The sequence below is a fragment of the Nylanderia fulva genome, unplaced genomic scaffold (genome assembly GCF_048542155.1).
Source record: "Nylanderia fulva isolate GAGA-0341 unplaced genomic scaffold, ASM4854215v1 Scaffold372, whole genome shotgun sequence".
NCBI lineage: Eukaryota > Metazoa > Arthropoda > Insecta > Hymenoptera > Formicidae > Nylanderia > Nylanderia fulva.
The window spans coordinates 1-72089 of record NW_028190447.1 but is presented as its reverse complement, the minus strand read 5'-3'; the positions used below and the strand labels follow the sequence as shown (position 1 = coordinate 72089).

The 72089-nt window shown below is 36.1% G+C and overlaps 4 protein-coding genes, 2 long non-coding RNA genes and 1 pseudogene across 7 annotated transcripts; 2 read left to right on the top strand and 5 right to left on the bottom strand.

Moving 5' to 3' along the window:
• Window positions 1-4967: 4967 nt before the first annotated feature.
• Window positions 4968-6505, bottom strand: LOC114936038 (cytochrome P450 9e2 pseudogene; annotated as a pseudogene).
• A 34525-nt stretch (window positions 6506-41030) lies between these two features.
• Window positions 41031-41564, bottom strand: LOC146722079 (uncharacterized). Its single transcript, XM_085485533.1, has one exon. The coding sequence runs from the start codon at window positions 41562-41564 to the stop codon at window positions 41031-41033; it is 534 nt and encodes a 177-aa protein (XP_085341659.1).
• A 2469-nt stretch (window positions 41565-44033) lies between these two features.
• Window positions 44034-45050, bottom strand: LOC114936027 (uncharacterized). The gene has a single exon (XM_029308995.1). It carries the CDS (start codon window positions 45048-45050, stop codon window positions 44034-44036), a length of 1017 nt encoding a protein of 338 aa, XP_029164828.1.
• Window positions 45051-47699: 2649 nt separating this feature from the next.
• On the top strand, window positions 47700-52952 carry LOC146722078 (uncharacterized). Its single transcript, XM_085485535.1, has one exon. The coding sequence runs from the start codon at window positions 47700-47702 to the stop codon at window positions 52950-52952; it is 5253 nt and encodes a 1750-aa protein (XP_085341661.1).
• Window positions 52953-55037: 2085 nt separating this feature from the next.
• Window positions 55038-59125, bottom strand: LOC114936031 (hexosaminidase D-like). Of its 2 annotated transcripts, none has more exons than XM_029308999.2 (9): window positions 58917-59125; window positions 58780-58834; window positions 58182-58397; window positions 57658-58006; window positions 57505-57579; window positions 57222-57417; window positions 56864-57139; window positions 56188-56274; window positions 55038-56102 (listed from the first exon to the last, which is right to left on the bottom strand). In XM_029308999.2, the coding sequence occupies exons 1-9, from the start codon at window positions 58955-58957 to the stop codon at window positions 55928-55930; spliced, it is 1470 nt and encodes a 489-aa protein (XP_029164832.1). In that variant the 5' UTR covers window positions 58958-59125; the 3' UTR covers window positions 55038-55927. The 2 variants fall into 2 exon arrangements, with proteins under 2 accessions (XP_029164832.1, XP_029164831.1); XM_029308998.2 differs by lacking the exon at window positions 55038-56102 and adding an exon at window positions 56452-56565 and having other exon boundaries at window positions 56209-56274; window positions 58917-59023.
• Window positions 59126-59190: 65 nt separating this feature from the next.
• On the top strand, window positions 59191-60390 carry LOC146722077 (uncharacterized). Its single transcript, XR_014925354.1, has 2 exons — window positions 59191-59590; window positions 60166-60390. It is a non-coding gene; the product is annotated as an uncharacterized LOC146722077 (long non-coding RNA).
• Window positions 60173-60754, bottom strand: LOC146722076 (uncharacterized). Its single transcript, XR_014925353.1, has 2 exons — window positions 60409-60754; window positions 60173-60261 (listed from the first exon to the last, which is right to left on the bottom strand). It is a non-coding gene; the product is annotated as an uncharacterized LOC146722076 (long non-coding RNA).
• Between the last annotated feature and the right edge of the window lie 11335 nt (window positions 60755-72089).

Sequence of the window (72089 nt, the reverse complement as noted above, 5' to 3'; positions counted from 1 at the left end):
CACTAGCGACCAATATTAATTTTGATTAATATTAATTTTAATTGATCGTTAATTAGAATTATTTTAAATATAATTTAATTTTAATATATATATACATATATATATATATATATATATACTTACCGATCGCATATATATCTTTTACATTTCTTTTTGCTCAGTGAGCTGACAAGGCGAGACAGATTCTTTATGCACGCAAAATGCCCCACTCCATGTTCGTCCTCCGCGTACAGCAGATTGACATGTCTGTCCTTCTTTTTTCCCGAAAGACGTAGCGGGACGATGTTCTCGTTTTCGATGATGTACACGTTTACGGAGATGTCGTTTGCAAGTTCGAATTTTTTAATTTGATTCACAGTCACTGAAAACTCAATGTTTTGGAGATTCAGCACTGTGGTGTAATGCGAATAGGAGGATTCTCGTTCCATATGTCTTTCAGCGGGGTACAGAGCGGCCACCACCGACCATGCGAAACACGCATTGTCCGCTGATCGCACATTAACAACCGCTCTTTTTGCTATAATTTTGTGCGATAATTTGACGTGGCATCCCGCACGCATAGGATTGTACTTATTTACATTCACAGTCAAATCTATTATCCGCGACAATGGCCAGCCGCTATTGCGTTCCTGGAACTCTTCTAGCGATGCTAGCGTGGGCTCGATTACGCGGCGCTCGTACCACTCGCGTACATCGGGCGTGCGAAAGAGTTCACAGTTTCTCGTGTTAATACTTTTATTGGCGCGCTTGTCACCGGACACAAATTCGCCGTTGAAAACAGTGTTCACTTTTACACTGGCATGTCTCTGCAACACATTCTCCACGTTCTCGACTACAATGTCTGTGGCATTTTCCAAAAATTGACGCGGTTCGATATAGTCTGCGTTAATTACCGCACCGGTCAGTATACGGCTATCGAACGCTGTATCGATCTCGCGCCAAACGAGTCTTTGCACGTTATTGCCACCGCCACTAAATCCGCCGCCACTAGGTATGGATTCACCGACCGTCTCTGCAAGCGCACCTTTGCACCCTCGAGTCGCGCTATTCTCGCCACTAAAGATTGCCTATGTCCAATCGACAGTCGCGGACGCTTGGCACGGCTGCGTTCTTCCAGATCTTCGATAAATTCTTCGCATTTTTGCATCCATCCGAAATATTCGCCCAAGGTAGCGACTTGGCGGGAAAGCTCCAACAGGTCGCGCTCAACGTTTTCCATTTTGCAAAAATTCACTTATACTGCACAGAAATAACTACTTTGATTGTACACTAAACTTTTTTTTCTTGCACCCCGAATGAAGAGAGCGTGCGCTCGCCAGTGGTACTATGGCCCGGCAGCGGCATCGGTCTTCATTATATATCCCGATCAACCCTTTGTTCGTCAACGTACGAACGAGAAAAATTTAGATGACGTAGATTTTTTGCGCTTGTTTTGTTTATAAATTTCTGCAGCAGCTGGTTATCGGCGCTGGTATTTCTTCCTAAGATAAACAATAAAGAACCGCCGCTTATTGGGGGAGGTACCACGAGGGTGAAATGCAATCCCTCGCGAAAACATGTCGCAAGCTGCGAGGTTGCAGGCAGCAACTTGTTCGCCCCCGCTGATATTTCTTAGAAATATAAATATCAACCCGCTTGATTGTCGGCAGCCCTTTTGTTCTTAATAATTCTTAGAATTTGATTACCCTGAACCTTATCTTATCTTCAGAGAAAGTTTAGATGACGAAACACAACCCCCTTAGTAATAGATATCTGAATGTCGGCGCTCAGCCTGAATCGGCGGCAGCCATTCGCAGAATTTTTACCTTATCATGGGTAATAGATATCGCTGTAATAAATATCTAATTGTCGGCGCTCGATCCAAGCCTGGATTCAGCGGCAGCCATTAATAATTCTTAGAATTTGATTACCTAGAATTTTTTACCTTATTATGGGTAATAGATATTGCTGGAATGTTTATCTTATCTTGTTTGTAATAGATATCGCTGGAATGTTTATCTTATCTTGTTTGTAATAGATATCGCTGGAATGTTTATCTTATCTTGTTTGTAATAGATATCGCTGGAATGTTTATCTTATCTTGTAATAGATATCGCTGGAATGTTTATCTTTTGTTTATAAACATATTATGTAACATGAGCCTCTTATCAGGTAACCTGAGCTGATAAGATAAGCTTATCTGCTGATAAGACCCCCTCCTCTGCGTGACGTCACCCCTCTCGCCCCCGAAAACCCCCCCGCCCCTCACCCCCCTCATTGCCCCTGGTCCAGAACCCGCCTAGTATTACTACTTTCAAGAATAAAAATTGTTGAGAGAAACGCGAGATCCGGCACTGGCGACGTCGAAATATCTCGAGGTGGATAGGAAAGTGATCTGAGGAGAATTTTGTCGTGTTAATCGATTTATTCTGATCGAACGCTGAGAGACGACTGAATTCGTCGGCGAACGGCAGTTCGTGAATTTTGACAAACAAGTATAAAGAGGGGGAACAGTTTCGACAGATTTATAATATCTAGAGTACAGAAATATAAAGGAGAAAATACATATAAATATATAGAGGACATAGGTGTCCTTTGTAATGTGAACACGAAAACAACAAAAAAAGCGCGCAAATAAGTACGCGGAGAACGGTATCTATAGAAATTAGCGCGATAACATTTACCGAGAATATTTGCTTAAAATTCGACTTTTCATAACGGCCGTTCTCGAGAGATTTAGGAAGATTGATATTTTCTTAAACTCAATGACGAATATTATTAAATTCGACGATACAGATTTCAAAATGCAATATTAAATTAAATCGGATCTAATTGTACTTATAATGATTTGTCCGAACAAAATTATGCACACAATAGAAATTCGATGAAACAAAATTATGTACATAATTAAAATTATGTACATAATTAAAATTGTGTACATAATTTTAATTCGCCATATTTCGATTATATATATATATATATATATATATATATATTTAATATGTTGAATTCGTGTGTGTGTGTGTGTGTGTATGTGTGTGTGTGTATTATGTATATAATTTAATTTGCTAAATTTATATCATGTATTTAATTTTAATAAAATTTTAATTTGTCGAATTTTAATTCTTGAATTTCTATTATGCACATAATTTTAATTCGCCGTATTTCTATTATGTAAATAACTGAAATTATACTTAATAGAAATTCGACAAGTAAAAATTATAGAAATTTGGAAATTTAAGTTATGTACATAATGGAAATTCAAGAATTAAAATTATGTACATAACTTGAATTCTCAAATTTGGGAATTCAAGTTATGTACATAATTTTAATTCTTGAATTTCCATTATGTACATAGCTTGAATTATGTATATGTAATTAGACTTGAATTATGTATATGTAATTAGAATTATGTATATGTATAATAGAAATTCGGGAATTAGAGTTATGTATATAATTGAAATTCGGCTAATTAAAATTTGTACACGCGGAGCAAAAATTTGTTCGGCGCGCGCAAAGCGCTAAATCTAGTGTATTCAAAATCGCGCTTTTAGCTTGATCGCATACTATCTGATATTGTTTCTATAAGATCACGTGCTTCCAAAATTTACATTCATTTGTTGCTTAATCATTACACATAAACATGAAGTTGATATAATTTATTTGAGATATTGTATGCTCTATGAATTTAAAAAGATTAAAAATGCAACTGCGGCTACGAAAGATATGTGCAATACATTAGGAGAGAATGTTGTAAACGTCAGTTAAAAAGTTATGGTTCTGAAAATTTTGAATTAAAAATTTGAATGTCGAAGATGAGATCCGGATTTTAATTAGCGGCTTTTTGAATTTCAATGACAATGTTCAAAAGGCTCTATTTCATGAAGATCCCTTTTGGAATTGATAAGCTGCTCATTAAATGGTAATATGTTATAAATAATAATGGCCAATATATTTGAATTTAAATAAATTCTTTTTTAAATAGGAGTTGTAGAAATTAATCGACCAAACTAGCGAGTAAATAATTTATTCAGCTTCACGACGTTTCGACTATGTGATTGCGATTCTTATCAAGTAAAACACTAAAATATTTTTGTTACATAAATAGTCATTAACGTACAGAAATTCACAAATAAACATATCAATATAAACTGGAAACCATACTTACAATGAATTAAATTAAAGTTAACACATTATTATACAAATTGAGTCAGTAACATTTCTTGAAATTATATAAGGCAATCAATAGAACAAAGCGAAACATTAAACATCATAACCCGTCGAAGGATCGTTAGATTCTAATATGTTTTTAAAAAAGAATATTTACACGACTTCAATTATTTTGTTATAAACCTCGTTAAGATTCTCCGTATCCTTCTGTGAGTTTATGTTGTTGTTAAGTTTTTTAATATAAAACATTTCGGCTAACTCTCTCTCTTCCTTAAGTGTTTTTCCGTATGTAAAATGTTAAATTTATTCCAATCGAAATCATGTTCAAATAACTATTTATGTAATAAAAATATTTTAGTATTTTACTTGATAAGGATCACAATTACATGGTCGAAACGTCGTGAAGCTGAATAAATTATTTACTCGCTAGTTTGGTCGATTAATTTCTACAACTCCTATTTAAATACTAGTGACTGATATTAATAATTTTGGGAATTTATTCTTTTTTATATATAAAAGTATGTTAATTTTAATTTTACTCAAAAATACCATAGAATAACTTATCCAATGACCTAATATTTTAAGATTGCCACTGCATATTTGTTGTGAAAAATTAATGAAACAAATAAAGAATATAATTTTTTTCTAATATCACAATAAATACTGACGAACAAAATATCAGAAAGAATTTTCTAATATAATATTAAAAATAAATACTAAAAAATTAATTTTATTAAAATTAAATTTATTCAAAAATTATTCAATTTTTACAATTTAAGATATTGTTAAAAATACAATAATAAAATTTTCTTACAGTGTTAATGTTTCCCATCGATAGCAATAGTATGATGAATAATTTTTCTTGGTGACACATTCAGCCAAAAACCACCTTCGGGTTGCATATTGAAACTGCCCTTAGCGATCTTGAGCGATAACGGTGTTTTTTCGCAAGTTTTCAAATCGCAACGTGCGAATAAATGAAACAGCAAAACTTTTGTTTCCATTAAAGCGAATCGATTACCAATGCACATCTTAGGACCCATCCCGAAGGGAAGATAAACTCCTGAGTTGAGAATCTTTTTTTTTTCGCTCATCAAGAAATCGTTCGAATTGAACTTTTCAGGCTCGTTAAAGTGTCGTGGATCATGATGAACACCGTAAACTGGTATCCACATAGCTTCTCCTTTTTTATAATAAAAAATTTCATTCTTGGTAACGTCGGAGGCAACTCAAATTCCTTCACACATACTCTGTCCATTATTGCAGTGGATATATTCTGAAAGCCTCGTTAATTATTGCATCCAAGTATTCTATGTTATTATTAATCATTTCGTATGGTGCTTGTCCATTTGATTCTTCCAAGACCTGATCAATTTTGTTTGAAGCTTTTTTTGTATTTCCTGATTCACCGCGATTTCGTGAGCGGCAAAATACATTAACGTCGAAGTGCTATCAAAGCCGCCAAAGAAAAAATGAATGCTTGAGATACCATATCTTCAACAGACAGTTCTTTGCTTTCTTTATCTCTGGATTCCATCATCAGTTGCAACATGTCCGGACGAACGATACTGTTCGCGTCTCTAGTTTTTATGGCGCTTTCTATGAGATTTCGAAAAAAAACTGCTATCTGTTCACGAATTAGTCTTAATTTAAGAATTTTTGCCAGCCAAGGAAAGTTTTTATATACATATATTTTTAGAAAGGCAATACCTTTCAAATTAGTTGCCTCCCTACCATAAACGTAAAATTCGTTTTTCGGATTTCTCATAGAATCAAAACTGACACCAAAGGCGCAAGTAGCTATAACGTTATTTGTGTATCTCGTAAAAACGTTTTTTATATTCATTATCCTTTTTTTTGTTGGCATTTGTATCAAATAGTTGCTAAATTTAACAGCGTAATCCGACATCAGTTTAAACATACTTTTCATCTTGCTGGACGTGAAAGCTGGACTCAATAAAGACCGTATTTGCCACCATCTTTCTCCTTTGAGAGCAAAAAGATTTTTGGCAAATAAGGATTCTTGGTGTTCCTCGATTATGGTGCGATGGTCCGGGAATAAGTCGAAATTTTTCAACGTAATAGATTTAATAAGATCGGGATCACGGAGTACTGTAACTGGCCCGAACAAATCAAACATGCGGACGTACTTAGCCTCAGGATGTAAATTGTAAATTTTCTTGATTAAATCGACAAACGATTTAGGATCGAAGATCAATAGTGCCATATTTCCGAACATGGGCAATGATGTTTTGTACGGTATATTATATTTTTTGAAAGAATTCAAATTCTTCAAGAAATAAAAATAGAGGCCTAGAGCGCCCGTTATCACCGTCAAAACGATTATATATATCATCATATTGTAAGCGTGCAATTATTATTTTCAAGATGTATTATACGTGTCGCGCTATCATGTTATTGCCGAATGCGCCTTGTCGTTTCGTCCTCGTATTCGATTATTTATATTTATGTTACTGTGTGCGACAATAAGAGACTTAATCAGTTTAGAAAACAACAGACGCGACCGTTCGAAAGACAAACCAGAGCACAGTTTAGTTGTCGCTTAGCGATTGGCCCAAGCCTGACAAGAAGGGATAAAATTAGGAGCGATATAAGTATCGGCGATTTTCGGTATCGCGGCTCTCTCACGATCAGGCAGAAAATCACTGATATCGAGACGACAAGAAGAGATACAATAATTTCGGACTTAGACGATACGCATTGACGGCAACGGAATTCAAATTCCTCGAAATCGGCATCAGAGTGGATCCGCCGAGTTACGTGGAGATCGCCATAGGAGATCATCGGGGAAAACAGCTATTACTATCTCTCGAAACGTGGAAAGGACTCTACGAGCAACGCCACGCTATTCACAATTACCTGAACAATGACTCCTCCTCCAACAACGATGTGTATAATTGCATAAGTGTCGGGCCGCTAACAGTGCGTTTTCACAAGATAAACGGCACCAAGCTCATAAGTCTCGAATCAGCGGACGTGCGCATGATGATGGTCGAATCGACGTTACATCGTATGTTCGAGCTCGATTCATGTATCGAAATAATGTTCGATCGTTTGACGAGGCTCGTCGCAACGGTTGATATCAAATATACTCAATTCTACAATATTGCATCCACTGTAACGAATGCGAGAGAATTGTCGAATGCGATACGCGCTAGCAATGTCTTCAACATGCACCAACTTGTCGATTGCGAGCTGGTGGCTTTAGTTTTTAATATGTAATAAAACTATATAATTATGTATTAAATATAAGATGAATAAATACTTATATGTATATATCATGGTGTACTTTATTTGCGCGCCACCCGTTACATACTTTGCGAGATATAATTATTGTGTCAAGGACAATGCATTCAGCGAGAAAAAAAATCGATATTTTTATCTTACGAGATAAGACCATCCATGCTGCGGCAGAATCGATAATTTTATCTTACGAGAGAGAGAGAGAGAGATCCAAGCCTGGATTCAGCACGCATTCGAGAGAGATGCGGAAGTGAGAGAGAAGACGCATGCATTCGAGAGAGAAGACGCAGCACGCATTCGAGAGAGATGCGGAAGTGAGACAGAAGACGCACGCATTCGAGAGAGAGAGAGATCCAAGCCTGGATTCAGCGCGCGGCGGTATACGAGCTCTCCCGTCGGAGCGAGAGAGAGAGAGGTAGCGCGCGGCGGTGAGAGAGTCGGCGGCTCGGGCCTGCGGCGAGAGAGATCCAAGCCTGGATGTGGCGGCTCGGGCCTGCGGCGAGAGAGATCCAAGCCTGGATGTGGCAGCTCGGGCCTGCGGCGAGAGATGCAGCGGCGAGAGAGGCGACGGCGAGAGATGCGGCGGCGAGAGATGCAGCGGCGAGAGAGGCGACGGCGAGAGATGCGGCGGCGAGAGAGGCGACGGTGAACGAGAGATGCGACGGTGAACGAGAGAGATCCAAGCCTGGATTTTGCGAGAGAGAGATGTTGCGGCGAGGGATGCGACGGCGAGAGATGTGAAGGAGAGGAGGAAAAACATTTTTTTTTTATTCATTACTTTTTTATTCATATTTTTTTTACATTAGTTTTTACATTAGTTTTTTACATATTTTTTTCTATAAGGAAAGAAGAAGGGAAACATTTTTTTAAATTAATAAACATTTTATTATATAAATATTTTTTTTATTTAATATATTACCGCCGGCATTAGCATTACCCGAGGTGTACCGCGTGGAGGTTGCCGGTCGGATTTACACCTCATATGTCAGAGTATGTGCATGTGTGTATGCGTGTGTGTACTTGTACATGTGTTGCAGTAGAGATGAGGACCCCGCGGTTCGTCACTTCCGCGGTATTTAATGACTCCAAACCCTCTCTACTGTGCGTGTAAATAAAAAATAAAAAATAATATATGTAAAATAAAAAAATATAAAAATATAAAAATAAAAAATTAAAAAATATAAAAATATAAAAATATAAAAAATATAAAAAATATAAAATATAAAAATATAAAAAATATACGGTGACGGCGAGTGAGCAGCGAGAGAGAGAGAGATGTGGCGGCTCGAGGTAGTGGCATCTACACATAGAAATATAATAACAATAATTTAATATTTTATAGATTTTTTTTTGGTATTTTAATATACTTACAGCCCTGACGGGACAGTGAGAGAGAGAGGGGGGGTCGCATCACCCATCGCTGTCATCGGACTCGACATCTGTGCATAGAAATATAATAATTTAATATTTTATATATTTTTTGACATATTATATATATATTTTTGACATATTATATATACTCACGTCCTTGACATGTGGGACAAGCGTTGGCCAGGTAGAATATGTATAATCTTTCCCGGCAATCCTCGCAACGCAGTTCGGGTACATTTATGTACCGCGATGTTGTGTGTCCCTCGATGGTCGTGATCGAGATGAATCTGCCCCTGTTTCTCATGAAACGGCATACAGATCCTAATCGACCCCCATGGTACGGCGAACGCCATGACATACGACGCCACAGTGCATACCCTCGCTGTCTCGTCGAGGGATGCAATGGCGCGTATGCCATACATCCGGGACCTCACCGACTCCCGGACAGCGTTGTCACTATCGTACCCGTCGTCATTGTCATCTTCATCTTCATCGTCATCGTCATCGTCATCGTCATCGTCATCGTCATCGTCATCATCATCGTCATTGTCATCGCCGTCTTCTTTTTCAATGGGTACGATATCAATGTCCATCTCCTCAATGTCGTCCAGGACGTTGTTCACCTCCCTGTCGTACACAGGGTCGTACATCGCACCATCACTGTCACTGTCGTCGTCGGAGATGGTTATGATCTCCATCTCGTCATCCGGGACGACGACCACCTCCATCTTGTCATCAGGGATGACCACCACCTTCATCTCATTGTCGCTCTTACGCGCTGCGTTCTCCATTTTTTATCACAAAAAACTATTTACTCGCTCACTACTATGCTCGCAAATGTCACCGTACTATGACCCGGCAGTGGCATCGGTCCTCAATATATAGTTCAGCCCTTTGTGCTTCACATGCGATCGAACTTATCTCAGAAAGAAAGATGATCGGTCGTAAAAGAGCAGCCGCTGCAGCAGTTGATTATTGTTTTGTTTACACCTCGTGAAAATATGTCTTGACACATTTACTACAATCCTCTCTTTCACGCGTGATAAAACTTATCTCATAAACACTGCTATACTCTTCGCATATATTGTACACCTATTTTATCACAGAAAAGATAAATAGGCTGCCGACAAGAAATCTGGCGATGATGACGATGACGACGATGGCGGTTCTCTCCTATCTGACTCCTCTATTTCTTGGTCCGAATCATAATCAGATGATTGTGTTTTGCATGATACCGATGGTGAAGGCATATCCATGTCGGCAAAATAAAGGTTGTCCACAGTAAAATATTCTGTGCAATTTTTGTAGCGACGCTGATAACATGCGACTCGCTTGTGTCGTTTAGACGATCTGGTGCATTTAGATAAATCACCAGCCACTCTTACAATGTCTTCATGCGTTTCCAGGAACTGGGCTACACGTCTTGTATGCGGTTTTCGCACACCAAGTTCGCGATTTCGTACATATTGTACAATTGAAGTCGCCGCTTCACGTTTATTACAAAACGGGTTATCTTTTTTTTCATTGTGACAGCATACCTCGAGATGTCTATACCATCTCTCGGCAGTCTTATAACACCCCTTCTCATGACACTGCATGATTTTGCGGTGCGCTCTCCATTTTTGTAAAAAATTCACTTTTTCACACTTATTACAAAAAAACTTCTTTGCACACTAAACTTTTTTCTCACAGCTATTTTTTTCCTTGAGGAAAGCATGCGCTCGCCAGTGGTACTATGGCCCGGCAGCGGCATCGGTCCTCATTATATATCCCCGATCAACCCTTTGTTCGTCAACGTACGAACGAGAAAAATTTAGATGACGTAAATTTTCGGCGCTTGTTTTGTTTATAAATTCCTGCAGCCGCTGGTTATCGGCGCTGGTATTTCTTCCTAAGATAAACAATAAAGAACCGCCGCTTATTGGGGAGGTACCGCGAGGGTGATATACAATCCCATGCAAAAACATGTCGCAGACCGCAAGCGGTGAGATTGCAGGCAGCGAGGTCGCAAGCGGCGAGGTTGCAGGCAGCAACTTGTTCGCCCTGAAACTTTACCCGCTGATATTTCTTAGAAATATATGTATAGATCATGTATCAACCCCCTTGATTGTCGGCGTATGCCAAGCGGTGGCCCTTCTTAAAATTTGATTATCTTAGATTTTCAGAGAACTGATTGTTGGCGCTCGGATCCAAGCGGCTCTTCTTAGAATTTAATTATATTTCTTAGAAATATACAGATAACGTATGGGGGAAGAAACGCAACCCCCTTGATTGTCGGCGTATGCCAAGCGGTGGCCCTTCTTAGAATTTGATTATATTTCTTAGAAATATACAGATAACGTATAAGGAGAAGAAACGCAACCCCCGCCCCTCCCCCCTGATTGTCGGCGCTCGAAATGCGGCAACCATTCGCAGAATTTTTATCTTATCTTCGGAGAAAATTTATGAAAATTTTGATACCGCTCAAAGACGCCGCTTATCTTTGATACCTTACAAAGACGCCGCTTATCTTGGATTCGAAAACTTAGCTTATCTTATCTTGGATTTTCGGAGAAAATTTATGAAAACTTTGATACCGCTCAAAGACGCCGCTTATCTTATCTTATCTTGTTTATAAACATATCAGGTAACATGATCCCCTTATTTTATCTTTTTTATAAATATATTAGGTAACATGATCCCCTTATCAGGTAACATGATCCCCTTATCAGGTTATCTGATATGTTTATAAACAAAGATAAGCTTATCTACTGATAAGACCCCCTCCCCCCCGCGTGACGTCACCCCCCTCGCCCCGGATTCCCCCCCCCCGCCCCGCACCCCCCTCATTGCCCCTGAGTTAGAACCCCCATAGTATACCTACTCCCCTCCTGCACAGTATTTTCTCCATACTTTCGACCATAATAGCCTCTTGTATCCCCAATATTGATACGAGATGCTTTCGTCTTCTTTGTGGATTGGAGGGAAACGATATTGTTTGGTATGTATGGGTTTGTAGCGACTTATAAATAAATTCACCAGATCTTTGAAAAAAGTAATGTTTATTCATTGAAAGTATAAAGCGAAAGAACAAAAAGAATTAATATGTAACAAATAAATGAATGAATGTGTTGTTATGGAAATATTGATTTTTCTTAAAAACATTATGTATATTAATGAATTGAAGTTATTACAAATGTATAAAGATGTAAAAAGTGTAAAAGTGCAGTGAAAAGTGTAAGGTGTAATAAAAGTGTAGAGTGTAAATGAAAGGTGTGGATGATGAATGCTACAGTACTCCCCCCCAAGTGACGATATTCGTTGCGAAATGGACTTTCTTCTTCTTTGGTGGGTAGGTGCGTAAAGCTTTTCCAACAGTAGAAGAAGAAGAAGGATTTGAAGTAGCAGAAACAGGAGCTGAAGTAGCAGGAACAGGAGCTGAAGTAGCAGGAACAGGAGTTGAAATAGCAGGAACAGGAGTTGAAATAGCAGGAACAGGAGCTGAAGATCTGGTAGAAAGTTCAGTAGAATCTGAAGTTCTAGGAATGAAGGCTGGCTTGAGACGTTCTGTCGAAATATTGACAACTCTTCCTGAAACATTAACTGCAAATAAATGATCAGAGATACGTTTCTCAATAGGAAAAGGGCCAGAATAAGGAGGTTGTAGTGACTTCCTAACAGTATCTTCTCGAATCCAAACATGAGTACAATCAAAAAGATTCTTGTGAACAAAAGGTGATCTTTTGCAATGATGACTTGTAGGAGATGATCTGATATTCCTCATATGAATCCTGTGTTTTTCAAGAAAGATTTCAGGATCTGCAGGAAAATCTTCTTCAATGAAAAATTCTCCAGGAATACGAAGAGTGGATCCATAAAGAAGTTCTGCAGGTGAAGCTTTTAAATCTTCTTTGAAACACGAACGTAATCCCAAAAGAACTGAAGGTAAAGATTCTACCCAGTTGGTTGTTTCGTGGCACATAATCGCTGCTTTCAAAGTCCTATGCCATCTTTCCAGAATTCCATTTGAAGCAGGATGATAAGCAGAAGTTCTAATCCTTTGGCATCCAATTAGGTTTGTTAAAGCTTTGAATAAAGCTGCTTCAAACTGAGGACCTTGATCTGTTGTAATGCTGATAGGAGAACCAAAACGCGCTACCCAATGTGAATAAAATGTTGTAGAAATAGTTTCAGCAGAAATCTCAGAAATAGGAACAGCTTCAGGCCATCTGGAAAAACAATCAATCATAGTAAGACAATAACGGTAATTTTGACAAATAGGAAGTGGTCCAACAATGTCTAAATGCACATGCTGAAAGCGTTGATCAGGAATTGCAATCTTAATTGGAGAATTCTTGGTGTGTCTTGAAATCTTCGCACGTTGACATGGAAGACAAGTTCGAGTCCATTCCTTCACATCTTTCTTCAAAGAAGGCCAAATGAATTTCAGTAGTAATTGTTTAGATGTCAATCTGCCGCTGGGGTGAGCGAGTCCATGAACAACATCAAAAATTCTCTTGCGTAAGAGTTTAGGAACATATGGACGAATTAATTCCGAAGAGCAATCACAATAAATAGGTATGGTTGATCCTGAAAGAATAAGTTTCTTCAACAGAAGTGAAGAATTTGAAGAAAGTAAAACTTGAAGTTCTTCATCTTCTTTCTGATAATTAGCAAGTTCTTCTAAAGAAACTATAATAGGCATTGAAATAGATTCAATTCTTGACAGAGCATCAGCAACTGAATTCATTTTTCCAGAAATATAGGTAATATTTGTAGAGAATTGAGCAATAAAGTCCAATTGTCTGATCTGTCTTGGTGACGCTTTATCCAATTTCTGACGGAAAGCAAAAATCAAAGGTTTATGATCAGTTCTGATAATCAATTGTCTTCCTTCAACAAAATGCCTGAAATGTTTAATAGCCAAATAAATACTAAGAAGTTCTCTATCATAAGTGCTATAATTTCTTTGAGCTTTGTCTAGTTTCTTTGAGAAAAATGCTATTGGTTTGATATCGTCGTCAATAGACTGTTCAAGTGATGCACCAACAGCAAAGTCAGAAGCATCACAAGTTAAAATAAGAGGAGCATGAGGAGCAGGATGAGAAAGGGTAGTAACTTGTAAAAGTTCTTCTTTACATGACTCGAAAGCTAATTCCGCTTTTTTAGTCCAAGAAATAATTCTTCTATCCCTCTTGCGACTGTCCTTTAAATATTCTGTTAACAGAGCTTGATGATTTGCAGCATCCTTGAGACAGCGACGATAATAATTGATAATTCCTAAGAATCTGCGTAATTCATGAAGTGTCTTAGGTTTAGGATAATCAATAATTGATTTCACTTTTTCGGATGTAGGTTTAACTCCTTGGTTAGAAACTAAGTAACCAAGAAAAGAAATCTCGCTTTGACCGAAAAGACATTTAGCGACATTGATTGTCATTCCAGCTTGTTGAAGACGATCAAAAATAATGCGTAAGTGAGCAATATGTTCTTTCTCATCTTTAGAAGCAATAAGAATGTCATCAAGATAACAAAAGGCAAAACTCAAATCATTAAGTAAAGAGTTCATGAGCCGTTGAAAAGTTTGGGCTGCGTTTCGTAAACCGAAAGGCATTACGACAAATTCAAAAAGCCCAAATGGAGTAGTGACAGCTGTTTTGTGAATATCTTCTTTAGCGACGGGTACTTGATAGTACGCTTTAACTAAGTCGATTTTAGAAAAGATATTCTTACCAAAAAGTGAAGAAGAAAAATCTTGAATATGAGGTAAGGGATAACGATCCGGGATAGTCACTGAATTGAGTGCACGATAATCACCACACAGTCTCCAAGAATTTTGTTCCTTTTTAGGTACCATATGTAGAGGGGCTGCCCAGGAGCTGCTTGAAGGTCTGCAAATTCCTTGCTCCATCATAGACTTGAATTCTTCCTTGGCACATTTAAGTTTCTCAGGAGTAAGTCTTCTGGGAGTCGAAAATTTAGGAGAACCTTCCGTAACGATATGATGTTCAACACCATGTGTTTTTACCGAGGAAATTGGAGAAAAACGGGTGAGTCCTGGAAATTCGGTTAAAAATTTGTGGTACACAGAATCAGGAGATGTGGTAAAAATTGACAAATGCGCAATTTCTTGAATTTTTCCAGTATTCATAAGACCGGTAACATTATCAATCAATTTCTTGTTTTTAATGTCAATTAGGAGATTAAAATGACAAAGGAAATCGGCGCCTAAAATAGGACGTTGAATATCCGCGACACAAAATTTCCATTTGAATTCTCTCCTTAAACCGAGGTTCAAAATTAAAGTTTTAGAACCGTAAGTATTAATTTGAGTACCATTTGCGGCAAAAAGTTTTAAATTAGTATGCCACGGCTTCAATAAAACCTTTTTAGGTAACAACGATATATCAGCGCCCGTATCGACAAGAAAATTCAAATTTGAATGTCTGTCGAAAATAATGAGGCGATTGTTAGAAACACCGTCGTAAGCAGCCTCAGTCTTAAGCGGCGTTTTTAGTTTTCCTGTGAAGCCAAGAATGTTTTGGACATAGAACAAGGTAAAGTACATCGTTTAGCCTTATCACCAAACTTCTTATGGTAAAAACAAATTGATGTATCTTTAATATCTTTATTTGATTTGTCTTTGTTACGCGATAACGATCTAAATCTTCTATTCTCTCTAGACCGGCTTTTGGAACGATCTCGACGACGAGAAACTTCAAGAGCTTCGATTCTTCGTAGCAAATCCGCGAAATCCGAAGATTTATTACTTGTATTATTGGAAACTTCCGCGATTTGCAAACCGCCGTCCCGATCAGCAATTTTATCGGCTAATTCCGCAAGTTTAACAAGAGGAACATCCTCTACTACGGCTAAAGTCGTTTGAATTCTATGTGGTAAGCGTTGAAGCCAAATCATTTGCAAAACACTATCTGCTAAAGATCCTCCAGACAAATGACGAATTTCTCGAAGTAATTCCGAAGGTTTTTTATCATTAAGTTCAATTCCAGCTAATATTTGTCTCAAACGTTTTTCCTCTGAATCCGTAAAGCGATTTATTAATATTTTCTTTAAATAATTATGTTTATCTGTTTCAGGTGGATTTTCAATGACTTCAGATATGTTTACTAAGGCTTGTTCATCAAGATGACGAATGACAGAACTATATTTAATATCATCTGATCGAATTCGATAAACCGTAAACTCACTTTCAATAGAAGCAAACCAGAGTTTAGGTTGTTTATGCCAGAAAATCGGTAGTTTTAATAAACAAAACTCATTTGAGTGAATTTGTAACATAGGATCACTCACCTGATGTCCAGTTTGAGAAGGTAAAATATTAATATTTTCTGATCCAACCTGATTTGATCCGCTCGCCAAATCCATATCAATCTGTGTATCCGAACAGGGTCTAACTGGTGATCTATCGATTGGCATTTTCCTCTTGTTCCAGGAATCCGATAAAATGATTTGAGAATTTCCGTGAAGGACTAATCCGCCTCTGATGTTTCAAAGATCCGGAGAATGAATCTCTTAAAATCAGAATATCCAGCAATTCTTCCAAGCGTTGATAATATTTCGCAGACTTCAAATACGACGATCACTTGGCACTTATTCCGCATCAGCCTTTAAAATGCGTCGGCTTTAATATCACGTCGGGGTCACCAAAAATGTAGCGCAGATGACACACCAATGCAACTGCTGTTTGACGACGGTCCTCTCGCGTGGCACTCAAAATCGATGGCAAACCAGGTCGGCGAGGTCATGGTCGGCGGTGCACTGGAACGTGCGGCGATGTCTGTTGGTTGCTGCTGCGTCGTATCCGCCAGACAGGATCCATCCCAGGCTGGTTTGCTGGGCGATCGGCATCCGCGATTCACTCTTGCGGAGGTCTTCCTTGAGGATCAAGGAATAGAACTCGGAAGCTCCTAGCAGTAGCTCCGCTGGATCGTCGTCCAGGAAGCGTGGATCGGCCAGCTGGAATCTTTGAAGATGAGGCCAGCTGCGGTCTTCTCTCGAGACAGAGCCTTGCTGAAGAGAGATGCGAGGCAATATAAAGGCTACCATCGAGAGCTCAACGTTGGTCACATCTGACGTAATGTGCAATGTGACCTTGCCGCGAGCTGATCCTGAGCGGGCCCCTCTGATGCCGAAGATGGACAGGTCCGTAGAAGCTCGAGGCAAGCGGAGACGTTAAGCCAAGGTCTCGGAAATGATTGACACCTCGGAGCACTGATCGATCAGGACGCGCACAGCGTGTGGCGATCCGTACCGATCGGCGATGTTAACTCGAGCTGTTGCAAGAAGAACGGTCTTGTGATCCTGGTTCCGAAGCGTAGTGGCCAGTGTAGTGGCAAGTGTGGTGGCCTCAGCTGACGGCGATGACGTGGGTGCTCCGTGCAACATGGTGTGGTGTCGTGCGTCGTACGTAAGGCAGTTCTTCTTTGACTGGCGCCGTGATAGAAAATGGTTTCCCAAGCAATTGTAGCAGAGTTTGTTCGTCTCGACAAATGCTTTACGCTCGGTGACAGTCTTGGCCTTGAAGTCTCGACAGGTCATTAGTGTAAGTTTTCCGCGACACAGTGTACAGTGTGGTGAATAAATTCCTTGATGTTTCGTGACGTGTGCCTTGGCGACTCGTGGAGCATCTCCGGACGTTTTGCTGACACTCTTCGGCCGTGCGGCATTGAGCGTCAGAATCCGTCGGATATGAAGTCGAGGAGTGCCTCGTTTTGTGGTGGTTCGGAGGAGTTTGACGTGGATGACTCCCATTCGAGACGAGTACGTGCGTCAAACAGTTCGGTGACCAAATAGTTGAAGAGATCCCTCCCATGAGTGTTGATTGGACGTCCGATACTCTCCTGAGCATTGACGGCGGCGGTGACGGCGTTGTGGATGCGTCTCAGCTTCTCTGCGGTATCTCCCTTCATCTTTGGCACGGCAGTGAACGTGGCAAAGTTGGAGTGGATTAATTCCTTTTTATTATTGTAGTGCTTGTCCAAGATCGCACAAGTGCGATTATAGTTGTCACTGGTGACAGGTAATGATTTTATCAATCTTTCAGCTTGCCCCGTCAGACATGAGCAGAGGTGGTGAAGGCCCTCGATGTTGGAGATCGCATTGCCACCCACGATGGAGAGAAACAATCTCTGAAGGATGGCCAGTCAGCGTAGACACCAGAGAACGGCGGTACCTTGTACCACCGTATCTGCATGCAACTCTGACTTGAAGGAATCGCTTTCACAGAATTTCTCTTTAGGCCGTGCGGATAAGGTCGTGCTGCGCTTCGAATTTTGTCCACAGCTGATTCAGGATTCTGGTGCGTGTAGCAATGGCACTGGCGGTGATGTTGGAAGCTGCCCAACTTCTTTAAATACTCCACGGAATGTGAGATATGGACTTGAATCTCGCGTTGACAATCGACCAGCGTGGGCACATCCATGATGGCTGCATACAAGGATGTTCACTAACTTCACCAGCACGAGAAGTCACGCTCGCGAACTCGCGGTTGCCGGTGCGACGGATCCGGCTCGAAGGACCAGAAATATGTTCAAGAACGCGCCTCGCGGAAGGAATGGTCGCGTAAAATAAGATAAGTCACCTTTGTTTGATTAAACAGTTTAATTATAAGAAAGAGACAAAGTACACTGATCGACAAATATACACGCACAGAAAATAATACAGACTTCTAATGAATTTCAGAAAATTATAATCTTAATCAGAGAATTAAATAAGCGGCGGTCGTCAACGAATTTGCGGTTTAACTAATAAGCGGAGATGCGATATGCGGTTCACGGCGGAAAAGCGATAAGGCGCCCTGTCCGGGTGTGAGCTCCCCTTTATAGTTTTTCGGACGGAGCCCACTCTCGCGTGAAGCGCCAATAATTTTGAGTAATTTCAATTTTGCGCTAGGTGACCTGAGCGCATTACTCATAATTGGCTCCTTTGATGATTGACGCAAAGAAAGCCTGGAGAGAGCATGCGCAAGCGTGCGATCGCGGTAATCATTGGTGATTCAAGGCGCTCGTGATAAGCCGCGCATGCTTGTCGCAGTATAAGTATTCGGCGGAACGGTTGCGATACCGTTAATTGTTTACGTTTTAATAGTTTTTGTGTGTGACAGATTTATGACTCGTTAATTTACGAGTTTTTTCTTTTAAAAAACATAGAAAAACGACGTGAACATTTGTTATTGATTTAATGTCGACTTTTCTGAAATATGCTTGAATATTCCATTCGCGTTTCAAAGAACAGAGATATTCAATAATGTTCCCACGGTAAGGTGTCGGTCGAATCAGGTACGACATATCGCTTGTCGTCGTAGGGACTTAGAGCAACTTTCGTCTCGCTGATGGTATACACTGTATGTAATTTCGATCTTATACACGACTGCTGTCGCGTCATTTCAATCTCGTATTAAGACAGCGCGTGTAATCGTCAAATGTTATCGTTCTTGCGACGAAATTACTTTTCACATCTTTTGCCTTCTTCGTCACCTTTTTATCATCCACCCTTACTGCGTACATTTTAGCTCTAATCCCGACGAATTTGGTCATTATTGCACCGTTATTCTCGTCCTTCATCAGGCCCGGCACCTTTTTATTCGCGGCGTACGCATTGTTTGCAGCGTAATCGCTTGTATCAAATCGAGCGATATCGCGTTTCAAATTTTCATAGATGTTTTCGCATTTAATTTGACAAATTCGACCGTGTCGGTGTACATTACCTGGCATTTGTCACGATAGAGCGGTGACATGTATTCATGGTAAAATTCATACAGATATACTTTCGATATGTCGAGTATGCACATTCCAACATAGATTGATTTTAACATCGAGTTTGCGTAGTTTTACGGCAACCAATTTTTCCGAAAATATGCTTTTACTATGAAAATTTGGCTTCGCGATCATTGCCTCCGCGCCGTATCGTCCGTCCCACTTTGTTATTAGTTTTATGTCTACATAATTACGCACATTTTCCATCGTCTTGTCAAATACCGCATTATTAATTAATTTATATAATTTTTTTTTAATTGTTTTTCGCTTTGGTTTTAAACTGTGTGTTGAGTTCGATGTATTTTCGAAGCCACGTTGACTGCGTTAATTATATGCGGTATAGTTTTGTTATGCGTAGCCCGTGGCGCGTGCACTGCTGCAGATTACCATAGTGTATGACGTAGCGCTTCTTATCGTAAAGCGTTGCAAGGAGTTTATACTCTCGCTTGCCGGGCGGCTTATCGCGCGTCGGGCAAAACGGTAGGTCAATGTGCGCGTCATGAAGATGCTGAGGATACTCTAAATCTACTTCGAGGATATAACCTATAGGCAAATCGAGAGCGATACATGATACGTCGAAATTCGATACATTGTCGACTCATTGAAAATCAGCATAAGGCAATTGCTGACACATTGCCCATCCATAAAAATTATTCACATCAAAGTACATGAAGTAGGATGAGAGTTTCGATGGATCGTACGATTGCATGTACTTGTTATTAGCATGCGCGTATCGGTCTGAACATTGACTAAGACCGCCGCGTATACCCCGTTTGATAAACGATACCATGTCAATGTCTGTAAGCAATTCGAATGTAATATTTGTATGCTTCAACATGGCGTCCCATGTATATCCGGGAAGAGTACAAAATAATATGCGGAATCGAGTCTATAACTTTTTATACAACCGTTGCGAAAATTTTTAAATATGTCTGCCAATAACAAGACATCAATTTTTAAATATAAATCGCTATATTCGCCTAGCATTCGAAAGGAGAATCGGCTCCATACGTTCTCGGCGTACGCGTAATCACTCTCGGATACTGTGTCACCGGTCAGGGAGCTGTAAAATGATTCGCGCGGCGGTAAACACGTATCTTGCAATCTATTCACGCAGTCTATATATTCATACTCGTACCAGTTCATTCGGCTCTGTATCGCGCCCCGTTCTGCTACGTTTTCTTTCGTTGAGCTTCGATACCGCACGGGCTAACACTCGACAATACTAATCATGCTTATTTAACTGTGACTAAACAGATCTTTCGATTACGACTTACCAGGTTGCACGACTTTCGCCTTATTAGTGGTCGCCAGATACTTTAGCCTAAGTAAGTACCAAGGTTGCTTTCCAGTCGACTGGAAAGACGCCCTTCCGTGTCAATAAATTGAACGTATCTGCCGATAAGTTTCGAAACTTCAATTGTAAAATTTTTAGTTTTTTTTTATTCAAAAAAGACGCCAGTTTATCGAGACTAGCGCTGAGAAATTTATACGAATCAATAAAGCGTAATTTAATATAATTTTTAGAATTATTATCTTGCGTCAATCTAACAGTTTTCGAGAATGATATATAGTTTTCCTTCGTTATCGGCAGTAATTCGATTTACCCTTTGAACGCTGTGGCTATGTCCTCGATAATGAAATGCGCGTCGTAGCCAGACAGATTGTGAAAGACTCTTTGTAATTTAAATTACAATTTGAGTGCGCGGGATCTTTGTACCGCTCAATGAGATGGCAATGATAGTGAACACGTGTATCGTCTTTGTCAAACGGTTTCTCACAAATGTGACAATGCGTCGCGCTGCAAAATTTTACCCACTCGTCAGGCATTAAATTTACCACGGGGACATTGGTTGTTAAAATATTTTTACGTGGATTACTAAATTTTTCAGTTCTTCGGCGAACCACGCAACGCAATCGACACTACGGCGAGAATTATACGCGGATAACGAACTATTAAATAAACACTGTACGTATAATATGCGATGCTGAATACTTGGTGGTGTTGATAATTTTTGGCATCTTCAGTCTTTGCCAAAACGCACCAAATCGGCGTACACGACAAACGGAAGCCGATTTTTCCTCGTGTAGTTGTCAAAGCTGAACCACTTGTCCTTGTCGTTCGGCAACCGGATAACGTAGTCGTTTAGTTTTCTGCAGTCTACCGTATGCGCTTGCAATTTGTCCTCCGAATAGAAATAGTGTAAAAATCTGAAAAAAATAAAAATTTAAATTATTTTTAATATAATTTACGTGTACCTAGTAAATAGTATACGTACCGATCGCAGATAAATTTTTGCCCATTGTGTTTGCTCACTTGCGAGCTCACGAGGCGAGACAGTATCTTGAGTCGAATTCACATTATCGTTATTATCCAAATCATTATTCAAACTATCATTATTATCTGCATTGTGACGGTTAACATTCCTATTATTATTTAGTACATTAATTCTTTTATTTACATATTTATTAATAATACGATCCGGAAAGCAATTATTAATTAAAATGTTCTTTACAATCTCAATATTCGTATTGTGAAATTGTTCGTTTGAAAGTAAAATTGCATGGTCTACTAAATTATAAATCGTATTAATTTTATACTTAATAGGATGACTCAAAAGAAAATTGATGTATCTGCCAGAACATGTAGGTTTCCTAAACCAATTAGTTGTCAATTCATTCTCATTGCGAATAACTGTGGAATTTAAAAAATTAATAGGAGAATATGTCTCTATTTCATGCGTAAATTTTAATCGTTCATGATAATTATTAAATGTACTTAAAATTTCATTTATTTTAGAGTTAGGTAAAATAACAAAAATGTCATCCACATATCTATAAAAAGTCTGAACTTTAAAACTTAAAGAATTTAAACAATTTGTTTCTAAGTCATCCATGACTAAGTCAGCTAATATCGGTGATAGAGGGGATCCCATAGGGCTTTCATAAATCTGTTTATAGTACTGCTCATTAAATTGAAAACTAGTTGAAGTAAGTATTACATCAATAGCGTATAGAAACTGTTACAAATTAAATTTAGTTCTTAAACTTATGTCACTCCAACGATTTTCAATTGCAGAAAAAACTAAATCTTTTGGAATATTCGTAAACAACGAACAAACAACCAAGGAAATCATTACGTCATTGTCATTAACCCTTGTATTCTTAATAATATTCACAAACGTTCAACCATCTTTAATATTTGAATCCGGTTTCTTAACAGATTTAACTAATATATCATGAATGTAACCGGCAATATTATAAAAGGGACTGTCCAACGATGACACAAACGATTCTCAATGGATAACCGTTCTTATGGATCTTTGGGAGTCCATAACACCGTGGTAAATTACCATTCGTGCAATTCAAAAATTTATGTTTGATCATCAATGATCTCATTATTATGCCATGACTTTACTAACGTGTGAAGTTTATTCGTCAGACGTTTAATCGGATTTTTATTTAATTTTTTCTATGTCATCGAATTATTTAACAATAATTCCATATTAGGCACGTAGTCATTTCTATTTATAATCACTGTAACTTGTCCTTTATCAGTTTTGGTAACAATCAAATTTTTATATTATAAAACAAAAAGTAGAATGATTCATCCATCCTCCCCCTCTCTCTTTTCTTCTAATATCTCCCTCACAACTTCCTGCCTCTTTCCTCTCTCCCTTCAATCCACACCTCTTTCCCCATACATGCTCCCATGACTCTTCCTCTTCTCCACATATCCTGCATTTCCTCTTCTCTGCTTCCTCCCAATACCTGCTTTCTAATATCTCACTTCCTAATCTAAATCTTGCTACTCTCCTCCATCTACTTTCTCCCCAATCCTTTCTTAAGTATTCTGGCACTCCTTCTCCTTTAACCTCCTTGTACCATTTGTTAAATTCTGATCCCTCTATTCTCTATTAATTGAGTCTGGACGTAACACCTCTAATTGTTGTTGAACTTAGTATTTGACTGATGTCAAGTCAGTTAAAAAGTTGAATAAATAGGTGTCAAGTCGTAAAACATAAACATTTTAATAAGTCTAAAATTTCGCTATTTCTTCTAGAATGTCAAAATAAGCGTTGTTAAGCAATTCGGTGTCTGTATTATTATTTATACCATGCCTTTGTTCCTTTATGTGTATCATCTCCGAGATGAAGTCTTTTATGGTAGTTTGATTCAATATTAAGTATTTTAACGTTATCTCAATCAAAAACATGTTTTTCATTTACAATATGTTCAGAGAACATCGAATGCTTGGAAGAATCAAATTTTAGATTTTTGCTTCTAATTGGAACTTTTCGCGTTGAACTATTTGTAATTATTTCAATTTATTGTTAACGTATTTCGCCTTTTAATTTTGACATAATTATCTAATTTATTTTGACTATTGTATTGCGACTTTTTGTTAGAATATTTTTTATTTTTTTATATTTTTTTATTGCGCACTGAAAAAGACTAAGTATAGTTTGAAACGTTTGTAATTAAGAATATTAGAGTTTGTATTGTAATTGGTTTTTTTAAATTAAAATTTTTCCAAGTTTAAAATAATTTTTTATTGCTCGTTTCACATGGCCTCGTAATATTTAATAAGTTATCATTGTGTTTGTTTACATACAAGCTTGAACATTGTTATAGATTAGGTGATTTTGTATTATTTTTTTATTGATACGGAAATTTAATTAAAAAATCTGTGTATGAAAAGTTATTTGGCAATAGAGAATTATTTCGAATCAAGAATGAGAATAATTACAAGGGTCGCCGAATTACAAACGAATCGCCGATATTAATTCATGGTAAAATATACGATCAAATCACTCTCGATTGTATAAAAGATTCTTGGTATGATATTTCTCTTTTAAACTTGGTAAAATTAATTTCGACGTAACTAGCAATTTTATTCAATAAATTCACGACGTTTCGACCATTTGGTTGTGGTCCTTATCAAGTGAGAATTCTATAACACAATAATTCACAATAGTTTTTAACAATGTTGTAACATACAAGAACATATTTAAATATTAAATTATAACAACGAACATACTACCCATCAATTAAAATGCGATTAACACAATATAAAACCGATCTTATTTAAAATTAATAGTTAAAAGAGGAACACTTCTCATCTCCATGATGTTTCGTCAATGACTGAGTTTGAAACGCACCACTAAACAATCTTTATTATCTTGTCGTAAATATTTGTCAAATTCTCAGTGTCTTTCTGTAGGTTAATAGTATTATCATGCTTCTTTATGAAGAACATTTCAGCAATCTCTCTCTTTCTTACATGTTTTTCATTGTGCAAAATGGTCGGTGATTTCCAATATAAAATCATGTCCAAATTCAAATCTGTGTTTACTTACAACCGAAACGTCGTAAATTTATTGAATAAAATTGCTAGTTACGTCGAAATTAATTTTACCAAGTTTATTTTCACCACTAGAGTCCAATATTAATTTTGATTAAATTTCTCTTTTAGTTGTCGATGATAAAACAATACATTATGAGGTTATAATTGGTCGCGATATCATAAATCCTAAAAAAATCATAAAAATGAAAAGGTCAGGCCATGTTCAAAAGAAGGTACTCAAAAATTTAAACCTTTCAAAATTTAAACGATCTAATAATAAATTATCACGAAAAGTAACTGATATGTTATTCAAGGTGCCAGTTCAAAGTGAACATACGTAAAGTGTATATTATCTAAATTTAGTAATAATATATTACCATGAAAAGTAACTGATATTTTATTCAAGGTGCAAGTTCACATTGAACATACATACATATAAGTAAAACTGATTACAATTTGATTCTAGAAAATAAGTGCGATATGTTATTCTTAGTGCACAAAATATAATAGTCGTTTATAGAGATTTGATTTGAAATTTATACTAGCCCGTACAATGAAAAATAATTGCTCGTAATTCCAGAGTACCAATTTGTTAATGACTCAGAAAAATAACATGGCGGCCTGCTCTCAAAAAACTATGATGTTTTTCGATGTCCATTTAGAAATAATGTCGAAGCTCTTACAGAATAATTACTACAACATTTGAAGTACGAAAAGTATTACATTAGAAGAAGATTAGATTAGAATAAGGATTCATCGTATTTTTAAAAGCTCTACACACAACGAAGTGAATATACAAAACTATATACAAATACCTTTTTCTTCTGTGTTTCTGAAGAAAATTGTAAGTCAAATGAAACCTTGCTATTCAAAACCTATTCTTCATGATCGCAAGACACTATTTTCTATTTAAAAGACGTCTGCTAAAATTTTAATAAATAGATATTATTTATGATAGAAATGAAGAATTTGTGCTTTACAGTATATGGATGGTACATGGTTATTTCAAACACTGAACCGATGCATACAACAAAACTTTTCTCTGTCTGTTCAATAAATTACTGATAATGTTAAATCCCAATCACATATGCCACCTTGCCTAGGTTAATGATGGTCAGTCATCAACGGGAAATTTTACTAAAGAAAGATTGGAGATTTTTAATTTATACAAAAATTAATTAATGAAAGGCTCGTATAAATTAAACAAAATTAAACAATCATATATAGTAGGCCAACTAAACGAGCAAATAAATAAGATGTAAAAAATTTTTTTATTAATAGTTAAATCATTAAATTAACATTCCGTTACAGAATCGATATAAATTGTAAACGTTTCGACTGCACTACAGTCTTTATCAATACATAAAAATTAAATATTAAAATATAAAGTTAGATGTTAAAAATACAAAGTTAGTTAAATATTAAAATATAAAATTGAAACGATTCTTCGCTGTTGACCAATAGATATGCAAGGCGATTGGTCTGAGATGCCAAGTTATGCGACATTTGAGCATGCTACGGATATAATACGCGAATTAAATCAATGTCAGAAAAAATTAAAAAATCTTTCAACTTACATTATCGTTTTAACAAGTCCTTTTCCCCGATATTTCAAGTGTGTGTTGCGAAGTCTGAATACCAAATGTCAAAATAGAGAGCGTGATGTATTTATTTATTACCAATGTTTTTTCTAAATTATGATTCAGCAAATTTTTTAAGTATGTCAAAATAACTACTGTCTAACAATTCGGTGTCTGTATTTAAATTAATTCCATTTTTCTGTTCTTTAATGTGGATCATTTCAGATATTAGTCTTTTTTGGTAATTCTTTTCATGATCCATAATTTTAATATTGTCCCAGTCAAATGTATGTTGTTCGTTTAGAATGTGTTCCGTGATAACCGAATGTCTAGCAGAGTCTAATTTAATATTATTTTTATGTTCTTTAAGTCTCGTTCCTAACTGTCTTTTTGTCTGTCCGACATATGTGGCGTCACAATCGTTGCAATTCAATTTGTAAATAACGTTAGAATTCGTGGGGCAATTATTTTTGTCCTTTTGAACTCTATAGATGGTCTATCTAATAGATGGCATTTTATAGAGTCACACACAAAGATTCCCAAAAATGAATTCATAGGTATGATAAAATTTATATTAACTTCTACATTTTTCACTTTTAATAACATAACTTACAAACAAATTTATGGGACTCCTATGGGTTCCCCACTTTCTCCGATCATTGCCGATATAGTCATGCAGGACTTGGAAACATCAGTAATTAGTAATTTAAATTGCGAAATGACTTTCTATTTCCGTTATGTAGACGACATTATTTTATGCACTTCCGCTGACAATATTACATATGTTTTGAACGAATTCAACAATTATAACGATAGACTACAATTTACATTGGAAAAGGAGGATAATCGTTGTATAAGCTTTTTAGACATAATGATCAAAGTAATAGATAACAAAATTTATTTAGATTGGTATCACAAAAAGACATTCTCAGGTAGATTACTTTCATTTTTTTCAAATCATCCGACTTGTCATAAAATAGGAACAATTTATAACTTGGTAGATAGAGCTTTATTACTATCACATCCGCAATTTCACAAAAAAAATATAGAGAAAGCTATTAACATTTTGCTATCCAACGGTTATCCTCTTGATCTAATTTTCACAGAAATAAAACGCAGATTAAAAAATCTCTCAACTAAGAAATTTAACAAGCCTAATAATAACAATATAACAGATACTAATAATACTAATACTAACATTAAATATTTTGTCATACCATATATAGAATCAATATCTGAGAAAGTTGCTTCAGCAATAAGAAGACCTGACGTAGTGGTAGGATATCGTTGCATTAAAAAATTAAATGACTTCATAAGAGTTCAAAAGGACAAAAATAATTGCCCCACGAATTCTAACGTTATTTACAAATTGAATTGCAACGATTGTGACGCCACATATGTCGGACAGACAAAAAGACAGTTAGGAACGAGACTTAAAGAACATAAAAATAATATTAAATTAGACTCTGCTAGACATTCGGTTATCACGGAACACATTCTAAACGAACAACATACATTTGACTGGGACAATATTAAAATTATGGATCATGAAAAGAATTACCAAAAAAGACTAATATCTGAAATGATCCACATTAAAGAACAGAAAAATGGAATTAATTTAAATACAGACACCGAATTGTTAGACAGTAGTTATTTTGACATACTTAAAAAATTTGCTGAATCATAATTTAGAAAAAACATTGGTAATAAATAAATACATCACGCTCTCTATTTTGACATTTGGTATTCAGACTTCGCAACACATACTTGAAATATCGGGGAAAAGGACTTGTTAAAACGATAATGTAAGTTGAAAGATTTTTTAATTTTTTCTGACATTGATTTAATTCGCGTATTATATCCGTAGCATGCTCAAATGTCGCATAACTTGGCATCTCAGACCAATCGCCTTGCATATCTATTGGTCAACAGCGAAGAATCGTTTCAATTTTATATTTTAATATTTAACTAACTTTGTATTTTTAACATCTAACTTTATATTTTAATATTTAATTTTTATGTATTGATAAAGACTGTAGTGCAGTCGAAACGTTTACAATTTATATCGATTCTGTAACGGAATGTTAATTTAATGATTTAACTATTAATAAAAAAATTTTTTACATCTTATTTATTTGCTCGTTTAGTTGGCCTACTATATATGATTGTTTAATTTTGTTTAATTTATACAATTTTCACAATTCTTATTTCAATTATTTATTCTATCCATCGAAAGTTTTTTGAGAGCAGGCCGCCATGTTATTTTTCTGAGTCATTAACAAATTGGTACTCTGGAATTACGAGCAATTATTTTTCATTGTACGGGCTAGTATGAATTTCAAATCAAATCTCTATAAACGACTATTATATTTTGTGCACTAAGAATAACATATCGCACTTATTTTCTAGAATCAAATTGTAATCAATTTTACTTATATGTATGTATGTTCAATGTGAACTTGCACCTTGAATAAAATACGATCACAGTTACTTTTCATGGTAATATATTATTACTAAATTTAGATAATATACACTTTACGTATGTTCACTTTGAACTGACACCTTGAATAACATATCAGTTACTTTTTGTAAAAATTTATTATTAGATCGTTTAAATTTTGAAAGGTTTAAATTTTTGAGTACCTTCTTTTGAACATGGCCTGATCTTTTCATTTTTATGATTTTTTTAGGATATCAGTTACTTTTTAAAGTACAGATATATAGAGCAGCTTTCTAGTAATTCAAGTATCACAAATATATGTATTTTCGATTCTTATCACATAACTTTGTATAAGTAACAATTTATGCAATACAGTTCAAAATAATTGAAATATATGGTATATATGTACATATATTTAAAATATATAATTATATTATAGTATACATATATATTTTATTTAATCATATATGTAAATGTTTGTATAATTGTAATAACTTTTAACGATACATTGCACATTTATTTCAATTGCAACAGAATGAATTTATATTCTTGTATGAATATTAAAAATAAAGAATGGGCCCCTCCATCGCCCATTCTCGTGAGAACGCAACCATATATTTTTCTTCGTCTCTCCAATTTTAACACGACATACATATTTCTGTCTGATAATTTTTTTCTTGATGATACTTTTTGAAATGTCATGAAGCCTAGGTCAAATAAGAAACTTATTGCACTCGTTTTAATGCAGCGCTTACAGCAGCTTTTATAAAGCGCCAGAGCAACCGATATTTTATTTTGGCGCTTACGGCAACTTTTATACAGCGCTAGAACAGTTGATGTTTCAATGTAGCGTTTACGGCAGCCTTTATACAGCGCCAGAGCAGCCGATGTTTTATTTCGGCGCTTACGGCAGCCTTTATACAGCGCCATTATTTAATCTGTTCTAAGAACAATATGTACGAGGTGTGTTCAAAAAGTATCGCGAATTTTGAACTTCCGCGGGTTACGTATATTCGATTTTCGATTGTTTTGTGGCGTTATGTTGGTACTCATGTTTCTCATTTATGCCGACAAGTACGGCCATTTTGAATGTTCAGTTAATTTTTGACAGCTGCTTTGCTTGCACGTGTTTTGGCTCGTCTTCGATTTTTGCCTATTCCAAAAAATGGATCAAAGAATCTGTATCAAATTTTGTGTGAAAAACAAAATTAAGTGCGCGGACGCATTCCGAATGTTGACTGTGGCATATGGTGAAGCTACCTTGTTTCTCATTTATGCCGACAAGTACGGCCATTTTGAATGTTCAGTTAATTTTTGACAGCTGCTTTGCTTGCACGTGTTTTGGCTCGTCTTCGATTTTTGCCTATTCCAAAAAATGGATCAAAGAATTTGTATCAAATTTTGTGTGAAAAACAAAATTAAGTGCGCGGACGCATTCCGAATGTTGACTGTGGCATATGGTGAAGCTACCTTGGACCGAAGCAACGTTTATCGGTGGTACAAAATGTTTTCCGAGGGCCGAGAAGATGTGAACGACGAAGAGCGTGCCGGACGCCCGAGCACGTAAACAACAGACGAAAACATTGATGAAGTGAAGAAAATAGTATTGGTCAATCGTCGAATCACCGTTAGAGAAGTTGCTGAGGACCTAAACATATCGATTGGCTCGTGCCATTCGATTTTTACCAATGATTTGGGCATGACACGGGTCGCCGCGAAATTCGTACCAAAATTGCTCAATTTCGACCAAAAACAGCATCGCATTAACATTGCTCAGGAGATGTTGGACTCTGTCCGCGACTACCCAAATTTGCTCCAGAGGGTCATAACTGGTGACGAATCATGAGTTTATGGTTATGACGTGGAAACCAAAGCTCAATCATCCCAATGGAAGCTGCCGCACGAGCCAAGACCGAAAAAAGCGCGCCAAGTTCGGTCAAATGTGAAGGTTTTGCTTACAGTTTTTTTCGATTGCAAGGGCGTGGTGCATTATGAGTTCTTGCCACAGGGTAGAACGGTCAATAAGGAATATTACCTGCAAGTTATGCGCAAATTGCGCGAAGCAATCCGCCAGAAACGCCCGGATTTGTGGAAAAACAAAAATTGGCTTTTGCACCATGATAACGCCCCTGCTCACACATCGTTGCTTGTGCGCGAATTTTTGGCCAAAAACAACACACTAATAATGCCGCAGCCACCGTATTCCCCAGATCTGGCCCCCTGTGACTTTTTCTTGTTCCCGAAACTGAAGAGGCCCATGAAAGGACGACGCTACGCTACGATTGAGGAGATAAAGACGGCATCGAAGGAGGAGCTGAACAAGATCACAAAAAATGATTTTTTGAAGTGCTTCGAGGATTGGAAAAAACGTTGGCACAAGTGTATAATATCTGGTGGGGATTACTTTGAAGGGGTCAAAATAGATATTCATGAATAAATAAATAATTTTTGAAAAAACACAAAATTCGCGATACTTTTTGAACACACCTCGTATGCCCCTTGTGCTCCTTTGGGCCATTTTTTCTTGAACACTTCCATATCATTAGAGTAATATCATTCCGATTTTGTGTCAGCTCTCAACATACACGTGTAGTGACCACAATTCATTTCTTCACCTTCGTGAAATATAGCGCTTATTACCTTGTACTTTTTTTTATTAATTGTGATATTACTCGTCGGCACGGCGGTAATCCGATTGTTGATAATTTTTTTAAAAGCACCGTTTACAAAAGTATATAAATTGAGCTGTATTACTACGACGGATAAAGTTGATTCGATTACGGTTTTCTTTTTCAACACGGTACCCTTACATTTGTTACAATTGCCGTTTATCGTTTCCCATTTAGAAAATTCTACATTAATCAAACTTTGTAGAGTGACACCTTTTTTCCTTTTTAATGTCGAATGTATAGGTAATATTAACAAACTACTGCTTTCCAGCTTAGTTACATTGTAATTACATTTGACATTCGAGCAACATGTTACGTGCTTTAATTCGAGTTCTAATACATCATTGATGTCGGAATACGTCGACATTACAGCCGTAAAAAATTCCGAAACATCTTGTTGTGTTCGTTCTTCGAAGCGTTTTCCGACAGATCTTCTAACCGCTTGAATGTTGCAATATTTACGTTCACCATACGCGCAGATAGCATCAGTCAATGCATTCGATGCTTTATTTTTCAGTATTTGTTGCCTAATACGTACGCAATGAAACGCACATTATAATATTACATTAGCGTAACACAAAACAGCATCGTTATTGCAAAGGCCATATATTTTCCACGTAACTATACTTTCTGGTTCCTCACAATCATAATTCTGCACATCATCAATGATATTAGAGATAGCCCATCGACGATCGTACATTTTCACAACCTTTTTCTCGGACGGATTGATTTGTGGCAGTTCAGATTTGAATATAGATCTCAGTCGATTATATTTTACAATGGCTCTCGAGTTTGCTTTAATTGATGCTGGATTGAAATTTATCAAATGTAGGCCTTCCAATTTACTTACTCGTGACAAACCTACATAGGCTTGACCATCACTGAATACAGTCGTTCCTAAATCCATCATTGCATTGTTACATGTAATTCCTTGACTTTTGTGTATAGTTATACCATAACTGAGAGACAATGGAAATTGTTTCCGATGTACCACTAATTTGTGGAATACTTCAAATTTAATATCTACTTTCGTTATTGCAATTTCTTTGTTATCCGAAATAACTATTTTGATGGAATCAATACGATTGCCGTCCGCAGAGCGATTAACTGCAACTACATTGCCTATCGTTTCATTGACAAGTCTCAAAGTTACGTCAATGTTTCGTCGAATCATCACTTTAGCGCCAATTTTAATCGCTATTACTCTTTCAATGCCAGCTGTTTTAGACACTTTAACATCTTTGTCTTCTAAAATTTTATGCACCTTTTTTTTCATTGCTGGAGCACAGTCGACATCATCTTCTGCTATCAGTAGAATTTTATCGCTGTCGATTTTATCGAGCATTGCTGTGTTCAAAACCTTGCACAAATAACACGTGGGCAATAAACAAATTGTATCAATCGGTAATTGATTCATATAAGTGCAAAGTTTATTCAATCTTTCGTCGCAACTACTTTCTTTAAAATTGATTTTTCTAGACTGAAGAACATTGATGTCAGAATCCGTTACTAAACCTATTCGTATTCTAGAAAGTATATCACGATATGTATTGTCGCATCTTTGTCGCATATTAATCAAAAGTTCGTCGTACTCGAACAATCTCCACAAATCACATCCACCCATGGTACCTAAATACTTCTGAATCTCTGATCGAGACATTTTAACAAACGAAAATTGTCCTTTTACAGGAGGAAGCTGCAATAAGTCCCTAAACAGGAGAATGTGTTTTCTGCCAAAGAAACCATCATCTGTATCTGTCGTATCAAAGATTTCACATAATCGTAGATTGATAAACATAAGTGTCACATTTGAAATCATGGATACTTTATCGATTATAAATAATTCGACATTCTTTAATTTGTCTCTCAAAGTTTTCAAGACCATGTCTGACAATTGCGTATATTTTGGTGTAGGTTCATGACTAACCGGTAGTTGAAACATTCTATGGATTGTCAAGCCATCGATATTGAATGCTGCGATACCCGTGGGAGCAGGTATGGCAGTCGTTTTTTCCAAATTTATTCTGATCCAATGTTTAATCGTTTTAATTAGAAAACATTTCCCTGTACCACCCTCGCCACTTACGTACAGTCGCAGAATCTGATTCTTATCTTGTAAAACTTGGCATACTCTATCAAAGACTCTTTTCTGGTCTTCGTTCAATTGCGACATCATTTGCGATAAATCAATCGGGTCGTCAATCTTACCAAAATCTTTCAGATCTTTCATCGCGTCGTCAGCTTCTATCGGATTACAATCTAGTTCATCGTCATCGGATTTGTCTCTGTCTGCTGTTTTCAGATCATTTTCGCGCTTCTCGATTAATTCAGCAACGTTCTCAAAAGCTTTCTGTATTTCTTCGAGCCTTTCGTGATATTTCATTGCCTTCGTTAAAACAGACTCTGAATTCTTAAAGGCATCCGTGTAAGTCTCGAATGTACCTTTGAGTTCACTCAAATCTCTCCATGGTTTGAACAGAAAAAGCAGCGAGTAAAAGTATTTTTCGGGCTCAGTTTTTATATTAAATCGATAATGGTTAATTAAATAACCTTTTTTTCGTTTTTTTAAAAATAAACCCGATGCCAGTTTGTAACACTTGACTTCGTCATTATTTGGCATCTGTTTCATAATTTCCCAGAATCTGGCAAAATCGTACAAATTCAATGATTCTAATTCCTGAGGTCTATTTGGATAGTAATCATCGATGAGTAACGAACAGTAAATATTCGTAGAATTTTTATCGAGAGCTTTAATTTCATTAAATGTTTTAACTTTTCTATTTCTCACCTCATTAACATCGATCCATTTGACCATGGTATCATTATCCGTACCGTACAAGGGATTCTCTAATAGTGTATCCGCAGCTTCTAAAGCACCGCATTCTCTGTTATTTAATGAATGCATTGCAAAATTCCACAGTTTCGATGCCAAGGACTTATTCGAATCTATCACTTCAAAGTCTGTATTGCATTTTTCCGACTTTGTCGTGTATTTTGTTAAATATGAGTTTAAAAACTCTGATTTTTCTCCAATAAATTGTATGTCCATATTTCCCTCCCAGGCTAATTTGATAGCCGGATTATAATCGTTTATAAACCTTTCCGACTCCTTGCGAGGAAGATCGTACAATCTGCTCTTACTGCGTAAATTTTTTCTACCGACTATCGAAGTGATAACGTCTCTTAAAACGAAATTCTCAGTAACTGGCCGAAAAAAATCGAACCGACACTTTTTGTATATATTAGTTCCCATTTTTTTCGTACGCATGCAATACGAGTTATGTTTATGATTCTGATCACTTATTACCGTATCGTACAACGTTGGCGAAACATTTTCATCTGGAATTTCACACGTTATGTATTTTCGAATAAACGTAGCAACTTCTTCATCTGGCGATTTTCCTATTACTGGAGCATCTTTTATCCAAATCATACAATGCATGTGCTGGATACCTCTACTTTGCCATTCCAGTCGCCAGAAGTAATGAATAACCTTTCCTATTGGATTATCGGACGAACAAATAAAATCAATCATGGCTTTGAATTTTATGCACATGAATCTAGAAGTACTTACAGGATCGTATGCGACTAGTTCGCTGATGCCTAACTTCTCTTTATCGGGATTCATATCTTGTAAATATTCACCCAAATCGGACCATTTCCATTCACTAGGACTCAAAGTCAAAAACCACGTCGCTGGACCGTAATGCAAAGTCATGCATTTTACATTATTGGACGGTTGTCGCCAAAATTGATCCGTATTTCTCAATTTTGCAAAAATACTCATTAAATTCGATTCTAATTCGTAACCTTTCAATTCGTTCAAGTATCTACCAGCAGTGTATCTCTCTCGTGGGTTAGTAACCATCATCGTATAATAGATACCACTTTTTAACTGTCAGTAGTTAGCATCATTGAGAAGGAAAAACAGATACTGCAAATTCAACCTGAATCTACTATGTTTCGACATCAATCGTGTTCTAATAAATAAATATTCCGGCAATGCAAAGTTTCTATCTTCTCGTTGTCCATTGACACCATCAGGATATAAATCAGGGAAACACATGACATCCAGATATTTATAACGATTATCCATTGGAAAATCTTCAATTTTCATCATTTGATAAAGCTTCAATGCAGATTCGTTATCGATTCTTTTTGCGTGTATTGGGTATATTGTATACTGATCGTTAATATCCGAATCTTCAGTGATTTGTGTGAGGAAAGCCCTACGTTTTAAAACGATTTGATCATTATTATTTTTGTTTTCCTGTACATTGTACAAATTCAATGGTGGTAATTTCTCAACCACCTCATTTATTTCGTCATCGACAATCCGATATTCTGTTTCCTGCAACTTATCATTTAATAGATCATCAGATGACGCCAGAAGACGAATTTTCGAGTAATGAGGATTATTTTCGTTCAACCATTGTAAAGCCTTATACACTTTATTAATATCTACCAAATTTTCCCAAACCACTTTAAATTTCTTGGGTATACCTCGAACGAGAATGTGCAACTCGTGATTCAAATTTATAGGATCTTCCGGAGGACATACCTTATCCAATGTTTCTTGTAAAGGTAGAGGCAAATGAAATGTTCTACCTTTTACTTTGCGGATCATTTGTCTATGCGGTATATGTTTGTTCGAAACATTGCCCATCAATTGCACTACTTGAAAGCTGCTCATTCTCTTGATTAACATTTTTTCGTAATCATTGAAATCTGACAAAACATCTGGTAATGGTTTTACCGCAAGATTATTCAAAATGCAAGTAGAAGGCAACACGCCTTTTTGAAATTTACCCAAACAAAGCTTACAAACGAATTCAGTATTATTACTGTGTTCTGTTACGTTTGCTATCAGATCTTTCCAAAAAGGTCCGTCTATTGTTTTCCTCAGCTTCTCGAGTTTAGAAACGTCTCTTCTCAAGCATAATTTTTCGCAAGAGATGCAAGGGATACGTGGTAAATCCAACAATCGCTTTTTCATGACTTTAAATGCTTCGTAATTTTGCGAGAAAATCTTTTCCTCGTCCAAACAAACATCAGTTACATTTTTTGGATAAAATCTTGCTTTATTCTTAAAATCATTGGAAATTTCAACTAATTTATCCATATTGATGAATCTAAAAGATGAAAACAGTTGACAAAACTTATAATTATAATTGTCGATCAATTTGTAAACATTTCTTCGAATATTTCTTATGAAAGGAAAATGAGGTGATAAAGTGTTTATCGTTGCAATGTATGACTTGCAAAGATTCGGATTTGTATAGCATTCCGGAGGATGTCCTAATCTGCTACTCGTACGTGAAACGGAACAATTTTTTATCTGCGCCATGAATTTAACATTCATTATCTTTTTCAAAGTACCTTCTTTAAACTGTTCCAAAAATTTTACAAACTTTACAATATACATATAATATACATATATATATAAATAAATATACATATATATACATTCTTCATTTTATTTAAATAAAAACCCTATAGATAGAACTTTATAACCCTAACATATTATGAATTGTTAAATAAACCGCAAAACATTATTGATACTATAATTATTTGATGAATAATATTATTGATAATAATAAAGGAAATAATAGAAAATGGTGTTGTAATTATGATTGAAACAAACATTCTTCCTAAACAGAGTTCGATTATATAAGTTTCTTGATTTAAAATGTGCTATATTTAAATCATTTAATTATTTTTTTCGTTCCAGTACATTTAACAGCAAAAACTGCATATACGTAGGTATGTATTTGACTCTACTGCTATTACTTGAAACAAATACATTATTCGATATTAACAAATTGGAACTCTGGAATTACGAGTAATTATTTTTCATTGTACAGACTAGGTTTAAATTTTTGAGGACCTTCTTTTGAACATGGCTTGACCTTTTCATTTTTATGATTTTTTGGAGATAGGGTGAGAGAGGACGAATGAGGGTAAGAGAAGACGAAATAGGCAAAAGAGGGTGAAAGAGAACGAAAGAGGGTGAGAAAGGACGTACGAGGATGAAAGAGGTGAGAGAGGGTTAGAGAGGACAAAAGAGGGTGAGGTAAGACGAAAGAGGGTGAAAGAGAATAAAAGAAAGTGAGAGAACGAAGGAGAGTAAAAGAGGACGAAAGAGGGTGAAAAAGGACGAAAGAGGGTGAAAAAGAGTGAGAGAGGACGAAAAAGGGTGAAAGAGGGTGAGAGAGAATGAAAGAGGGTGAGAGAGGACGAAAGAGGGTAAAAGAGGACGAAAGAGGGCGAAAGAGGGTGAGAGGGTAAAAGAGGACAAAAGAGGATGAAAGAGGACGAAAGAGGGTGAAAGAGGCGAAAGATGGTAAAAGAGGACGAAAGAGGGTGAAAAAGGATGAAAGAGGACAAAAGAGGGTGAGAGAGAACGAAAAAACTGAAATAGGACGAAAGAGGGTGAATTAGGGCAAAAGAGGGGTGGGAGTGGGGGTGGGGGTGGGGGCGGGGAAACGGGATGTGGGAGGGAAAGGGGTGGGTGGAAGTTGAGGGAGGTGTAAGTGAAAGGTGAGAAGAGATTTATATATATATAATCCTGATGACGTCAGCGGACACGGACAGAGAAGACGACGTTACTTCATTTTTCATGAAAAACGTTACTTTTTGATCGCTTGTATCTCCGGAACGCCTTGACCGATTTTATTAGTCGTGTGCTCAAATCACTCGTCACGATGCCGCCTTTCAGATTATGTTACGTGCAATTCAAAATTTTTTATATTTTAGTAGTTCTACACCTCCAAAAAATGGACTTTGATGGTACAGGATAAGAGACTTGTAGTGTCTTCTAAGGTCTTTTAGAGTTTGAACATGGCCGGAGACACTACCGCGTCTCCTGATAACCGAGTCCTCATCTAGATGAAAAATATAGTCTACTTCTTCAGTTTTAGTTTCTTCTTGTTTATGTTTCTTAGGTCTAGTTTCTGTCTTTTTATCAAATATCTTTCTCTTTTGTTTTGTCCTGCAATATTCTCTGAAGTGGCCAAAGAGATTGCATTTGAGACATCTTTTATCTTTTGCTGGGCATCTCTTGTCATACTGTGAATGCTTGTTGCTGCCGCATCTTGAGCAAGTCTCGTCGGCATTCCTATTATTTGCTTGTTTATTTGAACTTTTGTGCTTTTTAAAGTCTAATTTGTTGATTTCATTATTATTTCGTTCTTGATGAGTTAAGTTTTTTTTATTAAAGACTTCTAGTTGTCTGCTGACTGCTTCCAACGCATTTGTTTCACTAATAATCTGGTCGAGCGTCATGTTGTCTCCTGTTGATAGTATTTTTTTTCCGTAACTCCGTTGAATTGCATTTCTCTACTATTTGATCTATTAGGTGTACTTCGATGTTTGTAAACTTACACTTGTTTGCTTGGTTTCTTAATTTAAGTAGGAATTTTTCAAATTTTTCACTCTCTTCTTGTTTTATCAGTCTAAATAGATGTCTTTCATAAACCTTGCTTTGTTTTGGTGAAAAATATTCATCTAATTTATCAAGTGCGACCTTGTAGACGTCTACTTCTTCTGCTTCATCTACGTGTGCTCCTGATATATTATAATAGATATCCTATAAAGCCATTCCTCCGATGTGTAGAAGCGTTACTCTTTTATTTGCTGTTTTATCTATGTTCAAAGCTAATAGATATATTTCTAGTGCTCTCTTCCATTTTTCCCAGCATGTACCTACAGAAGCTGGGTCACCGTCACAATCAAAACAATTGAGACTTGTCAGCGTCGAGGCTAGTTAAGCCATTTAGATGATCTAAAATTAAATTTAAAATATATTTCTTTTTTTTTCTTCATGGCCCTTTATAGCATTTGCTAACAGATTTCCTTGCGTGGCCCTTGAAATATTGAACCATAAAGAACTTTTGTTCTTGTTGCGTGGCCCTTTAGCATTTGCTAACAGATTTATCTGCATGGCCCTTGTAATATCATGATTAAGTAAGCGATAATATTGAAACATAAAGAACCTTTGTTCTTATTGCGCAGCCCTTCAGTTCTTTTGACTGCATGGCCCTTGTCCAGAATTGACATACGTTATATTTGACGGAATTTTTAGTTATAATAATCTCGTCAAGCAACCGTAGTTCCCGGAAAGTTTGCACTTTGCACTTTCATGCGTTGTTGACATTATTTATGTGCGTGGCCCTTTTGTTACTTGCTGTAATCAATGTGCGTGGCCCTTTGCTTACTTGTAATTAATTTATTTCGTAATGCATGATTCATTTAGAAGTGAATAAAGTCTTCCGGCATTGTCATTTGTATGCCTCGATTGTGTGATTACATATTTACTTGTGTTTTATTAAAAAATGTTCATTCTCTTAAGACTGCCTAATCTCAACAGTACTATGGGAATGATACTTTAGCCGTTTTCGCGTGTCGCGATTACTTAGGAGGTACGATACGGGAATTAATAACGTGATGCAGTGATTATAATTAACTGAATATATATTCTTCCATGCAAACTGTAAGTGTTAATACATATACGTATATCGCTCGGATTAAATAAAGTGCGTCCGTGCGCGGCGACTGTCGAAGACGGAATACCCTACATGTCAAAAATGTTTTTCCTATCTTGTCTCAAAACGCCCTTCGATAGGCTTCGAGAGGCTTCGCGAATTTTCTATGTTTTACTTATTTGCTTCTCTGCTACTCGTCTTTCGTCTCGTCTGTTATATTTTATTTATGTTTATTTGTGTCCTTGTCCTTTTCGTATATGTGAGTGTCCGTATTCGTATGCGTGTTTTCCTTGTTAATTTCAGGGAAGTATGTGACGATGTAATCGCCACAGTACTCCCCCGCCAGTGCTATACCGATAGCACGACATCGCCCGAATATTGCGCTGTTCCCACGATAATTTCTTCGCTGGCGGACCGAGACGAATTCTACAATTTTGCTCGCTGTTGTACTGAATTCGAAAGACCAGAATAAATATGAGGTGACGACAAAATAAATAATAATAAATAATAATAAATAACAATGATATGATCATAACATGCTATTCTAACGCACGTCGCTCTCGGTCCGAGACTCGTCAATTTAATTCTACATGAATAAAACAAAACGCAGAATCTATATACAGATTTCTAATATGTCGAATTCGTTTATGTTTCGTCTGCGTTCCGCGGCTCGTGTCGATTACACTAAAACAAAAACTTTTCTCGAGAACAAACATCAAAAAGAAAATTAAATCGCGAGATATATAAGTCCCTTTTTTTATATTTTTCGCGGCGGTTTCTCACGGCTTTCGACGCACATCCTGGCTCCTCGGCGTCACAGGCCCGCCTGGAATCGACTCGGGAATCGGACCTTTCTTCCCGCTCTTGTCGTTCTCTCGCTCTCTCGGGGCAGCGGCCTCGCGTCCTCTCGCGCGCTTCGTTGCTCGACCTCGGTGTCCTGGCCTCGCGCCGTCCGTCCGTCGGCCGCATCCTCTCAGCTCCGTGTCGCCGACTCTGCCGAGCTGCCATCTCCTGCTTCGGGCTGTAAAATGTAAGCGGGTTTTAGCCTGTCTATTGAGACAGTTTTCTCCTTGCCGTGCATACGCACGACAAAGACTTTGTCGCCTCGGCTGACCACTGCGTACGGCCCCTCGTACGGCGCCTGCAGCATCTTTTTGGGCCCCTCGCGTCGCACGAACACCTGTTCGGCCGTCGCCAGGTCCTTACAAATGAACGGCCGTCGCTCCCCGTGTCGGGTACCGTCCACCGGTCGTAGCTCCTCGAATTGCTCACGCAGCGTCCTTGCGAAGTCGGCAGCGCCGTCCTCGCTGTCCGCAGGTCGTCGGCTGAGGAACTGCCCGGGGATCCTCAGAGTCTGGCCGTACACCAGCTCCGCTGCGGTCGCCTGCAGGTCGTCTCTCCACGCTGCTCGGATCCCGAGCAGCACCGTCGGCAGTACCTCTGTCCAGCGATCTTCCCGCTGACATTTGATGGCCGCTTTGAGCTGGCGATGGAACCGCTCGACCATTCCGTTTGCCTGCGGGTGGTAAGCCGTCGTCCTCAGCTGCTGCACTCCTGTCAGCTCGCTGAGCCGCCGAAAAAGATGGGACTCGAACTGGCGGCCCTGGTCCGTCGTGATCTGTAGAGGCGCCCTAAACCGGCAGATTCATCCCCCGTAGAAGGCCCTCGCGACCATCTCCGCTTCCTGATCTCGTAACGGGAACGCCTCAGGCCATCGTGTGAAACGGTCCACGCACGTCAGGCAATATCGTTTGCCCTCCGAGACCGGCATCAAGATGATATCCAGGTGGATATGCTCGAACCTGCTGGACGGCGCAGCAATTGTTCCAAGCGGTGCCGACACGTGTCGTGATACCTTTGATTGTTGGCAAGGCACACATGCTCGAGCCTAGACCAGGCAGTCGGCGCTCATAGACGGCCAAACGTAGCGCTGCGCCACGAGCTTGCCCGTCACCTTTATCCCTGGATGCGCCAAATTGTGTATTAGGTCAAATGCGGCCCGGCGAAAAGGCCTTGTCAAAAATGGTCGTGGTGTTGTTGTTGCCGTGTCGCAATAAATTTCTCTCCCGATTCCGGGAATCTCTACTTTTTCGAGCTTCAGCCCAGACTCTCGCCGTAGGTATTCTCCGATCTCCTCGTCCTTCTCCTGCGATTCCGCCAACGCGGCGTAATCCAGGGGAGAATTGAGCTCCTCGATCCTCGACAACGCGTCGGCCACGACGTTTTCCACGCCCGCCACGTGTCGAATGTCGGTGGTGAACTGCCCGATGAAGTCCAGGTAGCGGAACTGTCGCGGCGTGCTCTTCTCAGGCTTCTGGCGGAATGCGTACATGATTGGTTTGTGGTCCGTGTATATCGTGAACGTGCGGGCCTCCACCATGTGCCGAAAGTTCTTCACCGCCAGGTAAACTGCCAACAGCTCTCGGTCGAACGCGCTGTATTTCGTTTCGGCTGGGCTTAGCCTTTTCGAGAAAAACGCCAATGGTTTCCAGCCGTCATTGCCTCGTTGTTGTAACGACGCGCCGATGCTTTGTTCGGACGCGTCGGTAAACAAAGCGAGCTCCGTGTTCACCCTGGGGTGTCTCAACAGTGCAGCTTGGGCTAGATTTGTCTTTGATGCCTCGAATGCCTGTTGAGCCCGCGCCGTCCACGATATCGTCGCCTTTCCTTTAATATTTCCCTGTAGAAGGTCGTTCAGAGGCGTCAATGCTTCGGCGGCCCCGGGCATGAACCTCCTATAGAAGTTCACCATGCCCAAATATCTCCGAAGCTCCTTCGCCGTCCTCGGCGACTGCATCGTCAGTATCGCCTCCACCCGCGCCGGCAGCGGGCGAGTTCCTCCTTCGGAAAATTTTGTATCCGAGGAATTCCACGCTACTCTGGCCGAATTTACACTTCGCGGGGTTGATGATGACCCCGTATTCTCGAAGGCGCTCGAACAACATCCGCAGGTGTTCGCGATGTTCTTCCTCCGATGATGACGCGACGAGGATGTCATCGATGTACGCGTAACAAAAATCGAAATCGCGCAGAACTTCGTCTATAAAGCGCTGGAATGTCTGCGCCGCGTTGCGTAATCCGAATGACATGTACGGAAATTCGTACATGCCGAACGGCGTGGTGATCGCCGTTTTCGGCACGTCTCTTTCCGCCACCGGAATCTGATGATACGCGCGCACCAAGTCCAACGTTGTAAAGACTGTCTTTCCGGCGAGAGCCTGCGCGAAATCTTGTATGTGTCGCACCGGGTAGCGATCAGGAATCGTTCGCGCGTTTAACGCCCTGTAATCTCCGCAGGGCCGCCATTCCTCGCCCTTCTTTGGCACCATGTGCAGGGGAGCCGACCAGCAACTATTCGAAGGTCGCGCGACCCCGACTTCCACCATTTTCCGAAATTCTCGCTTTGCCGCCGCCAATCGGTCCGGAGCGAGTCTCCGCGGCTTGCACGCGACGGGCGGTCCCGGTGTCGTTTCTATATAATGCCGCGTGGCATGGATCGCGCCTCCCGGACGCCCGTCCGGCCTCGCGATGTCGGCGTACTGCTCCAGCAATCGGTGGTACTGAGTCTCTCCCGTAATTGTCTTTACGCTGGGTGCATCACACTGGATGCAACGTCCACGCGCGGTTAGACTCGTCAGTTGATCGATCAAACGCGATCCGCGTAAGTCCACCAGCAGTCCGTAATGCGCGAGAAAATCGGCGCCGATTATCGGTCTCGAGACGTCCGCGACCACGAACCGCCACGAAAATGCCCGTCGTAATCCGAAATTTAATTGTAAAGTCTCTGTTCCGTACGTAAAAATCGGTGTACCGTTGGCGGCCGAAAGTTCGTAGGTGGATCTCTGTCGTAGTCCTCGAACCATCTTCCGAGGGTACACGCAGAGATCTGCACCCGTGTCGATTAAAAAAGTCACTTTGGAAGTCGCGTCGGTCACAAATAGGCGTCGCGTACCGTGGCCTAAGTCGCTCGCCGCCACTAGCGACCGGCCCCTGCGTTTCCCTGCTGCATCGAGCAGGGTGCTCTGCATTGTCTGGCGTCCGCCCCGAATTGCCAGTGATACCAGCACATCCCACTGGCCGGCGGATCGCGACCTCCCGATCGCGCGCGCGGGCGCGAACGCGAACGCGAACGCGGACGACGTCGGTCGTCATCGCGACCCCCTCGGTAGCGCTCATTGCCGATCGCCTCAATTGATTTCCGAATTGCCGCCATCTGCTCCGCGATCTCCTGCTGCATCGTCAGCCGCATCTGCGCCAGCCGCACCTCGAATATTGCCTCCAGAGACGCGGGATCACTCGCGCTCTGCCCCTGAGGCGCCACGGCTCTCGTCGCTTCCGCCACTTGGAACACCGGCGCCCGGGTCGCCTCGATTATCGCGTCCGCGATGTCCGCCAACTGTTCTGGCGTGTCCCCCGTTCGCGTCACTAAATGCGGCTGAATGTACGCCGGCAGCCGACTTAGCCAGATCGTTCGTAGGACCTGGTCGCCCACGACACTTCCGGCGAGGCCGCGCAGGTGCCGCAAGAACTGCGACGGCTTGCGATCCCCGATTTCTTCGTGCTCGAGGAGTCTTCGGGTTTTGTGCTCCTGCGACAAGCTGAGCCGTTTGATCAGTTCTGATTTTAAAGTCTCGTATGCGCGTTCCGCGGGCGGATTCATAATAACGTCGCGCACCTCGACCGTATAGCGCGGTCCGATGGCCGTCAGCGCGTACCCGAATTTCGTCGCGTCGACCGTAATTCCGGCGGCTTGGAAACTCCGGTCGACGATACTGAACCAGAGCTCAGGGTCTGACGGCGTGAACTCCGGCATCCGCATGCCCACGCGGCTCACCTCAGGGGCGGGTAAAAAATACCCTGGCGGCTGTTCGAATCTCGCCGGTTGCATCCCGGGCAGACTTATCGGCATTCCGTGTAGTCGCGGCTGCTCCAGCACTCGTGCCTCCGGCTCCGTCAGCGGAGCGCTCGTTTCCTCGTCTCGTGTCACCACCATTGCACACGCACCGCACTCAGTAATCCGTGTGGTCACAAAAACAAAAAAACAAAAAAAATATAAAATAAAAAAAATCGCGAATTCCCGCTCGTTCGCGATCACGTCGGGGTCACCACTTTAGCCGTTTTCGCGTGTCGCGATTACTTAGGAGGTACGATACCGGAATTAATAACGTGATGCAGTGATTATAATTAACTGAATATATATTCTTCCATGCAAACTGTAAGTGTTAATACATATACGTATATCGCTTGGATTAAATAAAGTGCGTCCGTGCGCGGCGACTGTCGAAGACGGAATACCCTACATGTCAAAAATGTTTTTCCTATCTTGCCTCAAAACGCCCTTCGATAGGCTTCGAGAGGCTTCGCGAATTTTCTATATGTTTTACTTATTTGCTTCTCTGCTACTCGTCTTTCGTCTCGTCTGTTATATTTTATTTATGTTTATTTGTGTCCTTGTCCTTTTCGTATATGTGAGTGTCCGTATTCGTATGCGTGTTTTCCTTGTTAATTTCAGGGAAGTATGTGACGATGTAATCGCCACAATACAATTATGTTTCCTCTATCTTAGTTAAATTTTTATGGATCATGTTACAATTCTTTAGTTCTCTATCTTCTAAACTGACTTGTTTTCTATAGCAAATTTATAGACGTCAATTGACAATGCACGGAAGTTAGTTTACTTTACTTTTTTTTTCTTTCCTTTTACCTGTTTATTTACTTCTTGGCACTCAAGTTCTTCTTCCTCGTCGCCACTTGTAATGTTCTGGTATTCTCAATAATCACACAGGTTTTAGGTACAAGTATATACTTTATTTATTATCCTTCCTGCTACATGCGTACTGTCGTGCGTCACACACACTCGCTCCTCTGCCGCGCATGCGCGTACACTACACATATACTTTTTGTTCAACGATTTACGGTCAGTGGCAAATATTTTTATAAAAAAATTAATGCATAAATAACCGCGAGATATTGAAAAGATTACTTATGTAATGATTTGACAGCATGTGCATAAATAATCGGCTAACTGTTCGGATGACGGGACGTGCAACTTATTGCGTGACCCACAATCCGAACGCGATAATTTCTTATAAATTCGAATATTATTTTATTTTTAATATTTAAAACTTATTCTAAAACTTATTATAAATTTTAATTTATATTTTAGTAATACAATTAAGTGTATTACATTTGTTGAGAAATACGGTAATATATATTTTTTTTATTTTTCGGAGCAAACCGTTGAGAATGTTTGAATATCCTTTTCAAAGATGATTGTATCGCGATGGAATTTGAAAAACAGCGTGATAGCCTCGTGATCACTCGCGCCTAATTGGCCGAAGTATCTCGCCTTACTTTAAGGGATCCAATCACGATAACGTGCCCTACGCGCGCTCCAAAACTCGCGCTGTACTCACAGCAGTCTCAATCGAGAGAGCGAAAAGAGAACACTCTTGTACATAGCGTTCTTGTGCTAATCGAAAAAGAAATAAAGTTACGATTCGACACCAAGTGCAAAGTTTCATTCAGAAAACCCGAACCCGGCGATAACATTAACATACAAAATTGGTCCTTCGAGCCGGATTCGTGAAATTAATCGGATGAAACTGCGACCTTGTTCTCAATCACGCGTGAATCAACCCGAGAGTTTCGGACAATTTCCCAGTGTTCCGGAAGCCTTTGTGATCGGACGTTTAACGCGTTCTCGTTCGTTGCGGAGCTCTGTGTGCGAGAGTGAGACCGCGCTACACGACCAGCTGTCGCGCGCTCAGAGACAGTCTCTCTCTCTCTCTCTCTCTCTCTCGCTCTCTCACGACGACGCGTGGAGCGAGAGAGACAGCGCAACGCCGCGCGTTCCGACGCGCTCTCTCTCTCTCTCTATCTCTCTCTTGCTGCGGCTCTCTCCCAAAGACCAACATTTTTGCAGTACAAGCGCCGCTATCACGCGCTTTGCAATTTTGCCCTTCGGACGGCAGTTAAATGCCGTTCGAGAATAGCAACTGCACGTGTACTCCGCTACCCGTGCCCAGTGACTCTCATCTCCGGTGCCGCGATCACGTGCCAGTGATGGAATTCTCTAACACCGCGGGTGACAGTGAACATTGTTGCAAGTAACCCGCGCGCGCGCCGCAATCACGCGCTTAGCAAGTCGTTACACACAGTGACTCTCATCGTTTAAAGGTGACTCTCATTAATTGTGAGCCGCTATCACGCGCTACGAGCCAGTGAATCAAAACAATTCCTGGGCATTAATTTAAGAAACTTTCTGCATGCCTGCAGTACCAGGCGCAGGACGTCGTGCGCGCAACTATAAAGCGCCCGCCTCCTGCTTCTCTCCTTGACTCTTGTCAACTTTCGTCGAATCTCGACATTCCTAAACTACAATAAAGGTGCGTGATTTCAAGTGTGACTTCGCTAAAACGCGTTTTGCTATCACCACCGCACCATTATGTGTACTTTGCTCTAAGTGACAAGGATAGCCACTAACGGCCGTCGTGACGACGCCAAATCGCGCTAAAAATTAACTCTTTCTCTCACGCTCGCGCTTCGAGCCGAGGAATTTTTCCTCGCCGAGCAGACGCGCGCGCCTTCTGCTCCCGTGAGTGATAAAATAATAGCTCACATATTCGGCATCGAGACTATGATGTCGACCACCGTGAACGATCTGCTCATCGAGCAGAGTGAAAACATTAGCTCGCTCAAAAGAGTCCTCGTCAATTTCAAAAAGCTAGCCAAGCCGAACGTGACCCTCGCCAAAACGCGAGGTCGTCTTGCCACCGCGGCGGAAATCTGGGGCGCTTGCCGCTCCCTCCACGTCAAGCTTCTTCAGATGGCAACGCCGGAGCAGAAGAAGGCCTTATCGTACTTCGAGAAGGACGAGTTTTTCGCAGCTGAGGATGTCTACAACGATGTGGCCGATCTCCTTCATGAAACGATAAGTCGATTTACACCAACTCAAATTGCGCTTAACGATCGTAGTCTCGATTCCTCCGTTCGCGAACCTAACAATCATTGTTTTCAATTGCCACGCATCACGCTCCCGAAGTTTGCCGGTAAATTGACTGATTGGGAAAACTTTCGCAATATTTTCGAGTCTCTCGTAGCAAACAACGACGCTCTTTCAAATTCCCAGAAATTTCATTATTTAAAAACGAGCGTAACGGGAGATGCTTCACTGTTAATCAATAATTTAAAGATTTCGGATGCAAATTATGAGTCGGCCTGGCAATTGCTAACAAACGAGTATGATGATAAACAAGCGTTAATTTACTCGCATCTGCATGCATTTTTTAATTTTCCGGTGATGAGATCCGAAAATGTAAGCGATCTTCGCAAGTTACGCGACACAGTGTCTGCATCATTAGCCGCGTTAAATAATCTCGGTCGTCCGGTAGAGCAATGGGACGACGTTCTTATATATATAATCACGCAAAAGTTTAGCGCGAAAACGCGTACAGAGTGGAATCTGAAGCGAACGAAACGCGACGAGCTCCCTACTTATCAGGAACTCAGTGAATTCTTAACGCTTCGCATTCGCGGACTATCTGACTTTTCGGATGCGAGCACAGACGCCGGCTCCGCAAAGCACGATAAGCCGCGTTCGTCAGTCAATAGCGTGACCATCGCCAAATGTATTTGCTGCTCCGGCGAGCATCCACTTGCGAGATGCGAAACGTTTATTAAAAAATCTGCTTCACAGCGTTGTGCTTTTGCCCGTCAACATAAGATTTGTTTTAATTGCTTAAAGCCCGGGCACTTTCCGACGAAATGCCCGAGTAAATTTCGATGCAGACAGTGTAGTCGCATGCATCATACACTGTTGCATTCCGCGTACTATGGCGCCTCTGTCAGTACAGAGGCTTCCGCGGCGACTACCTCTGAGTCCGCCTCGAGCGTCTCTAACGACTCGCTAGTTCCGCCGAAGGTACCGCCAGTTGCGAGCGTCCAGACGGTACCACCCTCGCTCGATCGACCTCCCAACGTTCTTTTGGCCACGGCGTGGGTCGACCTCCACACAGAAGAGGGTCGATGTTTGAAAGTACGTGCGCTGCTGGATCAAGGATCCACTTTCAGTTTTATCTCGGAGTCGCTTTCACAAGCTTTGCGCACTAAACGGCAACGAGCCAATTTGCAAATTAAATGTTTCGGCGAAAAATTCACCGGTACTGCTAAGTCACGATTAACGCTTCGATTAACCCCGCGTTCGAAAGCTGATCCGAGCTTTCCTCTGGAAGCTTACGTATATCAACGCATTACTTCGTATGCCGCGTCGCAAGTTCAGCCGTTCGAAACGTGGCCACATTTACAGGGTCTCTCCTTTGCGAATCCTGATCCTTCGAGTCACCACCAAATTCACTTATTGATCGGTGCTGACCTTTACGGCTCACTTTTGCTGCGCGATATCCGTCAAGGTCCTATCGGTACTCCGACCGCTCAATTGACCGCTCTTGGTTGGGTACTCTCTGGCCCTACGACTAGTAGGTCCACCGCTTCTGCTGAAGCCTCCGTATTGAACTGCGTGTCTAATCAGGACATCCACTTGCTTCTCCAGAAATTCTGGGAAGAGGAGGAAATTCCTCACCCTTTACCCCTCACTGAAGAGGAGGAGAGGTGCGAAGCTCACTTCGTTGCGAATCATTACCGGAATTCGCAGGGACGTTATACCGTCCGATTGCCATTTAAGCATGATCTCCCGATAGAAATCGGTGATTCTTTATCAATTACAACTTCGCTGTACTATAAAATGGAGAGCAGGTTACGACGTCAACCTGAGCTTCATGCTCAGTATAATGAGTTTTTAAAAGAATATCGCGCTCTCGGGCATATGACAAAGGTGGAGGACTCTGAGCATTCCGAGTTCAAACCCGTATACATATCGCATCACCCTGTCTTGCGTGATTCGAGCTGTACCACTAACTTACGCGTTGTTTTCAACGCCTCTTGCAACACGAGCAACAACTCCTCTCTCAACGATCATCTGTTGATCGGTCCGAGGTTGCAACAAGATCTCCCCGCGATACTGTTGCGCTGGCGGCAGTGGCGCCTGGTCTACACTGCGGATATTGCTCAGATGTTCCGCCAGATCCTCGTGCATCCGTCTGACACGGACTTTCAGAGGATTCTTTGGCGTTCGTCGGCTGACTCGCCGATCGAACGCTACCGACTTCTCACGGTGACGTACGGGCTGGCCCCAGCCCCGTACCTTGCGATGAGAGTCCTGAGGCAGCTCTCCATTGATGAAGGAGCTCTCTATCCCGCTGCCGTTTCAATTCTGCGCGAGTCCTTTTATGTGGACGACGCGCTTTTCGGCGCGGACGACGAGGCCTCGTTAATTGAGGCTCGTATACAACTGGTGGAAATACTAAGAAAGGGTGGATTTCAGCTCCGTAAATGGGCATCCAACTCCCTCTCCCTTCTTCAGGGGCTCTCGGCTCATCAGCCGGAAGTGAAAAATCACTTGTTAGTAATAGAGGATACTCTCAAGGTCCTAGGTCTTTCGTGGCACTCGCAGGACGACTCGTTTCAATTCGTGGTCACACCTCCGAAAACGGTCAATCCAACGAAGCGCTCAATTCTCTCTTTCACGGCTAAGTTGTACGACCCGCTCGGTTGGGCGGCTCCGTTCGTTGTAACCTCTAAAATTCTGTTACAAGAGTTATGGCTTCTCAAGTACGACTGGGATACGCCTCTCCCTGACGAGTTACGCGAACGATGGGAGAGTTACTCCAGGGACTTGCAATTGTTAAATCTTGTTCGGATACCTCGTTGGACCGGTAAACATTGCGAGAATCTCGCGTTAGAAATACACGGGTTCGCGGACGCATCAAATCGAGCTTATGCGGGCGTAATATACATTCGCGTTATTCACGCGCCGACCAGATTTCAAATCAGCTTGTTGGCCGCTAAAACTAAAGTCGCGCCGATCAAGACCGTGAGCATCCCGCGATTAGAATTGAACGCCGTCGTCTTGCTCAGTCGCCTAATCAAATGGACCTTGACCGCCCTGGCTTTGCCCCCGATTCCCGTCTACGGATGGACGGATTCTACCATCGCCCTTGCGTGGCTTCGTCAACATCCATCTAAATGGAATACTTATGTTGCCAACCGCGTGTCGGAAGTGCAAACGACTCTGGCTTCCGCTCGCTGGAATCACGTCCCTTCAGGCGACAATCCGGCAGATTGCGCCTCGCGCGGTTTGTCTGCTTCCGAACTAGTTGTCCACCCGTTATGGTGGACTGGCCCTCGATGGCTTCATCAGCCACCGACTTCCTGGCCAACTCTTGACATTTCTACTCCGTTCGATTCTACAACCGAATTGCAAGTGTCGACGGAGAGGAAAAAATATGTGACGCTCCACGTACAAGAGTCCGCTGAGTGGGAACTTCCACGCAAGTTCTCCCGCTGGACGAAGCTCATCCGAGTAACCGCCTACGTTTACAGATTCGTACTACGAACAAGAGGAAAAGGTAATTCTCGCCACGATCTTCCCGCCTTTCTGAGCGCCGACGAGCTCAGGAAGGCGGAGATATTCTGGTTTAACTATTTACAACGGAAATTCTTCGAGCGAGAATTGCGATCATTAAAAAATAAAAGAACTCTGCCACACTCAAGCCCTCTGCGTGGACTGAATCCTTTCCTGGGAACAGACTGTTTAATTCGCCTTGGCGGGCGGTTGAAAAACCCAGCGCTCGGTTATGACGCGCGACACCCGATTATCCTTCCGAAACACCACATAACCAATCTCCTGATTGCGCAAGCTCACACCGTCACTCTCCACGGAGGAGTGCAACTGGTACTGCGCACACTGCGTCAGCGGTTTTGGCTTTTAAGCGGCCGCAACTCCGTAAAGGCGCATCTTCGGAAATGTGTCATTTGCGCGCGACACTCCGCTCGATTGTCTACTCAGTACATGGGAGACCTCCCCGCGGCTCGAGTCACTCCTTCCGCTCAGTTTACTCACTGCGGAGTGGATTACGCTGGCCCTCTCCACGTAATTCCCTTCGTAGGTCGAGGACAACGTGCTCGGAAGGTGTATATTGCTCTGTTCGTTTGCCTCGCCACTAAAGCGATCCACCTCGAGATGGTGGAAGATTACTCCACGCCCAGTTTTCTAGCCGCCTTTCATCGATTTGCCAGTCGGCGAGGATCACCTCGTCATCTCTATAGCGACAACGGCACCAATTTTCGTGGTGCCGACTCCGAACTTACGAGACACTTTGCCTCCGTTATCGGAGATCCTGATTTACAGAGCGCGATCGCCAATGACGGAGTGGCCTGGCACTTCATTCCCTCCGCTGCTCCGCACTTCGGCGGTCTTTGGGAGGCCGGGGTCAAGAGCTTCAAGACGCACTTGAAGCGAGCCGTTGGGTCTCATACTCTATCGCGGGCTGAACTCGCTACGCTTTTGTGCAAGATCGAAGCTTGCCTAAACTCGCGACCCATCGCTGCGCTCAGCGATGACCCGAGTGACGTGTCGGCGCTCACTCCGGGTCACTTCTTGATAGGACGGCCGCTTGTAGCCGTTCCGGAGGAATCGACACTTGCGATCGACGCGAGTAGACGCTCACGATGGCAGAACGTTCACGCCATGCTAGAGACAGTTTGGCGTGCTTGGTCGCAAGATTACTTGCATTCGATTCAACAACGCCATAAATGGCGCAAGCATATGCCAGACCTCGCGACGGGCGACTTAGTAATAATAAAAAACCCGCTGTTCTCTCCGAGTAAGTGGGACCTAGCGCGGGTGACGCAGACTCATCCGGGGTCTGACGGACACGTGCGGGTTGTCACCGTTCGTACCGCCCAGTCTACTTTGAAGCGACCAATCACGCAAGTCTGTCGACTTCCCGTCGATGATCATTTAGATAAGTCCAATACGTTGAGTAATGAAGTTTAATGTAATTTCGAGACGAATACCTTTGCGCGATTCGTCCTTGTTTGTATTCTTTCATGTAACAACCATTCTCCAAGGCTTGCTCTCATTCTTGATTACTAACTTATTTCGCATTTGTCCCGAATGCAAAGCGGGCGGTATGTTGAGAAATACGGTAATATATATTTTTTTTATTTTTCGGAGCAAACCGTTGAGAATGTTTGAATATCCTTTTCAAGGATGATTGTATCGCGGAATTTGAAAAACAGCGTGATAGCCTCGTGATCACTCGCGCCTAATTGGCCGAAGTATCTCGCCTTACTTTAAGGGATCCAATCACGATAACGTGCCCTACACATTTAAAGAAATTCTAATTAAAAAGTTGGTCTTTCTAAATAAAATTCACAAGACTATGTTAAAAATCACAAATCCATGATTCCATGTTTCTAAAATATTTTTTTACTGATAATACTTATTGTATCATTAATAATTTTATAGTAAAAAATATAAATAATAAATGTTTAAGGAAAATATTTTTAAAAAATCTTAATTATTTTGATATTTATTTATAGAAAATAAGTGATATACGCAAATTTATTTGAGTACTGGGTACTGTTCGCATACTGGGTCGATCCCCCCACACGCGACAATCCAATTACGCGACGGACAATTATTACGTGATGAGTATTATTCTCTCACATATATTGTACATTGCTCGACGTTCTCGCAAAAACGCAATTATACAACCACGAAGATAAACGCGACAAAAAGTGAGACGGCGCGACGACAATAAACCCCAGAGAGACGTAATTCGCGAAGATAACGACGACGCGTAAATACTCGCAAAGCTTCTCGCCGCTTGACCACGATCGCTCTCGCGAAATCACAAATTCGAAATTATTTCCAATGACGGGTTTTGTCCGTTCGCTAAAGAAATACACTAAATTATGCGATCGCGCCAGCACGGTCAAGGCTCGGAAGTACAAATTACGGACGTGTTATTTGCGTGATACTTAGGCAGAGTAGCCTCACCTGAAGAAGTCTTCCGACGTCCTCTAGGCCATGATGTAAAGACAAGGGTATGCTTATGCGCATGGTAACGTCAGCTAACCAATGAAAATTGCAGCCTGACTACGTCATCATTAGGTGTCAAATTCGAAGCGCTTATTCTTATGCTCTCCCACATAATACATAAAAAAATAAAAAATAAAACGCGCTAGTAATAATATTCTTTCGCGTCGCTAAGCCTAGGCTCTCTCTCTCTCTCTCTCTCTCTCTCTCTCTCTCTCTCTCTCTCTCTCTCTCTCTCTCTCTCTCTCTCTCCCCCCTTCCTCCCTCCCTCCCTTCCTCCCTCTCTCCCAGACTACGATTATTCCGACTCTCCTTGCGCAAAAGAACTCTGCCCCTCTACCCCATGTCGATACTGAGCTACAGAGGTCAAGCCGTTGTGCGAGTTTGTTAATTATCGCGGTATTAATAAGTGGTACGGCCTGACCGTACCTGGCGCCCAATCTTTTATCGAAATTAACTATTGAGTGAAAGAAGAAGTGGCACAACAAAGTTGCGCGTCAGTTTCTCGCTCTCTCATAAGGAGAGAAAGGAGAGATGGTTGCAGTATTTAATTTAATAATATCTTGTTGTTATCTTTATGTATATGTCGTTAAAATTTTTCTTTTATTATTCACCGTAACGAAGAAAAAAAATATAAAAGATTATACACATTATGTATATTATCTAGGAGTCTGCAAAAGCTCAGAAAAATGAAAAAAACATTAAGTTTACGAACTTATATCACTTGTAATCATTAATCGTATGTACTTCTAATCATTAATCGTATGGCCAGTAATTATGACATAATCCGTTTACGTATTATTATTTTATTATTAATATATAATTATTATAAATTTTAAATTAGAAGTTATACCAATGGAAATGATATAAAAGTATATATATTTACTTATTTCTCTCTACTCTTTAAATTTAATGATCTTTGATTAATAACTTTTAATAAATATTTGATTCAAATCCTTTTACATTATTAAATGCTTGGGGAGCCGTATGAAAATAATTTGATAAGGGGCTCACATCATAAAAAAAATTAAGAACCGCTGATAGGACATACATTATCTTATTTATATGTATAAAGTAATATACACAATATGTATACGTTAAAGTACATTTTGTAATGTCTATATAATTGTGAATATAATTTTAAATGAAGAGTTTAACAAGGCTCTATATAAATATAAATTAACGTATAAGACAGGCAATAAAAGCCAAATCGCGGATGACAGTGCGTTATCCTAACTTAACTAAATTTTTTCGTTAGAATTAAATACCTGTGCACAAGGCACCAAATTTTACTTGGACTTATACGTTAATTTTTATTAATATATAATTTTATTTATACTTATGTAAAGAAGAATGTAAATAATAAATAGAGCTATATGAGTATTATGTTTATATAATTTCAAATTTTTATTGTGATTATAATCTTATTATATTGCTTAAATTTATACTTACTAGAAGAAAATTGTTTATTAAACATTTATATTTATACGTATTTGAAATAAATATAACAGATTATATAATTATTAATCGTTTCTTAATTATTAAATATCATTTGTGTAATTTAAACATTACCCTTTCATAGCCAAGTATCACAGAACATCTTGTATGTACATCAATAAGAGTTTTCTTGGTTTTTCTCTCTCCTTTTTGTATTCAATAAATATTAAAATAATTTCTTTTTTTTCAAAAAACTATATATTTATTATTCAATTATTCTGTTTAAAAATATGCTAATGTTTAAGCAGTAGACCATATCTTATTTTATATGCAATAACTTAGCATATATAAAAATAATTTTTCTCTACATTCAAGAAACAATTATCTAATCATTATCATTTTAGATGGAACTTTTCGTAATTGCTTTATTTCATATCATGGATATCATGGATAATTCGAAATTGAATGCTAATTTTATAAGTGAAAAAATACTACACACGATTATTTATTTTTAGCTGATTCTCTGTTGTCTGTTTTAGTTCTATTAATTTTACTTTTAATGGTTGAATATTGGTACCTAACCATTCTTCAATCATTGCCGAGAAAAAAGTCGCTTCCATTTGAACTCGTAGATAGCCCTCCAAGGAAGACAATTCTAATAATAACCTGAAACAAATATATGTATGGTACAATGTGCCAAGAAATTCACAAAGTATATTTTCATATAGGTAATTGATATGAAAATACTTACTCTGTAAAAGTAGGTATCAAATTCTCCAATTGCATGGAATTCGTGTAATTATTTGCCACTTGCCATGGATTCATCCACGTCATAATTCTATTGAAGATAATTGTTGAATATAATTAAAATCCATGAATATATTCTGTTTTTAAATCTCAAGTAGTTAAAACATAAAGTATTACATTTAAAAATAATAGTTATATATTAAAATAATTTTCAATATTGCACTGTTTCTAAATTAAATCGCATATATACAGGGTGTATAAGACCTACTGTATAACTTGTTAATGGCAGATTCCTAGAATTATTGGGAAACGATTTTTTTCCAGCGAAAATGTCGAGAAAGACCATCTTTTTTGCATGTTCTCAACTTTTATCATCATGTATCTGTAATTAAATCTTAAATTATAAATTATCTGAAATTAACTGAAGAATGTGATTTTTATTAATATTTTATTTCCAAAAGGCTCAATTTGTAAAAAATTCTGTTCAATCGCTTATAACTCGAAAATTATTGATGGTTCGACATTTTCACTGAGGAAAAATTATCTCCAAATGATCTTAGGAATCTGCCATTAATTAGTTACGGTATGTCTGCAATATCCTATATAAATAACTAAAAATTATTTTAAAAGTTTAAAAACAAAATTTTCAAAATTTTATATCAAACTGCTTTTATGCTTACTGATCGCTGACAACAATATTGTGAAATTTCGTCTTAAAATTAAGAAACCACTCCATACCCACAGCTATTTCCCATCCAGGAAAAAGCAAATTACTAGGTATTGGAATTGGTCTAGGTTGTGGTATTATATGCAATGGATGATCAATATATCCTAAGCTTTTTGCAACTTGTGCATGTGTTTCCTCTGAATAACCATAGAGCCAAACCTTTAGACATAAAGCTAATGATGGTATAGCTGTGGGCAACAATTCACACATCGTAGCATAATGATCATATCTACAAATATAATTGTGCTTATTAGCATGTTTTAAGATGGTGTGTAGTTATTATTGCGTATATATATTCTGATTTTCCTTACCTTGACCAGCCAGTAAATGCTGCACCTCGAAACTCATGTACCTTATTCACATGAATTGCTAATTCTTCTAACCATTTTTCATGATTACTTATATGATGTCGAATTACAGGTATATGTTGTGTGGAACCAGTAGCCCCTTTGAATGCAGTTGCTATCCAGATATTGGGAAAGACTGTGCTGTATTTATCCCATAGTCCTAAATAATTTAATGCAATAATTATAATCCAGCAAATATTTATATATTTAAGAGTTTTTTTAAAATATTAGAAAATAGAAAAAATACCAATAGGCAATGCAAAATTATCTCTGGGATTGTAATGCCATACCATGGGTTCTACATATTTTCCAATGTAATGTTCTGTAAAAAAAAAAAAAAAAAAGATTAGTTTTACGCAAAAAAATTTGATTAAATAATTCAAACAAGCTATCAAAATACCATTCAAAATCTGTAAATCTATTGATCTTAACATATCATCCCAAATGATAATCTTTAAATATGGATAAGTTTCTTGAATATATTGAGCTATTGCCAAAATATGTTCCAAGTACAATGCAGATTTGCCATATTTACTGGCTGCAGCTCGTTTAGTGCAAACTGAACAAAGGCCTAAGTGCCATACTTCATCAGAACCTATATGTAAATATTGTATGTCAGGATGCAAATTAACAATCTGACGTATTAATGATTTGACCAGTGGGAGAGTTCTCGGATTTGATGGACAGATGGAACTTGGAAAAGCTTCTACTTCCCGCAATGATCTCCATTCATCGTGTTTCAGAATAAACTGCAATTTAAATTGTAATATTTAAGTGGATAATAAGGTACATGAAATCTACAAAACAATAGTTTTTGAATTATGATCTTCAAAAGAAAATATATAGAAATATATAGAAATTTTTTGTAATTATATGTAATAATTCATTTTATACAAAATAAATAAGAGGTATTTTTTTACATACCTCCATATGACCAAAAGTTTGTACCAATGGAACAACTGCCAAGCCACAATCACCTGCTATTTGCAGGATGTGTCCAGCTTCTTGAACTGAATATCCACTTGCTAAGCTGCTTGGTCCGTTGCTTCCTATTGGTGAGAGTTCTCGATTGTAAGGAAATGTATCTTCCCATTCCAACAATAATCCAGTAGCTCCCCATGTTCGCAGTAATGGAAAGAGCTGTAAATATTCTATTGGATCATAAGAATAAAATAAGAGTGTAAACAAAAACAAGTTATAATTGTTGATAATTATATATCTGTTAAATATCATGACTATAATACAAGATATATCAGTTAATCTAAAGATATAATTTCTGAATGTACCTATTTGCATTTCTGTACTATTAGTATATAAATAAATCAATATTCTATAAAAAAAATTAAAGTTGAACATAACCCATAATTAAAAAATGAGTTATTAAAATGTCTCCATCAATCAAATGATAAAACAGTATTGGTGCAGAGTATTTCTCTATATTTATTGTAAATTGTTTTCTTAAAATCAAAATATAAAGTACTAAAATGCTGGAATAAGGTTTTGAAATGTTTATAACGTATACCTTTTCAAAGTAACAAGTCCGTAATGGTGCGCCCTTTAAATCAAGATGAACCAATCTTAAAAAAGAAGAAACGTGTTGAAATTTTATTTATTATAAGATATATATAAAAAGTTATACGCGTAATCAATTACTTTTACCTATGTGAGCCTAATGTTAAGGTGTCCATCTTTTTTTCCATTCCATTTAAGCCTGCTTTATAATTGCGTAAACGTAGGTGTAAGTGATTGTACGGTATCGTAAAAAGTCCACGGTCTGACCGTGGTAAAGTTCTTCTGTTTTTTAATCCTTTGTGACCCAGTCGCAGATTCGACTTTCGGCCATCAGCGAGTTGGGTATAATTAATTAATATTTATTTTATCTGTATATTCGACAGAAACAAAAACATTTTTTTGAGACTAAACACGTCTGAAGACGTCAAAAGACGCTAACGAACTTTTTTGAGTAGAGTCCTAAATCATCAGAGGCGCAATCGGTACTCCCTCTACGCTTTCTATGATCATGGTGGCTCCCCATGACTAGGCCATAAGCGGGAAGCACACACTTTTGCATAGGCGCATAAGCGTAAGCATGAGAATCTTGATTGGTCTATAAACGTATGCATAAGAAATTCAACCAATCGAATTTCTTATGCATATGCTTATGCGCTTATGCAGAGTGTGTGCTCCCCGCTTAAGACTATGGGTGCATTCGTTTATGCAGCGATTAGCGCATCCACTGCGCATCTACTGCGTCTATTATCTGCGAGTCACGTGACATCATTTACCGAACGATCACCTGCGTGAATTGACTGCTCAGATTGTAATTGGAGTGCGTAAGTAAAGAAATTTTAAATAAATATGAATTAACTCAGAAATAAATATTTTTTAATGGCTCTCAATATAAACAATATAAATATGATGGTTTCTAAATTGGCCTAAGAGCCATAGCACGAAAAATTACGAAAATTAATTATTCGGAACTGTATTTCTTGGTACGAGATTACTAAAGTTCCATATATTAATTAACCTCGAACTTACATATGGAGAAATAGGCGCGAAAAATATAGGTCCGAAAAGTCGCTGAAGCGGGAATCAAACCCGCGTCTTTCACTTTCCGGGCGACTGCTCTTACCACTAAGCTATTCAGACTTTTTGGATCTATATTTTTCGTGCCTATTTCTCCATATGTAAGTTCGAGGTTAATTAATATATGGAACTTTAGTAATCTCGTACCAAGAGATACAGTTCCGAATAATTAATTTTCGTAATTTTTCGTGCTATGGCTCTTAGGCCGATTTAGAAACCATCATATTTATATTAAATATGAATTATTATTTGAATAAATATAATAAAATTTTTAAATAGATTGAAGGTTCTGACATATGACGTGTGCACATAACATTTTCAGACAGTGATGACAGTAGGATTGAAATGTTGCTGAATGTAGACTTCTCAGATTTTTCCAAACTAACTGGGGACGAAGTAGCTTGATAGCTAGGAATGACTGTAACAGAATTGCATTTTTATACAAAAGCACATTTTTTTTGAAACAGATTACTTTAAATTTATATTCTTGATAAAAATGCATTTTTAAGTTAATTGGATCGTAAATAAAAATTAACAGATTTCATAATTTTATTGTATTACTTACCTTGCATTACTTTTAGTTTTGTAGGATCTATTTGGAGGAGTTGTTCTCCACCTTCTTTGTTCTGAACTTTTATAACATAACTTATAATTGAAATAATTTTCAGACAACGTTTCCAAGTTCAATTGGCTTAACAATGGAGAAGACTACATTCGTTTACGCAGTAGTCCGCAGTACTGCGAGCAGAGCATCCTGAGCAGGACCTCCGAGATGGCTGCGCAGATAGGCAGCAGCTCTGCTTAAACGAACAACAAACTGCGCTGCAGTCGGTTGCGCAGGTGGAGTAAACGAACGACATCTGCGGCATTCTGCGGCAGTCTCTGCATAAACGAATGCACCCTATGTTTCCACCGAGAGTTCAAATCGGGTTAGAGTAGAGTCAAGGTACCTTTTCATGTATAAGTGCCTTTTCACAAACCGCTGAAACCGATTGTTTGAGCGACAAAATGATCGTATAACAACTTTTGTCGCTAAATTAAATAGCGATCATTTTTGTACATGAAAAGGATAGGCAGCGCGACAGAATTGAAAGTTAAGCGTTTAAGTAGTAAATGCTTTGTAGTTGAACTGATTCAAACTACAAAATTTGTTGATGCTGGATTACGAGCGACAAATCTGTCGCTTCAATCACTTGTTTTAGCAGCACGTGAAATTGCACCTTATCGCTCATCGCTCGTTTTCGGCGATAGACTGCACGCAGTCTTCTTCAGTATTACAATTACATATAATCAAACATAATTCTTAAACAATTATTATTACTACTACGTTATTTCGGATCGAGCATCTTAATGTTGGAAAATTTATGTGTATTACATTGTGTCCTGTCTGATTTATATCATCCGTGCGTATTCGCTATAATGAGATCGTTCTTAAGGGTCGACAGGCGACATGGTGAAGACGCCTATCGGCCGGCCGGGAATTACGGATTCGTTCATCCCATATATTAGCCAAAATACTTAATGAATCTTATTAAATTTACGATATTCTTAATCAGTAGGATTGTCCGCAGGGAGACAAAGATCGATTTTTTGGAAAAAAGATAAATATAAAATTCATAATATAATATGGGGAGGTGCGCAGCTAGCAGCGGGTAAGGTTGGGTTAGCCACGAGATCGTATTTAATTTATTATAAATTTTTAAGAGCAATAATGCAAAATTTGACTCTTTGTCTCCCTGCTTTATTATATAAAGAATATATTAAAAAATATTTCACGAAGCTACGTAACTTCTTTTTATGTAATATTTGGGATGAACAAATCTCACTAGATCTATACTCATGGGGAAATTTTCGTGGTAACATACTGACAGCTTGACAGGGAGAGAGTATCATTCTATCTTTGTCTCTCTTGCATTTGATATGTGTAAAATCAGTATAAATACAAAAACCAATATATTACGCACACGAATGAGAAATATTTTACATCTGCTCATTATATATAAAAATATAAAAGTAATGCAAATTAAATTTCACATTTATTTATAATAGTATTGTGAGGTAGTAACACATATGGAAATCTTATAAGATAAATGCTGTACATCGATTAGCGTAATATTATGATTACAAGTCGCAATAAATGATTTTGCTAATATATTATTTTGAATAAAAATTTTATAAAAACAAATAAAAATAAAATGAATAAATTTTATTCATTCTTTGTTTTTTTCTATTATTTTTTCCATTATTTGAATAAAAGGCGTATCGTATGTAATAGATAAATAATAATTTATATATATGTATATATTGAAATTAATATATATATATATATATATATATATATATATATAAATTTCAAAACGTATAATTATATATTTATATAAATTATCTATCTATTTAATCTATTACACATGATACATCTTTTATTCAAATAATAGAAAAAATAATTAATAGAAGAAGAAAACAAAGAATGAAGAAAATTTATTAATTTCATTCTTTTTGTTTTTATATTTTTTTAATTTTTATTCAAAATAATATATTAGCAAAATCATTTATTGACTTGTGATCATATTATGCTAATCGATGTACAGAATTCATCTTATATGATTTTCATGTATTAACTACCTCATAATACTAGTATAAATTAATGTAAAATTTAATTTCCATTACTTTTATATTTTTATATGGGATGAGCAAATGTAAAATATTTCTTATCCGTGTGCGTAATTTATATTAAAATATAATTATTATATAAATAATTAAATAAAAATATATATAATAAATAATTTATTATATTTATAAAAAAATTTATGTAATAAATTGTCTGTATAATATTTTACTGATTTATAAAATGTATTTTATAAATAAATAAAAAAATAAATGAATTAGATAAATATGATAAATTAGTGAATGTGGTAGGAAATGTCATATTTATTTTTTAGTCAATATATAAATTAAATGTTTATTAAATTTAATATTAATTTAAATTATATATTGATTAAAAAATAAATGAATTAGATAAATATGATAAATTAGTGAATAAGGTAGGGAAATAATTTTTTTTCTATAAATTAATTATAAAATTTGAATATAAATAAATTTTTATAAAAAAATTTTTAAAAATTTAAATAATTTTTAATGATTAATTAATATTTAAAATAATTATTTTAATAAAAATTATAATAGATAATTTTATTTATATTATTAATAAATTTAGGTGCCAGCAATTGCGGTTAAACTGATGATAAGAATAAATAATTTTAATAATTTAAAGAATATAAAAAGGAGATTTAAATATTTTTTTTTTAATTTTATTTATAGTGAAATGTAATAATTTTAGTTAATAAAAAAAATTTATTTTGGAAAATTTATTTCTAATTAAGTTTAAAAAGAAATTAGGATTAGATACCCTATTATTTAAATAAAAATAAAATTAATTAAATATTAAATGTAAAGCATTAAAAATAAAAAATTTGGCGGTAATTTATTATATTAGAAAAACTTGTTGATTAATTTGATAATCCACAAATGGATTAACTTAATATAAATATTTTATATATTGTTGAAAATTAAATTAAGAGATTTTAATTATAAATTTATATTATAAATTAAATTCAAATCAAAATGTAGAATTATTAAGATTTAGATGAGTTATATTGAAAAATATTTTTTTTGTAAATTATATTTAAATTTATTATTTAAAAAGGATTTAAATGTAAATTTATAAAAATTTATAAGTTGAATTATATTTAAATTATGTACAAATTGCCCGCCGTTCTTATTAATTATGATTTGTAAGAAAAGTCGTAACAAAGTAAATATATTGGAAAATGTATTTAAAATAAAAAAAAATTTTAGTTTATTTAAAAATATTTTATTTACATTGAAAAGATTAATGATTTAATATGATTTATTAAAATTAAAAAAAAATTAAATTTAAATATTTATGAAAAATTTAATATGATTTGTGTGTGTGATTATTTTAATTACATAAAATTATAATAAAAAATTAAATTGAGTTAGTTTTTGAATTGTTGAAGTATTAAAAAAAATTAAATAAATATTATAGATATAAGTAATGTAAATGAAAATTTAAAATAAATTAATTAATTAAATAAAAATAAATTTTATTAATTGTACCTTTTGTATCAGGGATTATTAAATTTTGTTGTTTATTGGAATAATTTAAATTTCTCGGAATAAAATGAGTTAAATAAAATATTAAAGTTAATGTATAAAAATTATTTCAAATATTTATTTGAAAAAAATATTTTAATCCACTTTTATGATATCTAGTTTTTTTTATATAAATTTAATTTATATATAAATCATTTACAATTAATTAAATTAATAATAAAATTTAATTAGTAAATTTATGTAAAAAATTTATGGGATTAACTATAAATTATAATTAAAATATTTTATGAATATAAATGATTTAAATAGAAAAATATTTTTTATTTTTAAAAATTTTTTATAAAAATTTAATAATTTATTATGGAATGGATTATTCTAATTTAAATATAATAATAATTTGAAAATTTGATTTAATTAAATAAAAAAATATTTTAAATAAATTAAGTATTTTAATAAATAATGATAGTATAAGTATATTTATATTAATTATATAGAAATTTTTAAATTTAAAATATATATGTATATATAATTAAAGAATTAGGCAAATTTATTTTATTAAATTAAAATTTTAATTTACTTGTTTAACAAAAACATGGTTTTTTGATAATTTAAAATTATTTCTGCTCAGTGATTTTTAAATAGCCGCAGTATATTGACTGTGCAAAGGTAGCATAATCAATTGTTTTTTAAATGAAAACTGGAATGAAGGAATTGATGAAATTAAAACTGTTTCAATTTGTAGATTTAAAATTTAAATTTTAAGTTAAAATTCTTAAAAGAAATTATGGGATGAGAAAACCCTATTGAATTTAATATAATTTTTAAATTTATTTAAGGAAATAAATTTTATTTTAATGATTATATTTTATTGGGAGGATAATTAAATAAAATAAACTTTAATTTAAAGATAATTTTAACATTAATTAATGAAATTTTTATAAAGGATTGATTATTAAATTAAGAAATTTTTTTTTTTTATAATAATTATTATAAAAATTAATTACCTTAGGGATAACAGCGTAATATTTTTAGAAAGATTATATTAATAAAAATGATTGCGACCTTGATGTTGAATTAAAATAAAAATTAAATGAAGAAGTTTAATATTTTAGTCTGTTCGACTAATAAAATTTTACATGATTTGAGTTCAGATCGGTGTAAGCCAGATCGGTTTCTATCTATAATAAAATTAAGAAAATTTTGTACGAAAGGACTTTTTTTCAAATTATATTTTTTTTAATGAATAAATTTAATTGATTAAATATATGTAAATAAATAAAATTACTTTGGCAGAATTTAAGTGTATTAAATTTAGAATTTAAATGATGTATAATAGAAAAAAATTATACAAGTAATAATTTGTCAAAATTTAAGATTATATTTTTATAGTGCGTTAAATATATTAAGATTGTTAATTTTGTTATTAATTATATTAGTTGGGGTAGCTTTTTTAACTTTATTGGAACAAAAAATTTTAAGATATGTACAAATTCGTAAAGAACCTAATAAAGTGGGATTTATAAGATTATTTCAATCTTTTAGTGATGCTATTAAATTACTTAATAAAGAATTATTTTATGTATATAAATCTAATTATAATTTTTTTTATGTCCTATAATTAGATTTGTTTTAATAATAATATGATTAGTATTTCCTTACATTACTAATATTTATTTTTTAAATTATTCTATTTTATTAATAATTGTTATATAACTATTAGAGGGTATGTTATAATTTTTATGGGATGATCAGCTAATTCGATTTATTCAAAAATAGGGGCAATACGATCAGTTTCACAAATATTATCATTTAAAGTAAGATTTATTTTAATTGTTTTAGTTATTATATTAATAAGAGAGAGATATTCTTTTTTTGATTTTATTAATTATCAATTTTATTTATGATATATAGTAGTTTTATATCCTTTGTTTATTATATTTTTTATTAGGATTTTAGCTGAATTAAATCGAAGTCCTATAGATTTTATCGAAGGTGAGTCAGAATTAGTTCAGGGTTTAATATTGAATATTTTAGGGGTGGGTTTACATTAATTTTTTATCTGAATATCGAATAATTATTTTTTTTAGATTAATTAGAATTTATATATTTAGAAATTTATTAAAATATTCAATAATTTTAACTTTTATTTTAATTAATATTTTATGTAGAATAGTAATTTTTATACATGGAATACTTCCTCGAATACGATATGATGAATTAATATATTTATGTTGGAAAATTATTTTACCAATAATTTTAGTTTATATTTTATTATTTTTGGATTTAAATTTATATTATAAATAATATTTAGTAAAAAAATTAAAGTTTTTTTAAAAAAAATTAAATTTTTTTAAAAATGTTTTCAAAACAAAAATTAAAAAAAATCTTTAAACCCTTTTTTAATAGAATTTTAAAAAAAAAAATTTTTAAATTTAATTTTAATTTTTAATTTTTTTAAAAATTTAAATGATTTTTTTTTTAAAATTTTTTTAAAAAAAAAAAAACCCCCCTTTTATTTGGGTTAAAAAAAGGAAATATTAAATTTTTCTTTGAAAAAAGGTTTTTCCCCTGGTTTTGGGGCCCCCGCCCCGTTTGAAAAATTTTAAAAAATTTTTAAAAAAAATTTTGTTTGGTTGTTGTTTTTTTATAAAAAATTTGGGGAAAAAAAAAAAAAATAATATTGATATAAAAATGCAATTTTCACCTTTAATTTTTGGGGTAGTCGGAGGTAGCATAAGCAAAGAAAATATCACTCGGGTTTAAAAATAAAATTTTAAAAATGTTTTTTTAAAAAAATGAAATATTAATATAATTATATTTTTTTTTTTTTTTAAATTTTATATATTTTATAAAATATTTAAAAGATATAAAACCCCTTTCTTGTTTTTTTCCTTTTTGGGGTGTTACTTGGGGTATAACCCCCTTTCTTTCTCTCTGCTACATAAGTATTATGACGTAAAAAAATTACGAAACGTATGAGGTAAAAGCAAAATTTTTAAAATCACGAAAAAAAAAAATTGAGTTCAAATATTTAATATAAAAATTTTTTTATAATATATTAAAAATTAAAAAACATAGAAATATATTTTTTTATACGTTTAAATTTAAAAAATTTGATATTGAAAATATTTTAATTATTTTCCCAAATAAAACCACTATAAAAATATAAATGCAAAAATTTTGTAAATAAATTTCAAATAATAATCAATTGCACACATCCACAGCTGGAGTAAATTTTTTTAAATTTTTTTTTAAAAATTTTTTTTTCAATTTTTTAGGGGATTTAGTAAAAAAATTTTTAATAATTAAAAAAAAAAATTTAAAAGCCGAAAAATATCTTTTACAATTTTTTTAATTCCAATAATATATTTTTATATTATAATATATATTTTAAAAATTTTAAAAAAATTAAAAATTTTAATTTTAACTCTAATTTCTGGATATATTACGGGAAAATCCTTGCATTGTTTTCCCTACTCAATTTTTTTCACGTTTTTAAGTTTTTGGGCAAATTTTAAAAATAGCAAAAAAATCAAAAAAAAAACAAGAATAAAACAAATTTCCCCCAAAAAATTTACCAAAAAATATTTATATATATATATAATAATTTTATATACGCAAAATGTCCAAAAATAATAAAAAATTTTCCCAAAAAAAGGGCTTATTGCCCCCTTTCTACCATGGGCCTTTTTTTAGGAAACATTTTTAGGGCATCCGCTAACCGGCCGGTAAAAGGAAAAAGGAAACACGGATTTCGGTCCTTGTCTCTCTACGGGGGGGTTTGCGTGAGCAATGCAAAAGGTGATGTCGGTACAAAATGCACCACAATAAAAAGAGAATTGGTTTTTCCCGGGGTTGGAAAAACTGAAATCCCGGGTTTGCGTTTCCCCCCGGGGAATTTTTTCCCAACAATTGGGGTTTTGGGGGGGCCGACCGTTTGACCCTTAAGGGGGTTTTTTTTATGGTGCTGTCGGACACAATCCTATTGCTTGCTCACGCGGACGCACCCTAGAGGACAGGACCGTAATTTCGTTTTCTCCTTTTTTTCCCCTTTTCGGGCCCCGGGGGTTTTTGAGATAGGGCCCAAAAGTTTTGGCCTTTGTAAGAAGCAGTACGGCAAGGCAAAAATACCCCACTTTTTGGGAAATTTTAATATGCTTAGAAAAGTGGGATTATTTATATTATTTATAAGGGAATGTTTATTATTCTTTTTTTTTTTTGTTATTGTTTTATTTTATCCCTTTCTCCCCAAAAAAATAACGTAAAGAACGTTGAGTAATTTTAATCCAAAAAAAAGGATTTTATATATATCCAGTAAAAATTTTTTTAAATTTCTATCAATTTTTTTTATAGATATAAATATAATTTAAAAAATAAAAAAATAAAAAAAATATTTCGCGATTTAAAAAAATTTTTTTAAAATATTAAAATATTTTTATTACTCACTATATATATAAGTTTAAAAAAATTCAGAAAAAAAATTTAAAAAAATTTAAAAAATCTACCCTACCAAACTGTGTGAGGGGGCTTGATTTTTACTTGAAATTTATTTGGATTATTTTTTTTTTAATATTTATAGGTGTGTATTTTTAAAAAAGGGGGGAAATATTTTCAATATCAAATTTTTTTGTTTTCGCCTATACAAATATTTTGATTTTTTAAATTTCCCCAATATTTATAAAAAAATTGATATTAAATTATTTTAACTAAAAATTTTTTTTCGTGATTAATTTCTTGCTTTTAGCCATCATAGTTACTCAAGTTCTTTACGTCATAATTATTATGTGGGAAAGGGGAAAAAAAAGAGATTTTCCCAAAGTACATCAAAACGGAAAAATCAAAAAAAAGGTGTCAATTTGTATATATATTATATTATAATATAAATTTTTAAAAAATTTTTATAAAAAATTTTTTTATTTATTTTTAAAAAACTTTTAAATTTCATTTTTAACCGAATATATTTTCTATATGCTTATGCTATCCCCCGATCTATCCCTAAAAAAAATTTGGAAGTTAATTGCATTATTATCACCCAATTTTTTTCTTACCCTTTTACCTCTAATTTCTAAAAAATTTAAAATTTTTATCTTTTTTTCCTTTAAAAACAATTTTTTTTTGAATTTTTTTTTAAAATTTTATCTTTTTAAAATAGCGGATTAACCTATTGAAATACCTTTTAAAATTTGACAAATTTTTCATTTTTTTACTTTTTTATTTTATCTTTTCCCTTTTTTCCCAATAAAATTTTGGGAGTTTTTTAATTTTTTTTAAAAAAAATATTAAAAAATTTATCATTTTAAATAAAAATTTTTAAAAAATTTTTTTTTTCTTAAATTTTTTTTTCTTTAATTAAGGTTGATTTTGGGTTAATTTTTTTTTTAAAATATTAAAAAATTTTAAAATTTTTTTTTTTTTAAAAAAAATTTTTTTTCAAAAATTTTTTTTTTTTTTAAAAAACCAAAAAATTAATAAAATAAAAACTAAAAAAATTTAAAAAAATTTTTTCCCAAAAAAAATTTTATTTTTCCCCTTTTTGTTTGGGAATTTTCCCCTGTTAAAAATTACTTTCCCTACAAAAAAAATTTTAAATTAAAAAAAAATTTTTTAAAATTTTTTTAATATTTTAATAAATTTCAAAATATAAAATTTAAAATCTAAAAAAATAATTATTCGTATTCAGAAAAAAAAATTTTAAATTTAAAACCCCCCAAAAAAAATTTTTAAAAATTAAAAACCCGAAATAATTTGACCCCCCTTCGAAAAAAATTTTGGGGCCTTCCCTTTTAATTTCCCGAAAATCCAAATTTAAAAAAAATAATAAAAAAAGGGGTATAAAACACTAAATATCATAATAAAATTGTAATTTTAAAATCAAAAAAAATATCTCTCTCTTTTTTAAAATAAAACTAAAAAATTTTAAAAAAAATCTTACTTTTAAAGGATAAAATTTTGAAAGATCGTTTCCCCCTTTTTTTTAATAAATCAATTTGGCTGACATCCAAAAAATTAAAAAATCCCTCTAATAGATAAAAATTTTTAAAAAAATAGAATAATTTAAAAAAAAAATATTAGTTGAAAGGGAAAATTTACAAAACATTTATTATTAAAAAAAAATCTAATTATAGGACATAAAAAAAATTATAATTAATTTAATAATAAAAAAATTTTTTTTAAAAAATTTTAAATACACACAAAGATTAAAAAATCTTATAAATCCCCCTTTATTGGGGTTTTTTACGAATTTTTACAATCTTAAAATTTTTTTTTCCAATAAATTAAAAAACCCCCCAAATAATAAAAATTTAAAAAAAAAATTAAAAAAAACTTATATTTTAACGCACTAAAAAAAATAAATTTTAAAAATTTTGACAAATTATTCCCTTTTTTTTTATTTTTTTTTTTTAACTCTTTTAAAAATTTTAAATTTAAAAATTTAAAAATTTTCCCAAAGTAATTTTATTTTTTTACATATATTAATAAATTTTAAAATTTTCATTAAAAAAATAAAATTTTAAAAAAAAAATCCTTTCGTACAAAATTTTTTTAAAATTTTTTTATAGATAAAACCCCATCGGGGAAAAACCAACCGCTGAACTCAAATCATGTAAAATTTTTTTTTAGTCAACAGACAAAAAAAAATTTTTCATTTAAATTTTTATTTTAATTAAAAATCAGGCCCAAAACATTTTTTTTAAAAAAATCTTTCTAAAAAAAAACCTGTTTTTCCCTAAGGAAATTTTAATTTTTTTTAAAATTTTTTAAAAAAAAAAAATTTTTTTTTAAAAAACAATCCTTTTAAAAATTTTTTTAAATTTAAAATTTTAAAAAATTTTTTTTAAAATTTTAAATTTTTTTTTATTTAATTATCCCCCCAAATTTTAAAAAATAATCATAAAATAAAAATTTCCTTAAAAAAATTTAAAATTTATTAAATTCAATAGGGTTTTTCACCCCAAAAATTTTTTTAAGAATTTTATTTTAAAAAAATTTTTTTAAAAATTAAAATTAAAACTTTTTTTTAATTTTTCTTTCCCTTTTTCCTTTTTTTTTAAAAAAAATTGTTTTGCTCCTTTTGCCAGTCTTCCCTGCGGCTTTTTTCCCTGGGCGAAATTTTTAATTTAAAAAAACCATGTTTTTTTTTAAACAAAAAAAAATTTTTTAATTTTTTAAAAAAAAAATTTGCCAACAAAAAAAAAAAAAAAAACAAATTAAAAAAAAAAACACAAAAAAACCGGGGGAAAAAAAAAAAAAAAAAAACAAAAAAAAAAAAAAACCACCAAAAAAAATTTTAATTTTTTAAAAAAAAAAAAAAAAAAAAAAACAAAATAAAAAAAAAAAAAAACCCAAAAATTTTTTTTACAAAAATTTTTTCAAATTTAAAATTTTATTTTTAAAATTTTAATTTTAAATTTTAAATGATTTTATTTAATTTAAATTTTTTAAAAAAAAAAAAATAGTATCAAAAATGGTTTAAAAAAATCTTTTTCAAAAAAAATTTTAAAAAAAATTTTTATACTTTTAATTTTTAAAATTTTTTTTAAAATCATTTTTTCCCCAAAAAAATTTTAAAATTTTTCCAATAAAAAAAAAAATTTAAAACCCCTTGATACAAAAGGTACAATTAAAAAAATTTTCTTTTTTTAATTAATTAATTTTTTTTTAAATTTTTATTTAATTACTTAAAATTTTAATTTTTCAATTCATTCTTTATTCGTCCCAAAGGGGGTTGAAGGGGTTTTTTAAAAGGGGCTTTTCCCCAAACCTTACAACCCTTACAATGTTACTTATACTACCTTAACTCTCCCTTTCTTTTAAAATTTTAAAAAAAATTTAAATTCCCCTTTTAAACCTTTTCAATACTTTAGAAGAAAAGCCGTCCTACCTTCGTTTTTGCTTGGGGTTTCCTTTCCCCCCAAAAATTTTCCACCCCCCTTTAAAACCCCCTCTTCTCCTCCTCTTTTCCCTTTTTTCCCTTTCCCCTCCCCCCCCTTTTTTCTTTTCTCCCCCTCTTCCCTCTTTTTTTTCTATTTTTTTCCTACCATCCTTCCCCCTTTTCCCCCCTTCCTTAAATTTTTTTCATTCCTTCCACCATTTTTCCCTTCCCCCCCCCCT

What these genes read in the sequence shown, in the direction of transcription:
- LOC146722079 (XM_085485533.1), bottom strand. Translation starts at nt 41,564, where the DNA reads ATGGTCGAGCGGTTCCATCGCCAGCTCAAAGCGGCCATCAAATGTCAG.
- LOC114936027 (XM_029308995.1), bottom strand. Translation starts at nt 45,050, where the DNA reads ATGGTGGTGACACGAGACGAGGAAACGAGCGCTCCGCTGACGGAGCCG.
- LOC146722078 (XM_085485535.1), top strand. Translation starts at nt 47,700, where the DNA reads ATGTCGACCACCGTGAACGATCTGCTCATCGAGCAGAGTGAAAACATT.
- LOC114936031 (XM_029308999.2), bottom strand. Translation starts at nt 58,957, where the DNA reads ATGGAAAAAAAGATGGACACCTTAACATTAGGCTCACATAG. An exon ending in TAATTTTGCATTGCCTATTG is followed by an intron (nt 57,418 to 57,504) that starts GTATTTTTTCTA and finishes TAAATTATTTAG; the next exon opens with GACTATGGGATAAATACAGC. An exon ending in AATATTGTTGTCAGCGATCA is followed by an intron (nt 56,275 to 56,863) that starts GTAAGCATAAAA and finishes TATCTTCAATAG; the next exon opens with AATTATGACGTGGATGAATC.